The sequence below is a fragment of the Hyla sarda genome, chromosome 13 (assembly GCF_029499605.1).
Source record: "Hyla sarda isolate aHylSar1 chromosome 13, aHylSar1.hap1, whole genome shotgun sequence".
In the NCBI taxonomy this organism is placed as follows: Eukaryota; Metazoa; Chordata; class Amphibia; order Anura; family Hylidae; genus Hyla; species Hyla sarda.
Genome location: NC_079201.1, coordinates 20,251,184 through 20,323,272, shown reverse-complemented (window position 1 = coordinate 20,323,272; position 72,089 = coordinate 20,251,184). Strand labels below are relative to the sequence as shown.

Here is a 72,089-nt window from a genome sequence, read left to right as displayed (position 1 = left end):
TTCCTGTCTAAATTTGTCGCACAGAAAGTCGCAGTCTAAATATGTGCGACTTTTCTGCGACTTTTGCTGTGGAGGATTTTTAGAACATGATGCATGCAAGTCTATTTTAGACGGAAATGCATTGGAAAATGCATTGGTGCTGAATTTATCAAGTGCGACTTTTGTGCGACAAGTCGCATCTGCCCAAAATACGCTGAAATGTCAGACCATGTTGGAGCAGGTCTAAATGCAGTTTAAGCTGTAGACCCTGAAGTCTGAGCACCGAATTTATCAAGGGCTGTGAGATCTTTAATAAATTAGGAGCACAATAGACAGGAGACTGGTCTATAAGCATACCCAGAATAGACTAGATCAGTAAATGTCCCCCATAGTCTTTCTAGGATCAGATTCTTGAGGTGTACTGTTACCTATCTTCCACATCAAAGACAACGCCAGCATTGGTAAAAAATCCCCGGGAGTAGAGTAATTGAGCAATAGTGCCAACAAGAGACAATGAATTCTTTTCTTTAGCCTTAGTAGCTATAGATAAGTGGTTAGAGATCCAGATCTTCAGGACAGACCATAATCGGGAGATATCCCTAGGTTGGCCTCCTGTTTACCAAAGTAGGGCATTCACTCCTGTGTACAACATCCTAGCAGAACTTGGTACAATTGTGAAAGGCAGTGGGGGACTGCAGATGGGGAAGACACCAAAGCATCAATACCCAGACATTCAGTTGAACAAGACCCCTGAGAACCAATGGACTGAATAAACAAGATCAGCTGGTCACATTCAAGCCAACAAAGGGAGGAAGCAGTCATGGTAGCCTGCAACGAAGCGATGGAAAGCACAGCACCATTGGTGAAAAGCTTAGTTGCCCACAAACCCAGAGGGAATGGCAGATTTTGAAGCAAAGGTGTCATTGGACCAGGGTGCTGAGAAACCACATGCTTGTCTCCCCAGTGATCCCAAATGCGGAGGGTGTGCGGCACTAAAAGCACAATAAGAATTGTGAGAAAACCATCACACACAGGTACAGACACTATATTATGAACTACACTAACTTCCTGGAATACCCCTTTAACCTTGAAATTACTAAGGTCTCCAAATCGAGAAACCTTCTTAAGCACGTAAGGCAGAGTAGTTATCTATGAAGAAACTGTCACGCCCCCTTCCCATAGACTTTGGTAGAGAGGGCGGGCGTGACGTCACGAGAGGGTGGGCGAGACGTCACGAAGGGGCCGGGCGTGACGTCACGCCCGGTGGCCGCGAACACGGAAGCCCGCACACAGCGTTCAGAGTAATGAACTTCCGGACGCTGTGATTGGAGCTCCGAACTGCAGGGCAGCGCACATCCCCTTTAAATCTCAGTGGTAGAAAAAAAAACCCTACAGCTATGATTCAAATAGGCTTAAAAATATTGGATTTTTTTATACCCAGCTTTCCTACCAAATAGCTGTATTATAATTATGTATAGTACTTGGAGTGTCACCTAATAGGGGCATGAAGCTACTACCCCCACAGGGCCAGCACTGGGATGTAAACTTGGGTCTACCAGCATATATCCTCTCGTTCTCCCAGGCTCTTTACCATCTAAGCCAGCATTTGAAATGAGTGAAGGTTTCTTTATGTCATTGAGATGGAAGAGAATGAGCCACAAGGTTGTGATCAAAATGTATCAGAGAGCCGGATTAGAACCCAGGTCACCCACATATAATGTATCTAGACATTATACTGACTTACAGGCAAAACTGGAAGCCTTGAATGATACTTCTCAGTGTCATCAGTCAAGTTACTTAAGAGTAATCAGAACCCATTCTCTTCCATCTTGAGAAAGACCTTAAGTTACTTGTCCTTACTTGTCCTTACTTGTCCTTACTTGTCCTTGAGCAAGGGTTCACCAAGGGGTAAAGTGCCAGCTAGACTGTGCTCAGATACTTAAGACCCTGGTTCAAATCCTGGCATATGGTATAGATCTTTAATGTTGTTATTGTGGTTTGGACTCTAATTTCTATACATAATATACAGCTGCCTGGTTGGGCGGCTCTTTAAGAAAAGACTTTTACACTAGTACTGTATTAATGAACTTCAGTATATAATCAACATCAATATAATGAACACAGAGATTTAAGTGACCTTAGGAGGTTTCCTATAAGCAGAATCTAAGAACTAGGAGACTTGAACTTAGGTTTCCAGCATGAGAGGAAGAGCGCATTCATTCTTTAGGGTTGGAATGAATGGCTCCTGAGACTATAAGCTGAATGTCATTTTTACCAAAATGTTTGGAGTGTTACTGAGTAGTATGGTGGCTTAGAGGGATAGCTGCTGTGTCTCTGATGGTGGAGACCAAGGTTCAAGTCCTCTCAGATCAATGGTCTGTAGGTGAGGATTAAAGTGCCTAAGGGTACATGTAGTGTAGCTATAGTAAACAAGTGCATGCTTAGTAAGTATGTGATCTAGGGGATAAGAAGTTGGTGTAAACACTTAGGCAAATTATTAAGTTATGTATAGTCCCAAACATGAAGAAGGCCCATGATTCTCTATCCCATATACCCACGATTTGAACCAGCATGTCCTCTGGTTCTCCTGGCTTTTTACCCTCTGAGCCAACACGTGAAGGTTTCTCAGTGTCATTATTGAGATGGAAACAAGGTCTAGGTCAAAATAAATGGATTACTTGTACCAAATGGGAAAGCAGGACTAGAACCGCAGTCACCCACGTATACTGTATCCAGCCATTGCATTGACCTACAGGCTGAACTGGAACTCTTGGTTGATACTTTTCAGTGTTAGCAGTCAAATTACTTTTGAGTCATCACAGCCCCTCCTCTACCATATTGATAATGACATTAAGAAACTTCTCTTTGACTTCTCTGAGAGAGGATACTTACTTCTTTGAGACGCCAACTTCTTTGAGACGTCAACTTCTTTGAGACAACTTCTTTGAGACAAGACAACTTCTTTGAGACAAGACAACTTCTTTGAGACAAGACAACTTCTTTGCTGGCTTAGGGGTAAAGAGACTGGTACACCCAGCTTAGATGCTGGAGACCCTGGTTCAAATCCTTCTGTTATGATATGGATGTGGTCAATATTGTGGTTGACATGCTAAGTTCTATCCAGAACATAAAGCAGTGCTTTAAGAAAACATTTTTAGGTTAGAATAATTTGTATCAAGAAGCTTCAACATATAATGTACACAGAGATTCAAGTGTCCTTAGGAGGGTTTCCTACAGGCAGAACACAAGTGCTAGGAGACTTGAACTCAGGTCTCCAGCATGAGAGGCAGAGGACATACCCACTGAGCTATCGTACTGCCCTATAGCAGACTATATAGTGTGGTCTTCTTTAGGGTTGGAATGAATGGCTCTTGATGCTCTAAGCTAAATGTCATGTTTACCAAAATGTTTGGAGTGTTACTGAGTAGGATGGTGGTTTAGAGGGATAGCTACTGTGTCTCTCATGGTGGAGACCTAGGTTCAAGCCCTCTCTGATAAATGAACTGTAGTTGAGGATTAAATTGTCTAAGGGTACATGTAGTGTAGCTATAGTAAACTAGTGTGTATTTAGGAAGTAAGTGGTTGAGGGGATAAGAAGTTGGCAAAATTTTGCCTAAGTGTGAACACTTAGGCAAACTATTAATTTATGTATAGTATGGTCCTGAACACGAAGAAGGACCTTGGTTCTCTATACCATATAGCCAGGATTTGAACCAGGGACTCCAGCATCTCAACTGTGTCCTCTGGTTCTCCTGGCTCCTTATCCTCTGAGCCAACTCTTGCTCTGAGATACATGTGAAGGTTTCTCAGTGTCATTATCGAGATGGAAACAAGGTCTGGGTCAAAATAAACAGATTACATATAACAAACGGGAGAGCAGGACTAGAACCGCAGTCACCCACATATAATGTATCCAGCCATTGCATTGACCTACAGGCTGAACTGGAACTTTTGCTTGATACTTCTCAGTGTCATCAGTCAAATTACTGAAGAGTCATCACAGCCCCTCCTCTACCATATTGACAATGACATTAAGAAACTTTCATTTACTTGTCTGACCAAGTGCTGGCTTAGGGGGTAAAGAGACTGGTAGACTCAGCTTGGATGTTGAAGACCCTGGTTCAAATCCTGGAATATAGTAAGGATGCTTATGGTCCACATGCTAAGTTCTATCCATAACATAAAGCAGTGCTTTAAGAAAACATTTTTAGGTTAGAATCATTCGTATCAAGAAGCTTCAACATATGATGTACACAGAGATTCAAGTGACCTTAGGAGGGTTTCCTACAGGCAGAACACAAGCACTAGGAGACTCGAACTCAGGTCTCCAGCATGAGAGTCAGAGCACATACCCACTGAGCTATCATGCCACACTTCAGTAGCCTACATAGTGTGGTCTTCTTTAGGGTTGGAATGAATGGCTCCTGAGACTATAAGTTGAATGTCATGTTTACCAAAATGTTTGGAGTGTTACTGAGCAGTGTGGTGGCTTAGAGGTATAGCTGTTGTGTCTCTCATGGTGGAGACCTAGGTTCAAGCCCTCTCTGATAAATGAACTGTAGTTGAGGATTAAATTGTCTAAGGGTACATGTAGTGTAGCTATAGTAAACTAGTGTGTATTTAGGAAGTAAGTGGTTGAGGGGATAAGAAGTTGGCAAAATTTTGCCTAAGTGTGAACACTTAGGCAAACTATTAATTTATGTATAGTATAGTCCTGAACACAAGAAGGACTTTGATTCTCTATCCCATATAGCCAGGATTTGAACCAGGGACTCCAGCCTCTCTACTGTGTCCTCTGGTTCTCCTGGCTCCTTATCCTCTGAGCCAACTCTTGCTCTGAGATACATGTGAAGGTTTCTCAGTGTCATTATCGAGATGGAAACAAGGTCTAGGTCAAAATAAATAGATTACATATAACAAAGGGGAGAGCAGGATTAGAACACTGGTCACCCACATATAATGTATCCAGCCATTGCATTGACCTACAGGCTGAACTGGAGCTCTTGGCTGATACTTTTCAGTGTCATCAGTCAAATTACTTAAGAGTTATCACAGCCCATTCTCTTCCATATTGATAATAACTTTAAGACTTGTCTGACCAATTGCTGGCTTAGGGGGTAAAGAGCCAGGTAGACCCAGCTTAGATGCTGGAGACCCTGGTTCAAATCCTGAGATATGATAGGATGCTTATGGTCCCTATTGTGGTTGACATGCTAAGTTCTCTCCATAACATAAAGCAGTGCTTTAAGAAAACATTTTTAGATTAGAATAATTTGTATGAAGAATCTTGAACATATAATGTACACAGCGATACAAGTGTCCTTAGGAGGGTTCCCTACAGGCAGAACACAAGTGCTATAGGAGACTTGAACTCTGGTCTCCAGCATGAGAGTCAGAGCACATACCCACTGAGCTATCATGCTGCCTTTTAGCAAGCTTCATAGTGTGGTCTTCTTCAGGGCTGGAATGAATGGCTCTTGAAGCTCTAAGCTAAATATCATATTTACCAAAATGTTTACGGGGGAGGGGGGGTGGCTGGTGGTTGTTGGCTGGTGGTTGTTGTTGGCTGGTGGTTGTTGTTGTTGTTGGTGGCGGCTGCGGCTGGGGCTGGGGCTGGGGCTGGTATGGTGGCTGGTATGGTGGCTGGTATGGTGGCTTAGAGGAATAGCTGCTGTGTCTCTCATGGTGGAGACCTAGGTTCAAGTCCTCTCTGATTAATTGAATAAAAAGCTCTATGGTGGGGAGTCATGTTCCTAGGGGTACATATAGTGCAGTTATAGTAAGGAAATGCAACTTTAGTATGTGGTAAAGGGGGTAAGAGTTTATCAAAACTTTTGCCTTTTGTGAGCACTTAGGCAAATTATTAATTTATGTATAGTATGGCCCTGAACACAAGAAGGACCTTGATTCTCTATCCCATATACCCAGGATTTGAACCAGGGACTCCAGCATCTCAACTGTGTACTCTGGTTCTCCTGGCTCTTTATCCTCTGAGCCAACTCTTGCTCTGAGATATCAGTGAAAGTTTTGCAGTGTCATTATTGAGATGGAAACAAGGTCTAGATCAAAATAAATGGATTACTTGGAACAGCAGGATTAGAACTCTAGTCACCCATAAGAATGCACACAGACACATACCACTGACCTACAGCCGGAACTGGAAACCCTCAGAAGATCTTTCTTAGTGTCATCAGTTGATATAAGGAAATATAAATGTGCTAAGATTAGACATATTGGGGGAGATTTATCAAAGCTGTCTATGTCCCACATCAATATAGACCAAACCGCATTAGGTAGCATAGTCCCCCACCCACCCCTGACACACACACATAGACACACACATACACACTTACCTGGCCTGCGCAGCGCTTCTCCTCTCCGGCGGCGTGGCGAGTGATGTCACTGACGTCCTCCTGCACGGGTTTGCGGAGGGATGTTACTTGCGCGATGCGCGCTATTATGCGCCGTGGACACTTTAGAACAGTGAGCAGTGGCGGCTCAGCAGTAGGGCCGATCATGCCATGAACCTAGGAGGCACAAAAAAAAAAAAAAGGGCCAGCAAAGTGCCGCCTCTGAAAAGTGCCGTCTGGGACCAATGGTCCCATGGTAAGGCCGGCGCTGAGTCACCCAACATGTTACATCTGTTAGTGGCTATGCTCCACCCTTCACATGGGCATCCACAGGAGCGGGCAGAAAATGGTTGTAAAAAAAGGAAGGGGTGTATACTGCCTGTATATACTGTTTGCTGTTTTGCTAGCAGCTAAAGTTTTATAGAGGCGGTGCCAAGACATAGAAGCACATCTCCTTCCTCCTCCTCTCCCATACTGCCTTCCATGATTGACATACATGGTACGGCTTTCAGTGTGCGGCCCTGTACAGTCAAATTAGGGGAGGGTGGGGGAGGAAGCAGTCGTGCTGCTGCGGCTCAGCTCTGCCTCTATAACACATCAACTGGTAACTAATGGGACAATATTAAAATTTTACAAAGAGCGATCAGCAGCACTACAGGTCCTGTCAGTTATATCCCTCTCACACCTGTCTTCTGGGATCTGCAGCTCCATACCTGGTAGAGGGCTGACAGATTCCCTTTAAGGATCGTCCACTACTTATTGGCCAGTGCTGTCTGCCCCCTCCCTCCCCCTAGGCTAAAATGTACTATTGATACTTAATATGGCCTTTCCTTTCATCAAATTGTCAAGAAGAAGCTGGGCATGGATGACAATGAACGTATGCCTTTTATTACCATCCAGCTATATACCTTATCCTGTGACATCACTCCTGAACTCCTACATAAACCAGTGACTACATGTCCTCTATCCTTAATATTATGTTCTCTCTCTCTACCTAAACTAAATCTTAAAAAAAAACTAAACTTCTTTTGTTGCCCCATCTGCTAACCTACCAAAACCTGATATTTCCAATGCCTTCTGGTCCATCTGGTAATACCATAACTAGGCACCAAGCCCACTGTCTGGGGGTCATGTTGGACTCGGATCTGGCCTTCACACTCTTGCACTTTCGTAACCTCGAAAACTCTCCAGAATCCACGTTTATTTTTACTGTAGTAACAGCCACATCTCTTATAGTTGCTCTCACACATTGTTGCTCTTATAAGTCCTTGTTATAGGAGTCTTTGCTTTTCCCCTCTCCATTCTATCCTGAATACAGCCGCCAGGCTCATCTTTCTGTCCAACCATCACCCCGATGCCCCACCCTGTGCCAGTCACTGCCCTGGTTGTCTATTCACTAGAGAAGACAATTTATCAGTCTCCCCCACCATTGCTGCACCTCCTACATCTCCTCCCTCATCTCGGCCTACCCCGTCTCTGCATTTCGCAATGACCTGAGTCATGACGAAGGATGACTATCCCTTTAACTCAGTAATTAAGAAGGGTGTCCACATACTTTTGGCCCCAGGTTATCTTATTATTGCGTTATACAATACAGTCAATGTACTCTTCCATCTGCTGATGTTCATGGCATTGATGCTCCGCAGAAAGCACAGAGTCCTAATCCTCTTAATCATACGTAGAGATGCGGCTGCTGCCACCTCTGCATTTTCCCCCCATTATCCGGTGTAACATGTGTTGCTGCTGTCTCTGAGACTATCAAGCTGGCATCTAAAGCCATACGTGATGCCAGTTCTCCCCTGAATATTAGCTTTCATAATACTAATGACCTATCCTTGTATACTGAATGGGTACTGTCATTGTTGTCTTGGACACAACAGGATCATTTCTCCGTCAGGCCGGATCCCATTGCCAAAAAGTTCACTTACATCCAAATAGCTCTGCGTTGCCAAATAACAGCCCTGGAATCGGGGGTGGGAATTCCATGTTAGGTTTTGGACCTTGCAGCTGAATGTGGACACTGCTCTTTGGCAATATTCTCTGTTTGGCTTCACGAATCATTGAGGTCCTGCAGATTAAGACCACTCCAACACACTTAGCCTGAACAGATGTTCACTGATACACAGTGCGCCATTGTAAAGGCATGTTGGATGGGGGATGACGTACCCCCTACAGTGAGCTGGAAACAACAAGCCAGATTAAAGTGCACGTTGGTTGCTCACAGAATTCTGACCCTTTAAATGGATTGCCCAGGATTAGAAAAACATGTCTGGTTTCTTCCAAATGAAGCGCCACACCTGTCCACAGGTTGCCTGTAGTATTAAAGGGGTTTTCCAGTGAAAAACAACTTTTCTCTTAACAACTGGCTCCAGAAAATTTAACCAGATTTGTAAATAAATTCTATTAAAAAATCTTAATCCTTCCATTACTTATCAGCTGCTGATGTTGAGTTGTTCTTTTCTGTCTGACCACAGTTCCTGAGACAGACAGAGGTGTCAGCCTGTCTCAGGAACAGTCTAGAGTAGGCGTAAATCCCCATAGCAAACCTTTCCCGCTCTGGACAGTTCCTGAGACAGAGATGTCAGAGAGCAGAAAAGAACAACTTAACTTCAGCAGCTGATAAACACTGGAAGGATTAAGATTTTTTTAATTTTTGTAATTTAAAAAGCTGCTTAACTTTCTGGGGCCAGTTGATGGAGCCAGTTTCAATGGAGTTGGTGACTTGATGATGATGAGCAGAAAGACAGTGCTAGACACAAAGGGTTCAAACTGAGACAGTCTCTCTCTCTTTGCTTGATCCCATTCAGTATTGACAACTCACAGTCTTGTTGTGATAAGGCAGCAAATGACCCCAATTCCTTGGTGAACAGAGCAAAAGATCACACTGTAGCAATGGTGTAGAAATGGTGAGTTCCTGTCTTCCTTCTGCTCTGTTTCTTGGCAAGTTCGGCCAATCACAGTCGATTCACTCTGCTTCACTAAAGGAGGATTCCAGACAGTTCTACCACTTCTCTGCCATGTCAAAAGCTGTAGCCTCTTAGTAGCTACAATGACCAGGCCCAGCCCAAAGCCTGTCAGGTCCTAAAATGCAATGTAGTGTGGTACTGGCGGGGTGTGTGGTGCAGGGCAGATGTTGTTACCCTAGGGGCAGATGATATTAACCCCTTGTGTTCGTGATGCCAGGGCGTGGTTTAGCCTTAACCACCCGAAGGTATACCACTGGATCCTGGGCTAGGCACGGGGGGCAATAATGACACCAACGCCAAGTTACGGACAACGGTAGCTTTACCGAGGGTAGACAGTTGTTAAAGTCTATGCAGTACAGCCAGGGTCCAATGAGGTGACCAGTGACACAGAGACCTCGCAGGATTGCTGGGACTTGTAGTGGATGGGAGAATTTAGTGCAGGCCATGCTGAATAGACAACAGACTTGACTTGACTGACAGGGCTGTGACTTTAGCTTACTGTGCAGTTGACTTGAGGCTGCAGGAGTTGACTTGAGGCTGCAGGACTTGACTTGAGGCTGCAGGACTTGACTTGAGGCTGCAGGACTTGACTTGAGGCTGCAGGACTTGACTTGTGGCTGCAGGACTTGACTTGTGGCTGCAGGACTTGACTTGAGGCTGCAGGAGTTGACTTGAGGCTGCAGGAGTTGACTTGAGGCTGCAGGACTTGACTTGAGGCTGCAGGACTTGACTTGAGGCTGCAGGACTTGACTTGAGGCTGCAGGACTTGACTTGAGGCTGCAGGACTTGACTTGAGGCTGCAGGACTTGACTTGTGGCTGCAGGACTTGACTTGTGGCTGCAGGACTTGACTTTAGGCTGCAGGACTTGACTTGTGGCTGCAGGACTTGACTTGTGGCTGCAGGACTTGACTTGTGGCTGCAGGACTTGACGCTGCCGGACTTTGACTTGTGGCTTCAGGACTTGACTTGAGGCTGCAGGACTTGACTTGTGGCTGCAGGACTTGACTTGTGGCTGCAGGACTTGACTTGTGGCTGCAGGACTTGACTTGAGGCTGCAGGACTTGACTTATGGCTGCAGGACTTGAGGCTGCAGGACTTTGACTTGTGGCTGCAGGACTTGACTTGAGGCTGCAGGACTTGACTTGAGGCTGCAGGACATGACTTGAGGCTCCAGGACTTGACTTGAGGCTGCAGGACTTGACTTGTGGCTGCAGGACTTGACTTGTGGCTACAGGACTTGACTTGAGGCTACAGGACCTGACTTGAGGCTGCAGGACTTGACTTGTGGCTGCAGGACTTGACTTGTGGCTGCAGGACTTGACTTGAGGCTGCAGGACATGACTTGAGGCTCCAGGACTTGACTTGAGGCTGCAGGACTTGACTTGTGGCTGCAGGACTTGACTTGTGGCTACAGGACTTGACTTGAGGCTACAGGACCTGACTTGAGGCTGCAGGACTTGACTTGTGGCTGCAGGACTTGACTTGTGGCTGCAGGACTTGACTTGAGGCTGCAGGACTTGACTTGAGGCTGCAGGACTTGACTTGAGGCCTACAATGCTCTGGACACACACTCTGAGACGTCTTGACTGCACTGGACCTCAGGAACAAGAGCAGAGAAGCTAGCTCCACCCAGGACTTATATGGGAGAGACTAGCAGGGAGCCCATAGGTCACCTTTGGGGTCAGCTGGTCACTAGTACCTCCTGGGTAACAATCACATGGTAAATGTATTAAAGCTACAATACACAATAAAATATACAACTCATCTACATGGGGGATACAACTGCAGGGGGCCCTGGGGACACTGCCTGACAGGGCAGGAAGATACGGGGAAACACCATCCTGTACTGGGCCACCACAGTAGCACTTGTGATGCCTTTCCTTGCTGGTATGAAGTATCCCTTTTTTTGTGTACTGTAAGACCTGGGCAACTCTGTATATACAGGGGCTGTGGTTCCAACATACCCAGGGTAGGCTTGAGGCCTAGGCTAGAGAAGGGAGAGCTTGGCTGCTCCCCACCTATTTGAGCTTTTCTGGCTTAAAGCTCCTCCATCTCTCTTAAAGGGCTACTCCACCCCTAGACAACTTATCCCCTATCCAAAGGATAAGGGAGAAGATGTCTGATTGCGGGGGGTCCCACCGCTGGGGACCCCCGCAATATCCCTGCTGAACCCGGTGTTCATTTAGAGCAGTGGTTATTAACCTTGCTGGAGGTACTGAACCCCACCAGTTTCATATGCGCATTCACCGAACCCCTCTTAATTGGAAAAATAAAATATGATTTTTTCACATTCAAAACATAGGAGGTATATATTTAAGTATATATTTATACATAGGTGAACAAAATGAACAAAACCATTAAAGAACAAAACCATTAAGGCACATTAGTCGCAGGCAGTGTTCCCCCACATTAGGCAGGCAGTGTACCCCCATATTAGGTAGGCAGTGTTCCCCCACATTAGGCAGGCAGTGTTCCCCCACATTATGTAGGCAGTGTTCCCCCACAGACATACAGCCTCCAGCCATATACAGTGTATGGCTGGAGGCTGTATGCCTGTGTACTGCCCACTTCAGTGCTCCAACCACCGCTCCGGCTATAGCAGTAGGTCCCAGGACCTGTGGTCGGAGCACCGAAGATGATGTGACGCTGGTCACTTACCAAGCTGGCCAGCACGCGTCTTCCTCCTTCTCGATCCTCCGGTCCTCGGCGCCTTAATTTCTATGGGCGCACGCACTGGACGTCAGTGACCCCTGCGTTTTTAAACTTAACGCGGGGCCGCAGGTAGTTAATAGTGATGGGGGAATTGCCCCATAGCTACAGGACGGGCAAACACCGGCTCTGCTCGGAGCTGGCTCGGGGCCCCAAGCAATTGCTTGGTTTACCTGTCCTGTTGCGATGGGCCTGGAGTCGGGTGTGTGTCTTGACCTCTGCCGAACCCGCGAGACTGACTCACCGAACCCCTGGGGTTCGATCGAACCTAGGTTAAGAACCATTGATTTAGAGTGTCGGGTGCAGCGCCGGAGGCTTGTGACGTCCGTCACGCCCCCTCCCATAGACTTGCATTGAGGGGGTGTGGCCGTGACATCACGAGCCCCCCCCCCCCCCCCCGCATCACCAGTCATCCAGCACGGAGCGAAGTTCACTCAGTGCACCGGATGTCTAGGGTGCCGCAGCCAAGATCGCGGGGGTCCCAAGCGGATCCGCGATCAGACATCTTACACCCTATCCTTTGGATAGGGGATAAGATGTCTGGGGCCGAGTACCCCTTTAAGACTTTTCCCTCTACTCAGGCTTCAAAGGCGATTGGAACATAGCAAAGGACCTTCCACTGGCTTGGGCTTTCTTCACAGGAGGAACCAATAGCTTGTGTAAGTGCACAGACCTTGATCAAAATATAAAATGACCACCAGGTGGCAGCACCATTGTCAACACATGAGGACATGAATCCTACATTGTCAATGCAAACAACATATAAACTGCATAAGGAGCAAATACATTGGCCCTGATTTACTAAGAGTGGAGTTTTCTTTGTGGGTTTTACCACAGTATTTACTAATGTTTCCCTATGTTTTGCACTTTTTCCTATATATTTTTTTCTCTACAACTGTTCTGAGCTGTGGGTTTTCAAATCCATTTTTTTTTTAAATATTTGGGACACACACCCTTTTCCGGATGGCCACACCCCTTTTCCAGGCGGCCGCACACCCTTTTCAGGTTTTCATTTTTTTTGGTGCAAATTCTGGTGCACACACAATTTGTGGCACAATGCGTCAAATTCTGGCGCACAACCCAACAAAACAGTTCGGGTCTACAATAGTAAATCAGTTCGGGCCAATGAGGTACATAACGAAAAGCGCAAAAGATCAGTTGACTTAATCGACCACCATAAGGTAGAATAGATAATACATAGTGGGACAGTGACAAATGTCATTAAATGAAAGGCCCAAGGTTTCTGAGACTGGAGCAGCAGCCCGGCATAGAATGCGGGTGCTGCACAGAGATCGCGGGGACAGGACCCCCGCGATCAGACATCTTATCCCCTATCCTTTGGATAGGAGATAAGATGTCTATGGCCGGAATATCCCTTTAATCTTAACCAAAAGGCAGAGAAGTGGTAGTCGTTGGCTGATCTTCTAGTGACCTGGGATAATATCTAATCCTTATGGCCATCCCTAAAGCCTTGAACTGGGCCATCAAACCCACTCACTTCTCTGCCTTTTGGCTAAGATCAAGTGTAGTATCTGTTCTTATCAGTTTCATGCCGGTGTGGAGCTAGTGGGGATGGGTGCTGCATGGTAGGGGGCAGGTGTACTGGGGTGTTCGGGGGCTGGTTCTGAGGAATCAGCTTGATGGCTGCCCCAATGTGACCTGTTTCCCCCGGGTCTCGCCATGAAGCTGAGAGGGTGTAGAGCCGAGGTACTTTAGTGCCTCAGGGAGTGGTGACCCCGAGGTGCCGAAACTCTCTGGGAGTACTGGCTCACTGAGTGGAAGCACTTGCACCATGAACTCTTCACCTTGTGGCACTCACCTCTTGATTCCTGGCCTTTCTGGGTGTCCCTCCTAGCGGTCTAGGGGAGGTGTGTGTGGCCATTAGGTTCCGCACCTCCCTGCAAACACCCTGGGTACTCCTGCATGGGCAGGGTACCGACCGTAATCGGCTTTGCGGGTAGATACCTTGGCTAACGCCAAAGAGGAGGCCGGGAGCCTTTGTGGTCCCTTAGTAGCTTCGGTGAAAAGGGACATCGAACCTGGAACCTCACAGATACCTTTTGGTCCGGAGGCTATGGGTAAGGTTTTTTGGGGGGGCCTCTCTCCTATTGGAGAAGGGTTTGCGATAGACCACATGCTTTGTGCAATTTTTTTAGTGTAACACGTTTGCACTTTTTCTTGCACTTTGCGTGATTCGAGAGCACGTTCCTCAACCAACTCCCAAAAAAAAAAAAATCAAGCCCACTCTGATACTTGCTTTTGGTCCTTTAGGAACACTTAGACCTGATATCAAGAAGATAATATAGGTTTCTTATACAGGCAGAAAAAAAATCCATTACTACAATAGTGTTGAATCTGATACTTCCCATATTGCATCCTGGTCTTGAGAAAGAACATGAACAGTGGAAAATATTGCCAATGAGATTAAAGATTTTTTTTTGTTGGGTGGGGTTGGTTGTTCACCATGAGTCCTGCCTGGAGCCAGGTGGTGGATTAAGCCATAGTTCAGGAGACTTCAGAAACGTGATGGATCTTCTTCAGGGTTCCACATAGCTGAAAGATCTGAACCCATGGGTGAAGTCAGGGCTGGTGCAAGGATTTTTGTCACCCTAGTCAAAAGTTAATTTTGCTGCCCCATTGACTCCGCCCTTTGACCTCATATGCTGGGGTTTGGATACTGGTTGTCTAACTTTCTTGTGGCAGGCAGAGCAGCGCCCCCCATTAAGAGGTCACTCTAGGCGGCTGCCTATTTTGCCTATAGGCAGAGCCGGCCCTGGGTGAAGTTGACTGTTTTTGTTGGGGGTGGGGTGTTCCTTGAGTGGATATCCTATTTTATTAGATTCGGATTTCATACAGACCGTGTGAAACTGTTGCACGTATAAACATTTGTATACTCCAGTGTAAAATACACTTTACACTTTCATGTTGGATCAGACTGATGACCTGCCAAGAAATGACGATTCATTGACATGACTCCAGACTTGCAGATATTGGCAGAGCGTGCCGAGGAAATTGTTTACCAGAAGCTCTTAAAAAGTGACAAAGAACACAAAGTAACTGGCAGGAAAACTACATTTTACCTCTTACTTCATTGGATGCTGTAAAGCCCGTAGCCCCAATCTCATCTTCATGCTTCATAGGGAAACAGAACATCGTAACTTAAGCTTGTACGAAGAGAAAACTCCTGTTCAATTCAACCTCAGTGTAGATTTACATGTACAAGCCCTTACGGGTGACTTACCTATATGTGGAAATCCCAATAGGGTGTCAAACCTATATGTAGAGCCCTATCTGGTGTCCATCCCATATATAGAGTGCTATCTGTTGTTCAGGTCATATGTACCTGAAGTTTAGGTATCAAGCCTATATGCAGAGCATTATCTGGGTCCCAGCATGTATGGTGTCCAGCAATCAGAGCTCTGCTATCTGGTATCCAGCCTACAGCCTTATTGTATAGCCTATCGTATAAAGCACTATAATACTGCTCCTTTGTACGAGAATATATCTACTATAATACTGCCTCCTATATACAAGAATATAACTACTATAATACTGCTCCTATATACAAGAATATAACTACTATAATACTGCCTCCTATATACAAGAATATAACTACTATAATACTGCCTCCTATATACAAGAGTATAACTACTATAATACTGCTCCTATATACAAGAATATAACTACTATAATACTGCTCCTATATACAAGAATATAACTACTATAATACTACATCCTATATACAAGAATATAACTACTATAATACTGCTCCTATGTACAAGAATATAACTACTATAATACTGCTCCTTTGTACGAGAATATATCTACTATAATACTGCCTCCTATATACAAGAATATAACTACTATAATACTGCTCCTATATACAAGAATATAACTACTATAATACTACATCCTATATACAAGAATATAACTACTATAATACTGCTCCTATATACAAGAATATAACTACTATAATACTGCTTCTATATACAAGAATATAACTATTATAATACTGCTCCTATATACAAGAATATAACTACTATAATACTACATCCTATATACAAGAATATAACTACTATAATACTGCTCCTATATACAAGTATATAACTACTATAATACTGGCTCCTATATACAAGAATATAACTACTATAATACTGGCTCCTATATACAAGAATATAACTACTATAATACTGCTCCTATATACAAGAATATAACTACTATAATACTGCTCCTATATACAAGAATATAACTACTATAATACTGCTCCTATATACAAGAATATAACTACTATAATACTGCTCCTATATACAAGAATATAACTACTATAATACTGCTCCTATATACAAGAATATAACTACTATAATACTGCTCTATATGCAAGAATATAACTACTATATTACTGCCTCCTATATACAAGAATATAACTACTATAATACTGCTCCTATATACAAGAATATAGCTACTATAATACTGCTCCTATATACAAGAATATAACTACTATAATACTGCTCCTATATACAAGAATATAACTACTATAATACTGCTCCTATATACAAGAATATGACTACTATAATACTGCTCCTATATACAAGAATATAACTACTATAATACTGAACCCTAGTTAGCTATATACAGCAACTACTACGGTGTAGTCTTTTGAACACTGAGTCACTAAACAGTTAAATCAATATCTTTCTGAAGGCTTTGATAATCCGTCTTGCAGATACGTTCTGTCTCGGTGTACGATGTGGCGAGCAGATAGACTGGTAAATCTACACCTGTTGCGACCATGCGGAGATCTTTAATATCACATTGTCTGTAGAGGAATAATCCAATGAAGGCTGAGACAAAATGTCTGCTTATTAATACAGCTGTCGTGCTCTAAGTGCACAGACTTGGAAAGTGGCTCCTGCGGAGATGTTCACAAGACAGAGGCGGCGCACGCTACGATTTTTGGGAAGGTTTTACCGTAACATCTATAGGTTGAGTCTAGAAAATTGACTCAATCAGAATAGAAGAAGAAAAGTAATGTGCAGATTTGTAGGACGGTGGAAGTCGGCTCTGCTTGAGGGGGTTTTTATTCTCACTTATACCAATGTTTCCCAACCAGTGTGCCTCCAGCTGTTGCAAAACTACAACTCCCAGCATGCCCGGACAGCCGAAGGCTGTCCGGGCATGCTGGGAGATGTAGTTTTGCAACAGCTGGAGGCACACTGGTTGGGAAACGCTAACATACGATCAAAGTTTCCAAATATTTTACCATATTTTACCATATACCCTGCCCCATTTATATAGTGCATGTGATCCACTTTTTCACTCCCTAAAATGAATATAGACCCTGCACCTAAAAGATTAAAGCAATGTTTCCCAACCAGGCTCCCTCCAGCTGTTGTAAAAAAAATATATATATTACAACGTCCCAACATGCCCCGACAGCCATTGGGGCTGTCCAGACAAAAATACACTAAATACAAGACAAGACAAAAACACCCTAATTAACCCCATAAAGGGGTACTCTGGTGGAAAACTATTTTTTTTTCCATATCAACTGGCTCCAGAAAGTTATACAGATTTGTAAATTACTTCTATAAAAAAAAAAATCTTAATCCTTCCAGCACTTATCAGCTGCTGTATGCTCCAGAGGAAGTTGCATAGTTATTTTCTGTCTGACCACAGTGCTCTCTGCTGACACTCTTTTTATTAGAAAAATACAAAACTTATCAAATACAAAACACAAAGCAAGCTTAACCAGCTATAACATAAATAAGAAATACTTTAGAACCAAAAACAAAACCTCAAACAAAACCCTGTCTAACCGGCCAGCCCAGCTTTACTAAGATACTAAAATACTAAGATATTAAAATATGCCCAAAATATCTAAATCAAACACTCACACGCTTACCGAAAATGAACATAAGAAAAATAAATAAATAAATAAAATAGCACAACTTGGCTTGTCAAAATATAAACATAAAAGTTATCATTACCCGACTATAACTCAAAACCATCCATACTTGGGAACACGCAACAAGAAAACTAAACAGAAACCTCAAAAAAAAAAAAAAAAAAAAAATTATTATGTTTTTTTACTTATTTTTTTTTATATATTTTTTTTTACTTATTTTTTTACATTATTTATATTTTTTTTCATCTTTTTATATATATACATATATATATATACATATATACATATATATACATACACACACACACATTTTTTTTATAAACAAAAAAAAAAATAAAATAAAATAAAATAGCAATAATAAGAATAATAATAATAATCAAAATAATCATATCACACATACATTTACTTACAAAATGTCCAAATTAACTGGATCCTCTATCCGGGACTAATGAAAATACCAAAGAAAACATAAAACAGACCAAAAAACTGAAATAAACAAAATAAATCACATATCAACACAACAACTGGTCCGGCTACCATAACGCTATAACATGAAACAATATAGGTATAACAATATAGATATAACACAATATACGTACAAAATTACTAAATATACTATATAAATAAAATATAATATAAACAAAATATATGCACTACAGAAAACACCTACAAGATCAATAGAAAACCCTAGGAAAAACCCTACACTAAAACTGTACCCTCACCCATACCACCCCTCCTGTACATGGGTCAGAGTCCATACCGTTCTTACAGTTCACAAAGTCCAGTCCTTAACTGACCCATGTCAGGTCCCCCAAAGATGAACCCGCAAGCACACCCTCCCCACCTAGCACTCCTCCCAACCAACTTATACACAAACTTATACACACTGAACCACAAACCACTTTAGGCCCAAGTTTGGTCGCCTGTAAGCCCTTCATACCATATCAGCTTAAAAACAAAACAAAAAGCTAGCGTGCACATGCATCAGCCCACCACCAGGGAGAAGGATGGCAGACTTGATACATTCAAAATAATTTTACACTCTTTCCCTAACTCCCCCTACAATTCTCCCTAATCCTATCCCTCCATTCAAACTAACCCTGTTCTCATCCTATCTCTATCCCTATAACACTGTCCCTAACCAAAATAAAGGTACTCTACCTAAAAGGTCTAGTACCTAGGGCACATCAAAAGAAAACCCTCTCCATAGGAGAGAAGCCCTACTGGTACCAAGACTGCCATACTCCAAAGACCTGATCTTCCCGAGGTCACCAGTGATGTTCCTACAGACCTCCACCTCGGAGAGGATTTTCTGTTGGGTCGACACTAAACACCGTGCATTCCACGTGTAGTACCTAACCACTAAACTAACTAAGAATAAAGTGCCCCGATCTCGGCCACCCAGGTTCCTGAATGCCCCATAAGCCCACTCCTGATAGGTAAGGCCGGCAAGTTGACTCCAGCCGATGGAAGCGCCCACCCTGTTGTAAACCCCTATATTAAAGGGACAATGAAGCAGGAAATGGTCCATGCTTTCCAGCGTGTCCCCGCACTCTTCTCGGGGACATCCCCGGTCATCAGAGTTCCTACACTTCAAATTGTCCCTCACATATAGCTTCCCCTGAAAGCAGCGCCAGGCCAAGTCCCAAAACTTCTGGGGGATCCTTTTCATGTTTAAAAGGTACAACCCCACCCTCAGATCCCGACCTGGGCAGTCCCTGAGCGCCAGAGGCTTCTGGAAGTGGGTCAACAGAACCCGTTTGTCAAGGAACTGCCTTGACTGGGTCCTGATCTCCCACACTCCCAGACCCCACCGACGTATCACCTTCAGAGTCGGGGTAGCGTAAGCCGGAAGATGCCCATGGGGCGTACGGAGGTCCTTCACTTGCCCTCCTGTCTCCCATTCCTGGAAGAAAGGCCGAAACCATTCCCTGCAGGAGAGTACCCACGGAGAAGCCCTCTCTGACCAGAGGTTTGAGATGTTAGCTTTCAAGAAGGTGTTGGTTAAGAACACCACAGGGTTTACCATAGATAAACCCCCTAGTCTCCTCGTGCGGTACGTAACCTCCCTCTTGACTAGGTTCATCCTGTTTCCCCATAACAGTTGGAAAAACAGGCTGTAGATCCTAGTGTGGTAAGCCTCTGGCAAGATACATACGCTGCCCAGATAGATAAACAAGGGGAGCAGGTACGATTTGATCAGGTGTACCCTTTCCCTGAGGGTCATAGACCAACTCTTCCATTGGTCCACCTTCTGAGCGGCATCCTGGAGCTTACCATCCCAGTTTTTGGTGGGATAATCATCCTTGCCGAATATGATGCCCAAAACTTTTGCTGACTCTTGGGGCCCTGGAAGGGTGTCCGGGAGATCAAACGTGGGATCTCCCCCTCCCAGCCAGAGACTCTCACACTTATCCCGGTTGATCTTAGACCCGGATGCCTCCGAGTAGCGGTCCACTTCCGACATCACCACATCGACCTCCTCTCGCGAGGACACGAAAATGGTGACATCGTCAGCGTACGCCACCACTCTCTGGGCGACATCCAGCTCCGCCAGACTCATCCCGACTCCCGCCAACGGCCCACAATCTACCCTCCGGACGAAGGGATCGATTGCGAACACGTATAACAGCGGGCTCAAAGGACAACCCTGACGGACTCCGGACCCCACCTCAAAAGAGCGGCCAGACCAACCGTTCACCAGTGGGAAACTCTCTGCCCCTGCATACAAGATCTTAAGCCAATTAACAAAAGGACTCGGTAAGCCATATCTCAGGAGGACGGACCAGAGGTACTCGTGGTTCACCCGATCAAACGCTTTGGCCTGATCCAGGGACAGCAAGTACCCCTTCCAGAAACCCGCACTACTCCGCTCCACTGCCTCCCTGACACTAAGGACCGCACTTAAGGTGCTTCGGCCTGGAACAGAGCAGTGCTGGGCCCGCGAAAGGAGCCGGGGTGCAAACTTCACCAGCCGATTAAACAGTATCTTAGCCAGAAGCTTCCTGTCCGTATTGAGAAGAGCTATGGGCCTCCAATTCTCAATACGGCTGGGATCTTTACCCTTTGACAAAAGAATCAGGGCTGACCTCCTCAATGACTTCGGCAGAGTGCCCGAGGAGAGACACTCATTGAATACCTCAGTCAAGAGGGGAGCTAAAGACTCCTTAAAGGTCTTGTACCACTCGGATGTTAAGCCATCCGGACCTGGTGACTTCTTAGGGGCAAGCCCCTCGATCGCCAGTCTCACTTCCTCTTCCCTGATTTCTTCTGCCAAAACATCAAGAGAGGGGTCTACCCCTGGCTCAGGAATGGTTTCAGTCAGGAAAACCGACATCTTGTCTCGATCTAGATCCTTCCTCCCCAAGAGGTGCGAGTAGAAGGATCTGACGACCTCCAAGATCCCTGATCTGGACCGATTCAGAGATCCTGTACTATCAATCAGTCCTGAAATGACTTTACTACTCACTGACATCTTACAGTTTCTGTAAGGGTCGGGCGAGCGGTACCTCCCGTAATCCCTCTCAAAAACCAAAGATGCGTGCCTATCATACTGACACCCCATCAGCAAGGATTTCACTCTGGAGATATCCTCTCGGCTACCTCCAGTCGAGACGAGAAGCTCGAGTTTCCTCCTCAGTCCCTGATACAGGCGATACCTGTTCAGGGACCTGAGGCTCGAGAGCTGGTGGAAGAACCCCGCAACCCGCTTCTTGAATATCTCCCACCACTCTGACTTACTACTACATAGGCCCAGTAAAGGTACCTGACTCTGAAGAAAATTCTCAAAGGACTGTCTTACCTCCACTTCCTCCAGGAGGGACGAATTCAGCTTCCAGTAACCTTTACCCATCCGGGGGGTCTCTGAAACATTCAGGGAAAACAAAATCATACAGTGATCGGAGAACTCCACCTCAACCACGGACACTGCGGAAGAGACGGCTTCCTCCTTTAAATAAAAATAAAAATCTATTCTAGACCTGCGACTACCTTGATGATAGGTGAAACCCGCGTGGCCCGAGGGGTTCCGGATGTGGGCATCCTCTAGGCGAGCTTCTCTAGCTATGCTAATCAGTGCCACACTATCACAAGTCAGCGGACCATTGGAGCCTCTCCTATCTTGGGACCTCGTGACATTATTGAAGTCCCCTCCAAAGATCACCTGCCGACTCGTAAAAAGAAAGGGCTTAATCCTCATAAAGAGATCTTTACGGCCCCGCTTAGTTTGCGGGGCATAGATGTTAATGAGCCGGAGCTCCTGCCCCTTCATGAGGACATCTAGGATCAGGCACCTCCCCATTTCTAATTCAATAACCCGTCGGCATTCAACAGGAGCGGTAAAAAGGACCGCCACCCCACTATACGCCTCAGCCGCAAGAGACCAGTGGGAGGGACCGCGCCTCCACTCTCTCCTGGCTTTTACCAGGGAGGCTAGATCTGACAACCTGGTCTCCTGTAAAAAGAAAATGTCGGCTTCAACGCGGCCGAGAAAATCAAAGGCTGCAAATCTAGCCGTATCAGATTTTATGCTGGCACAATTAATAGATGCCAGCGTCAATGGGGTGAGTGCCGCCATACAGGGTGATTGAGTTAGACGGCCTTCTATCCCTTACACCTTCTTCCTCTCCTTTCCCCCACCCCCATCTGAGTCAGAGGAAGACCCCTTACCCCTTTTAAGGCTGTGGGATAAATCCATCCCAGGATCTTTACCTTTGGAATCCAGAGTTGCCTTTCCCCTTGAGGAACCCACCTCAGGGGTGGAAGGCTCGGCGCCCCCTTGAGGCTGCACCACTTCCCGCCCCTCTTCCTCCCCCTCAAGAGGAGGAGGCGAGATAGTATCCCCGAGGGCCTCATACCGATTCGAGAGGACGATCAGAGGGTCGGAGACTGGGATGTTCCTTTTCAGGTCTGGGGCTGTAACAGAAGAGAGGAACAGAACCTCCTTACTTTTTCCCCTTTTCCTCCTCCTCTTCTTTTTACGGTCACCATTTAGTTTCTGCCCTCCCTCCTCCTCCTCATCCACTGTTTCGTATTGGGAAGAACTGGAGGAGAGGGCAATCTCACCCTCCTCTCTGCGAATTCTCCCGACCTCCTCATCCAACTCAGTCTCACCCAAAACCTCAGATTGCTGACCAACTGAGCCCGTGCCTGGAGAGGGACCCAGAGCTACCCCTGGCACCTGGGAAATCTCCTGGACCCTCTCCAACCTGCGCTTCTCCTCTCGCCTCAGCTTAGAGGGGGTCTTGTGCTTCTCCCTCACTGGTTTTGGTGCCCCTTCTCCATGGCTGGTCCCCTCCCCCACTGAGGCAACCGACAGGCTCTCCCCAGCAGGAGTGGTCGCAGCATAGGAAAAGGAGCGCGGACACCGGCTGAAAGGGTGACCTAAGTCACCACACAAGTTACACCTAATCTGCCCACAGGTGGCTGCCAGGTGACCCACCCCACAGCAGAGGGCGCATATCTGCTGAGTGCAGTTTGCACTAAAATGGTTGGGGTCACCACACCTGTGACACAGCTTCGGCTGCCCTTGGTAGAAGACCTGAATCCTGTCGCGTCCAAGGAAGGTGGCCGAAGGGATGTGGGTGACTGTGTTCCCTGAACGCCTGAGACGGACGGAAAACGTCCAGGCCCCAGACCAGATCCCGTGTTCATCAAAATTCTTTCGGGGGACGTCCGTCACCTCCCCGTACCTGCCCAGCCAGGTCATGATATCGTAGCATGAAAGTGACTCATTACGGGTTAATACGGTCACCTTCTTCAGCATGCTTTGGCGGGATACCGCTTTTACAGCAAAATCACGCCATCCAGGCTCGTTCTTCATCAGCTCATAATTAGACCAGAAAAGATCAAGTCCCTCTGGCCTAACAAAGCTGACGTCAAACTCGGAGGAGCCGAAGGGGTGAATCAGGGCAAAGATGTCCCTAGCCCTGAAACCCATCTGGAGCAGAAGCTCCACCACCTTGCCCCTTTGTGGGCACGCATCATTGCCAGTCCACACCAAACGGGCCACATTCCTGCGGCCAGCCTCCTGCCCGGGTGTATGGAGGGACCATACGATCTCCCCATCTTTTTCTCGGAACGCTCCAAGACCATGTCTCTCCACCCAAAAAGACAGGTCCAACTCCTTTCCCTCTACCTGGAGCGTCCTCTCTCCTCTCCTAAGCGCCTCCAGGAGGCGCCGCTGCAAGTGACCATTTCCAGATTCCAAAGGTAAAGAACTCCCTGAACCTCCCGAACCCCCAGCCGCCACACTTGCATAACTCCTGGCGACTGGGGGGGCAGCCGGACCAGACCCCGACACACCAGAGCCACCAGCACTTACACCACAATCATTCCTCCCATCCATGACACTCCTCCTATTCATACCACCATTCCTCTCATCCACAGCACTACCACTCCTCCCATCTGCACCACTACCACTCCTCCCATTCACACCACTACTCCTCTCATCCACAGAACTTCCACTCCTCCCATTCACAGCACTACCACTCCTCCCATTCACACCACTACTCCTCTCATCCACAGAACTTCCACTCCTCCCATTCACAGCACTACCACTCCTCTCATTCACACCACTACTCCTCTCATCCACAGCACTTCCACTCCTCCCATTCACAGCACTACCACTCCTCTCATTCACACCACTACTCCTCTCATCCACAGCACTTCCACTCCTCCCATTCACAGCACTACCACTCCTCTAATTCACACCACTACTCCTCTCATCCACAGCACTTCCACTCCTCCCATTCACAGCACTACCTCTCCTCCCATTCACACCACTACTCCTCTCATCCACAGAACTTCCACTCCTCCCATTCACAGCACTACCTCTCCTCCCATTCACACCACTACTCCTCTCATCCACAGAACTTCCACTCCTCCCATTCACAGTACTACCACTCCTCTCATCCACACAGGTATTACTAAACCCTTTCAGTGCAGTAACTTTTTCACTCTTACTTTTGGCTGAGCTGGCCGAGATAGACTGTAATGTTGCTAGTGCCGATGTCACTAACTCTGCCTCTGGCATCACATCTCTGCCGCTGATGTCACTAGTTCCATCTCCTGACGTCACTTCCATGAGCAGGGCCGCCCCTCCTCCACCATGTGACGTGTAGGAAATCCCCTCCCTCACAGGGGAAGTTTCCATTATGTCAGCACTTGCACTGAACGACCGCATGGACTGTCCAGCTGATGCCCGGACACTCCCCCCCCCCCTCACAGGGGAGTGCCCTGCAGCACCAGCAATGCCCAGGGGACCGCCCCCCACTTCAAGCCTGTCCTGCCCTTCCCTACCGACAGGACAGAAGGGCTTCTCAGCATCTCCCTCCGCCATCTTGGATTTCACACTGTACCCCCCGTGCTGGCCCCGCTCCACCTCAGAAGTGGGGTCTTGCAGAGTGGGGGGCCCAGCAGCCTGTACCGACTTCTCAGCCGGCCCAGACTGCTGGAAAGGACTAAATACAAAACGGGTGACTTCTCCCACTTTCCTCTTCTTTTTGCTTCTCTGCCCTTTCTTCTTCCCTCCTTCAGGGCCCAGATCATCACCAAAAGAAAAGTTCTGGAAATGAGTGGGGGATTCCTGCAGGATGATGGCCCGGAGCACCCCGCCATCACTGTCCTCCTCGCTCTCATCAGCAGATGACACAGGTAAGGCCACCATTTGAGCAGCAGCAAGGTGGTCTTCACTGAGGGGGGGGCTAGGGGTGACACAGACAGCAGGGGCCCCACCATCCAGCACCACACTCTCCACCCTCCCCTCAGCCTCTCCGACAATCTCTGACTGTTCCACCTCCTCCTCCTCCTCACCGCCACTACTCTCCCCATCATCCACCACCTCCTTACCTGGGGATTTCATGGCGGTGAATCTGTCCTTGTTTAGCAATTTTTCACGGAAAAGTCCACTGCCTTCCAAAAGGACCTTTCTCCTTTCTTCCAACGCCTTAATCTCTGTTTTCCGGGCTTGTATTCTCACCCTCAGCTCGGGTCGTTTTTTCTTGGGACCCCTGTCAGGCAGGTTTTGGGCCAGGCGCAAATCCTCCCTGGCTGCCTTTAGTTCTTTCCCACAGCGGTCGTACTCTGTAAACCGAGCCGTCATCCTGGAGCAATATATTTCCGCGGACTCTTTCGGGTCTCGGTTGCCCCACATCTCAACATTCTGCAGGCTTTTCTTGGCCTTCCTGCCACTAGTGGCCTTTCCACTACTCGCCGTTGCCTGGGGAGCAGGGACCACATTACTGCGGTCCCTGCTAGATTTTCTCACACAGGCCGGAAGACTGGCTGTAGTTGGCTTCTCTCCACCCCCCGCCAGCCTGGAACGGGAAGTGGAGCCCCGAGATTCCCGGGGCTCCATGCAGGGAGGCTCTCCCCAGGAGTCTGCCACCCTCCTGGGAAAAGCTGTTAGAACACCTGCCTCTGTAGTCTGCTTGGAAGTCCTGGAGAGCTCAAACAGGGACACACCCGCACGCTTCTCACACTGAACTGGTGTGTTTCACAGGAAGTGCTCTCTGCTGACACCTCTGTCCATGTCAGGAGCTGTCCAGAGCAGGAGGAAATCCCCATAGCAAACCTCAGTCAGGTAGACGACACGGGCATTAGCTGTGCAAATACAGACCCAAGACCAGACCCCCTAAATACAGACCCAAGACCAGACCCCTAAATAAATACAGACCCAAGACCAGATCCCCTAAATACAGACCCAAGACCAGACCCCCTTAATAAATACATACCCAAGACCAGACCCCTAAATAAATACAGACCCAAGACCAGATCCCCTAAATAAATACAGATCCAAGACCAGACCCCCTAAATAAATACAGATCCAAGACCAGACCCCCTAAATAAATACAGACCCAAGACCAGACCCCTAAATAAATACAGACCCAAGACCAGATCCCCTAAATACAGACCCAAGACAAGACCCCCTTAATAAATACATACCCAAGACCAGACCCCTAAATAGATACAGACCCAAGACCAGACCCCCTTAATAAATACATACCCAAGACCAGACCCCCTTAATAAATACAGACCCAAGACCAGGTCCCCTAAATAAATACAGACCCAAGACCAGATCCCCTAAATAAATACAGACCCAAGACCAGACCCCTAAATAAATACAGACCCAAGACCAGATCCCCTAAATACAGACCCAAGACCAGACCCCCTTAATAAATACATACCCAAGACCAGACCCCTAAATAAATACAGACCCAAGACCAGATCCCCTAAATAAATATAGATCCAAGACCAGACCCCCTAAATAAATACAGATCCAAGACCAGACCCCCTAAATAAATACAGACCCAAGACCAGACCCCTAAATAAATACAGACCCAAGACCAGATCCCCTAAATACAGACCCAAGACCAGACCCCCTTAATAAATACATACCCAAGACCAGACCCCTAAATAGATACAGACCCAAGACCAGACCCCCTTAATAAATACATACCCAAGACCAGACCCCCTTAATAAATACAGACCCAAGACCAGGTCCCCTAAATAAATACAGACCCAAGACCAGATCCCCTAAATAAATACAGACCCAAGACCAGGTCCCCTAAATAAATACAGACCCAAGACCAGACCCCTAAATAAATACAGACCCAAGACCAGATCCCCTTAATACAGACCCAAGACCAGACCCCCTTAATAAATACATACCCAAGACCAGACCCCCTTAATAAATACAGACCCAAGACCAGGTCCCCTAAATAAATACAGACCCAAGACCAGATCCCCTAAATAAATACAGACTGAAGACCAGAACCCCTAAATAAATACAGACCCAAGACCAGGTCCCCTAAATAAATACAGACCCAAGACCAGATCCCCTAAATAAATACAGACCGAAGACCAGAACCCCTAAATAAATACAGACCCAAGACCAGGTCCCCTAAATAAATACAGACCCAAGACCAGATCCCCTAAATAAATACAGACCCAAGACCAGGTCCCCTAAATAAATACAGACCCAAGACCAGATCCCCTAAAAAAATACAGACCGAAGACCAGAACCCCTAAATAAATACAGACCCAAGACCAGACGCCCTAAATAAATACAGACCCAAGACCAGACTCACTAAATACAGAAAAGATCTCATCTCACATCCAACTTGACAATACCCTAGACCACCCGGAATACCTATATAAATCCCTTCCTGCCCTAGACCACCCGGAATACCTATATAAATCCCTTCCTGCCCTAGACCACCAGGGATGCTCATAAAATCATTTACTGCCCTAGACCCCCAGGAATGCTCATATAAAGCCCTTCCTGCCCTATACCACCAGGAATGGTTATATGAATTGCTTCCTGCCCTGGACCACCATGGATGTTATCATTAAAGGAGTACTTCAGTGGAAAACATTTTTTTTTCTTTTATCAACTGGTTCTATTTAAAAATCGTTATCCTTCCAGTACTTATTAGCAGCTGTATATTACAGAGAACGTTCTTTTGTTTTTTTATTTCTTTTTTCCCCTATCCTCAGTGCTCTCTGCTGACACCTCTGTCTGTATCAGGAACTGTCCAGAGCAGGATAGGGTTTGCTATGGGGATTTTCTCCTGTTCTGAACAGTTCCTGATATGGACAGAGGTGTCAGCAGAGAGCACCGTGGACAGAAAAAAAAAAGAAATTCAAAAACAAAAGAACTTTCTCTGTAATATACAGCTGCTAATAAGTACTGGAAGGACAAATCATTTTTTAATAGAAGTAATTTACAAATCTGTTTAACTTTCTGGCACCAGTTGATAAAAAAAAAATGTTTTCCACCGGAGTACAGCTTTAACCCCTTCCCTGCCTTAGACCACCAGAGATACTTACACTTTACACTAACCCCTTTACTACCCCAGAAACACTTACCACAACCCTTTACTTTTCTAGACCACAAGGAATGCTTACACTGACCCAACCACAGAGGTTTACATTGATCCCTTTCACTGCCCCGGACCACCATAGAGGCTTACATTAACCCTCTGACTGAACCAGCAGGAATTTTGCCATTGGCTGCTACACAAGACCACCATGGAAATTCTCATTGACCTCTCCTCATTACCTAGACTGCCAGGGAAGCTGGAATTAACCTTTTAACTATTCTAGACATCTAGGGATGCTGGTATTTGCCAGTAACATAGTCTAGGAATATTAGATGATATCCTGACTATGAGCCGAATGACTAATAGAAAAAGATCTCTCAGATTCCATATGATTGGGGGAGGAGGAGCCGCTGTCACCAAACACAGGATTCATAAATTCTACGGAAATTCTTAAAGAGTAGCTATCATTAACTAAACTTTCCCTAATCCCCCTCCCCATCTGTCCCTGACACTAACTACCTCTATCCCTGTATTTATTTATATCTAAAACCCCATTAACATACCTTTTATATAGCCTCTTCGGTAGCTCAGTGTTGAGCTCTCTGCGGATGGCAGGAAGTGGGCGTGGCCTGGCAGGCGCAACATCATCTGAAGCCTAGCCGGCCAGCTTCTGCCCGTCTTCCTGCACTAAGAAGAGGGAGATGTAGGGGGCGGGGAAATTTAAATAGCTAAACTGAGAAGGACGAGATGCGGGGGGCGGTGATATTTAATTTACGTGCGCCGCGCGCTGTGCTCGCTCTCTGCCTGTTTCATATACGGGCAGAGAGCGAGCTGTGAACGAGCATTTCTCACCACGCTGCCCGGCCAGCAGTGGTCCGAACCTGCTCAACGCGAGGGGGGAAAAAGGATTCCTGAGCCATATAGGGTGACACCTAGTGGCCAGGCTTTCTAATGTTAAAAAAAACTGTGAAAAACAAGGTGTTTTTTTTATTAACATATATTAGAAATATATTTATTTTGGCATAATCTTTTAATTAAAAAAATTAAGTTTAATGAGAGTACCCATTTAAGTGTAAAAACACACAGCAGATATTGGGATCAGACCCTGCGCCTCAAGTAGGAATTTCTGCTGCAAGATGAATCGACATTTCCTCTGATTAATTATAGTTGCATTTCAAAGCCTATTGTCCCTATTGTTGTGCACAATGAGGTTGTTCCATGTCAGAACCTCTACATACAACAATAGAAGCCCAAATACTAGTGGTGCTCATTCCGAAGTTGGCATGCAATCCAATGAGACAATAGATGGCAGAGACGGCACTCACCAAAAGGGTCTTGTTTATTCAAATTCTACAGTGCGTACAGACAAGGGCAGGTAGAAGCGGGAGGGCAGGGGCGTCTGGACGCCCCTGCCCTCTCGCTTCTACCTGCCCTTGTCTATACGCACTGCAGAATTTGAATAAAGAAGAAAGACCCTTTTGGTGAGTGCCGTCTCTGCCATCTTTTGTCTCATTGGATTTCATTCTAAATGTGTCTCTCTTAGTAAGTAATGACAGGGTATTCCGGCTGGCATTGCAGAACGGAGATCCCTGTTCTCTAAAAAGGGGCTTATGTTTAGAAGTGCAGAGGAAGCAGTTGCACCCAGTCCCAAGAGCCCCTCTGTCATGGGAAGACATTAGAGTTATAGGACACTAAAATGATAATAGTTAGACGGGTACTTTGGTGAAAAACTATTTTTTTCCTATCACCTGGCCCCAGAAAGTTAAACAGATTTGTAAATTACTTCAATTAAAAAATCTAAATCCTTCCAGTACTTATCAGCTGCTGTATGTTGTTTTTTCTGTCTGACCACAGTGCTGACACCTCTGTCCATGTCAGGAACTGTCGGTTTGCTATGAGGATTTGCTGCTACTCTAGACAGTTCCTGACATGGACAGAGGTGTCAGCAGAGAGCACTGTGGTCAGACAGAAAAGAACTACACAGCTTCTTCTGTAGTATACAGCAGCTGATAAGTACTGGAAGGATTAAGATTTTTTAATAGTAGTGATTTACAAATCTGTATAACTTTCTGGGGCCAGGTTATATGAAACAAATATAGTTTTTCACCGAAGTAACCCTTTAAAGGTGGAAATTTTGCATTAAAGGGGTTCTACCGTGGAAAACTTTTATTAAATTTTTTATTTAATCAACTGGTGCCAGAAAGTTAAACAGATTTGTAAATTACTTCTATTAAAAAATCTTAATCCTTCCAGTACTTTTTAGGGGCTGTATACTTCAGAGGAAATGCTTAAATTTTTGGATTTCTCTTCTGTCACGACCAAAGTCCACGACTCTCTGCTGACCTCTGCTGTCCATTTTAGGAACTGTCCAGAGCAGGAGAAAATCCCCATAGCAAATATATGCTGCTCTGGACAGTTCCTAAAATGGGCAGCAGATGTCAGCAGAGAGCACTGTGGTCGTGACAGAAGAGAAATCCAAAAGTTAAAGCATTTCCTCTGTAGTATACAGCCCCTAAAAGTACTGCAAGGATTAAGATTTTTTAATAGAAGTAATTTACAAATCTGTTTAACTTTCTGGCACTAGTTAATTTAAAAAAAACTTTCCACGGGAGTATACCTTTTAAGGCCTAGCCACTTCAATTGACCCCTCTGTGTCCAGATGTGGGACCTGTCCTGTGGATATGCTGCAGATATCTGTAGTTGGAATATCCCTTTAAATTAAAGAAGGTTTTCTTGGATCCTTCCAGCAGTTCTTGAAAAAAGATCCTACTCATTCACTACCACCTCCCTGTTTGCATTACATATAACACTGAGCGAGCTTTGCATCAAGATGGAGGTTTAGTGGCATCATAGGCAGGAGTTTTTTCATGCCAAGGGTTTCAAGTTTGACTTAAATAGGCACTGTCATTTGAACCTACTTTGCATACATCAATAGTACAAGCACATATAAGAAACTTTGTATTATATCTTATTAAACAAAAAAAAACTTATTTCACCTGTTCTCAAACTTCTTCCCTCTCCTGCTGAAATCTACTCTGAAAATCAGCTCAGCTTTGTCCTGTGTCTGCAAGACAAGCAATACAAGTCTATAGAGGGGGAAGAGGGAGCTCTGCCCACCAGCTCTGGGAGAACTGCAAATTATAGATTAAGCCTTTAGAGCAGAAATCTGCTAAAAAATAACATATACAAGTTAGATAATGGCCAAAAACAGTGCTGCACACACACACGACAATATCCTGAATATTCACCTGACAGATTTTAGAATTTCCCCCTGATAAAAGGTTCCCTGTGTGTCCTGGGCTGTCCCATCATAGTCGGCACATCTACCAGCAAACATGATTGGGTGGTAGGACTGGGTAGGGGCGGGATTGAGCAAACAGCAGTGTGATCTTGCTGGTGTAGTACTGACATCATCCAGACTGAAGGGAAAGAAAAGTCCTGGTTTCACAGCTCAAACCACCAAATAGCTTGTGATGTTGGTAAATTCAATAAACAGATTTATTCAATAAACACACAATCTACACAACGCGTTTTAAGGTTTAGGAGCCTCTTTGTCAGATGAGGAATGGTATCAATACCATGCTATTCAATACCATTCCTCATCCGACAAAAAAGGCTCCCCCAATATAGACATATCCTCTAGACTGGGGAGAGTACTTTCTAAAATCACTATGGCCCTGATTTACTATTGTAAACCCGACCTGTTTTGTCAGGTTGTACACCAAATTCTCGCCAGAAATTGTGCCAGAATAAAAAAAACAAAAAAACAACTCTATTTTACTAAGAAAAAAAATTAAAAAGGGGCGTGGTCACCGAAAAGGAAAAAAAAAAAAAACTAAAAACTACATTTCATTCTTAGTAAATCAGGGCCTATATCTACAAATAAATGAGTTATGATCAACATATCAATTACAGTAGGTGGGAAAAGGTGCTTGACAAGGACTTTGGGGCCCGGTCACAACTGCAACCACTGTGACCCCTGTAGTTAACCAACTGTATGCCATTATCCCAATAACAACCGGCACAATAACATTATATGCGCCATGATCATTTTAATTTGTAGCTGAGTCACAGATAGTGAGAAAGAGCAGGATACTGGGTACCTTTTGCACTTACTTGGGATATTTATTTATTAATTTTTATTTTTTTTTAATCTCCCAGGAGATTTAGAACAACCAAAGACCATGTAAATGCTATAAATCTATCGAGCATTATAACGTTTATTATCCTACAGGATATCTGCATTCTGAAATGTAATCTGAGGAACGGACATGCTGGAAAGCTAACAAGACGTGTTTTCAATATCGTGCTGACTTAGACTGATATAAGAAGTAATTTGCAGGGTAAGGAGGAATATCCATTTATCTTCTGTGACACATGTCACTATACCTAAGCCTCGGTGATGTCACTTACTTCTAATGAATTGATTGGCTGAGCAATCACATTAGCATCCTCCGCTGGCTGCAGAGATTCATAAAACTATCATGTTCAAAGAAGATACAAACTATAATACCAATCTTGGATTAAGAAATAACATCAGGCATGCTTCCATTTTCAAAATCAGTTTATCACACAGATGTGACAGACATAACTATCATTACCAAAAAAATCTGTAGACAAATATCAGATCAGAAGTCTTCCCTTGCTGCTCCCCCTTCCCCTCTCACAGCATGAATCTCAAACACAGGCTGAGCGAGACAGACTGCAGCTGCATCTCCCCTCCTCCCCCTCCCTCTCCTCTTTTTCCATTACTGGCTGCAGGAGAGGGAATTAATAAAAATGAAGCAATGGGAAGAAAATTCCAGCTCACTTCTCCAAACAGCATGAAGAAAAGGCAGGAGATCACAGCTTTATTGTAGAAATGCCACACAGTAAAATCGGTAGGCAGACGCGTTTTGAGCGCATGCGCTGTCACGCCCCCTCCCATAGACTTGGGGGGTGGGGCGTGATGTAATGAGGGGTGTGGCTATGACGTCACAAGCTCCCGATGCTGGCTCCAGCGTTCGGAACAGTTTGGAGCTCAACGCTGAGCAGTGGAGTACCCCTTTAAAAGTACAGGATGGACCATATGAGCTCAAGATAACTCAGAATACAACACAACTCATTGGTATAGGATTATTGTTTCATTTGAAGGGTATCATTGTTTTTCTTCCTCCATAGTACCTAACCCTAGGGAGCTAGCTGTCTTGTAATGGGCAGCTGTGTATCAGTAAATCACTATGGCAGGGTCCCCTCTCTGCCTGGGTAATAGCGGCCACTCTTATCTGTCCTTCAATCTGTTCCCTCTTCCTCCTCTTACATCCTGTATTCTCTGCCCCCTCCATATCCTAATGTACTCATCACTCGGGCTCCTTACACAATGAATCTGGATCCTCAACACCGAATACCTATAGAATGTCACCGAATCCTCATTACAGTCTGTTTCCTCAAGCAATGTGAACTACTGACCCTAAGAGAAGCTTTGATCTCCAGCTGCAAAACTTCTCCCCTTTGTTTTAGATTTATCTGTCAGACTTTGCAAAATCCTTTGATGGTTATTGTTACTATACATAGTACCAGGATCTATATATAGTACATACCAGAAGGATATATGAAAGCAGGGGTCAACTCAGACAGCAACGTGTCCCAGTGCAAGACCAAGACGTGAGGTCCCATCCTTCCATCAGCTAAGGCCTCGTGAGAAGGTGCTCGTCATAGTGTCACCTCATTGCAACTTTATTAAAACAGTGGATATGCTACGAAATCTCTAATGTTCGGTGGTTGGACTACGTAGTGCCTGGGCCAACATAATATGATGCCCCAGACACAGGGCCGGTTCTGCCTATAGGCAAAATAAGCAGCTGCCTAGAGCGCCCTCTTGATGGGGGCGCCACTGTGCCCGCTGAAAGAAAGTTAATAGCCAGTCAGCATCCAAAGCACCTGCCCCTCATCCGAAGCACCTGCCCAGCCAGCATCATTGTCCCCCCCACCCCCCCGGTACCATAATAATCTGCATTCTAGTATCTGGGTTCAGGGGCACCCAGGGGGTATAGCCATTTGTGGATGCCTAATTTTAAAGGGGTACTCCGCCCCTAGACATCTTATCCCCTATCCAAAGGATAGAGGATAATATATCTGCTCACGGGGGTCCTGCCACTGGGGACCCCCGCAATCTCCCTGCTGCACCCGGCGTTTGTTTAGAGCATCGGGTGCAGCACCTGAGGCTCATGACATCACGGCCACGCCCCCTCAATGCAAGTCCATAGACTTGCATTGAGGGGGCATGGCCATGATGTCACGAGCAGGACGTGACCGTGATGACATAAGCCTCTGCCCCGCATCGCCAGTCATCGAAGTTCCCTCCGTGCATCGGATGTCTAGGGCGCCGCAGTTGAGATCGCAGGGGTCCCCAGTGGCGAGACCCCTGCGGTCAAACATCTTATCCCCTATCCTTTGGATAGGTTGCTATGTTCCATTTATAATAATGACATCCTCTCATGTGGCAGAGTGGCCTTTGGATTCCCTCAGATGCCCGGACTGGTAGTTATGCAGCCCCTATACCCTTGTCTTTTTCGTAAACATGGCTATAAATCATGAATCCTGGCCCTGTTGTTGTGATTTTTGTGGTTCCCAAGTTCCTGGGAAACTGAACTTCTCAAGCCTCAGGCATCTCTCCTTTTACTTAGTCTTAAAAACCACAAAAAACATTCTTTCAACCCTATTTGTTGTAAGCGGTCTAAGCCACATGACGGATATAAATATAAGACAATGCCCTCCCCAAAAACCCACATGACCCCATTTAGGTTACACTGATCAATGTATACACATATTGAGAAAACTTTGTCTAAATGGGATATCACTATGTATGTATATATAGATCTAATGCTTGTCCCCAGTGTGGGCATTTGGCCCCAATGTGGATAGACTTGGCACTATGATGTAAATAATATTTACTATTACCATTTATTAAAAAAAAAAAAAAGGGTCCACAATGACGCCCAAGATATTGTCCACCCATTTAGCCGACTCGGCCTCTAAGCAGAGGGCATCTGGTCAGCATTGGGTCACCTTGTATATAAAGTAGGAGAACTAGGGAGCAATAGTCATATGGAGCCATTGGTAAGTATCTACAGATCTATCAGTCCCCTCCAGGTTGCATTGCAGGAACAAGACCGAAATTTTATATGGAAGTGATCAATGTCAGAGGACAGATGAAAGGATTGTTCTGTGTACAGTAATGACTCCAGAGGTTATAGAGCACAATAAAGGGACTATTGAAAATCTCATCATCACCGGTAATACAGCTACTGTTACGCCGAGCGCTCCGGGTCCCGCTCCTCCCCGGAGCGCTCGCAACATCCTCGCTACTGCAGCGCCCCGGTCAGATCTACTGACCGGGTGCGCTGCGATACCGCCCCCAGCCGGGATGCGATTCGCGATGCGGGTGGCGCCCGCTCGCGATGCGCACCCCGGCTCCCGTACCTGACTCGCTCTCCGTCGGTCCTGTCCCGGCACGCGCGGCCCCGCTCCCTAGGGCGCGCGCGCGCCGGGTCTCTGCGATTTAAAGGGCCACTGCGCCACTGATTGGCGCAGTTGGTCTAATTAGTGTGTTCACCTGTGCACTCCCTATGTATACCTCACTTCCCCTGCACTCCCTCGCCGGATCTTGTTGCCATTGTGCCAGTGAAAGCGTTTCCTTGTGTGTTCCTAGCCTGTGTTCCAGACCTCCTGCCGTTGCCCCTGACTACGATCCTTGCTGCCTGCCCCGACCTTCTGCTACGTCCGACCTTGCTCTTGTCTACTCCCTTGTACCGCGCCTATCTTCAGCAGTCAGAGAGGTTGAGCCGTTGCTAGTGGATACGACCTGGTTACTACCGCCGCTGCAAGACCATCCCGCTTTGCGGCGGGCTCTGGTGAATACCAGTAGTAACTTAGAACCGGTCCACTAGCACGGTCCACGCCTATCCCTCTCTGGCACAGAGGATCCACCTCCTGCCAGCCGAATCGTGACAGTAGATCCGGCCATGGATCCCGCTGAAGTTCCACTGCCAGTTGTCGCCGACCTCACCACGGTGGTCGCCCAGCAGTCGCAACAGATAGCGCAACAAGGCCACCAGCTGTCTCAACTGACCGTGATGCTACAGCAGCTACTACCACAGCTTCAGCAATCATCTCCTCCGCCAGCTCCTGCACCTCCTCCGCAGCGAGTGGCCGCTTCCGGCCTACGACTATCCTTGCCGGATAAATTTGATGGGGACTCTAAGTTTTGCCGTGGCTTTCTTTCGCAATGTTCCCTGCACTTGGAGATGATGTCGGACCAGTTTCCTACTGAAAGGTCTAAGGTGGCTTTCGTAGTCAGCCTTCTGTCTGGGAAAGCTCTGTCATGGGCCACACCGCTCTGGGACCGCAATGACCCCGTCACTGCCTCTGTACACTCCTTCTTCTCGGAAATTCGAAGTGTCTTTGAGGAACCTGCCCGAGCCTCTTCTGCTGAGACTGCCCTGCTGAACCTGGTCCAGGGTAATTCTTCCGTTGGCGAGTACGCCATCCAATTCCGTACTCTTGCTTCCGAATTATCCTGGAATAATGAGGCCCTCTGCGCGACCTTTAAAAAAGGCCTATCCAGCAACATTAAAGATGTTCTGGCCGCACGAGAAATTCCTGCTAACCTGCATGAACTCATTCATCTAGCCACTCGCATTGACATGCGTTTTTCCGAAAGGCGTCAGGAGCTCCGCCAGGATATGGACTTTGTTCGCACGAGGCGTTTTTTCTCCCCGGCTCCTCTCTCCTCTGGTCCTCTGCAATCCGTTCCTGTGCCTCCCGCCGTGGAGGCTATGCAAGTTGACCGGTCTCGCTTGACACCTCAAGAGAGGACACGACGCCGCATGGAGAATCTTTGCCTGTACTGTGCCGGTACCGAACACTTCCTGAAGGATTGTCCTATCCGTCCTCCCCGCTTGGAAAGACGTACGCTGACTCCGCACAAAGGTGAGACAGTTCTTGATGTCAACTCTGCTTCTCCACGCCTTACTGTGCCTGTGCGGATATCTGCCTCTACCTTCTCCTTCTCTACTATGGCCTTCTTGGATTCCGGATCTGCAGGAAATTTTATTTTGGCCTCTCTCATCAACAGGTTCAACATCCCGGTGACCAGTCTCGCCAGACCCCTCTACATCAATTGTGTTAACAATGAAAGATTGGACTGTACCGTGCGTTACCGCACGGAGCCCCTCTTAATGTGCATCGGACCTCATCACGAAAAAATTGAGTTTTTGGTCCTCTCCAATTGCACTTCCGAAATTCTCCTTGGACTACCGTGGCTTCAACGCCATTCCCCAACCCTTGATTGGTCCACAGGAGAGATCAAGAGCTGGGGTACTTCTTGTTTCAAGGACTGTCTTAAACCGGTTCCCAGTACTCCCTGCCGTGACCCTGTGGGTCCCCCTGTAACCGGTCTCCCTAAGGCTTATATGGACTATGCTGACGTATTTTGCAAAAAACAAGCTGAGACTTTACCTCCTCACAGGCCTTATGACTGTCCTATTGACCTCCTCCCGGGCACTACTCCACCCCGGGGCAGAATTTATCCTCTGTCCGCCCCAGAGACTCTTGCTATGTCTGAATACATCCAGGAAAATTTAAAAAAGGGGTTTATCCGCAAATCCTCCTCTCCTGCCGGAGCTGGATTTTTCTTTGTGTCCAAAAAAGATGGCTCCCTACGTCCTTGCATTGATTACCGCGGACTTAATAAAATCACGGTAAAGAACCGCTACCCCCTACCTCTTATCTCAGAACTCTTTGATCGCCTTCAAGGTGCCCACATCTTTACCAAACTGGACTTAAGAGGTGCTTATAATCTCATCCGCATCAGGGAGGGGGACGAATGGAAAACTGCATTTAACACCAGAGACGGACACTTTGAGTATCTAGTCATGCCCTTTGGCCTGTGCAACGCCCCTGCCGTCTTCCAAGACTTTGTTAATGACATTTTTCGTGATCTCTTATATTCCTGTGTTGTTGTGTATCTGGACGATATTCTGATTTTTTCTGCCAACTTAGAAGAACATCGCCAGCATGTCCGCATGGTTCTTCAGAGACTTCGAGACAATCAACTTTATGCCAAAATGGAGAAATGTCTGTTTGAATGTCAATCTCTTCCTTTCCTAGGATACTTGGTCTCTGGCCAGGGACTACAAATGGACCCAGATAAACTCTCTGCCGTCTTAGATTGGCCACGCCCCTCCGGACTCCGTGCTATCCAACGTTTTTTGGGGTTCGCCAATTATTACAGACAATTTATTCCACATTTTTCCACTATTGTGGCTCCTATCGTGGCTTTAACCAAGAAGAATGCCAATCCTAAGTCCTGGTCTCCCCAAGCGGAAGACGCATTTAAACGGCTCAAGTCTGCCTTTTCTTCTGCTCCCGTGCTCTCCAGACCTGACCCATCTAAACCCTTCCTATTGGAGGTTGATGCCTCCTCAGTGGGAGCTGGAGCGGTCCTTCTACAAAAAAATTCTTCCGGGCATGCTGTTACTTGTGGTTTTTTTTCTAGGACCTTCTCTCCGGCGGAGAGGAACTACTCCATCGGGGATCGAGAACTACTGGCCATTAAATTGGCACTTGAGGAATGGAGGCATCTGCTGGAGGGATCAAAATTTCCAGTTATCATTTACACCGATCACAAGAATCTCTCCTATCTCCAGTCTGCCCAACGGCTGAATCCTCGCCAGGCCAGGTGGTCGTTGTTCTTTGCCCGTTTTAACTTTGAAATTCATTTTCGCCCTGCCGACAAGAACATTAGGGCCGATGCTCTCTCTCGTTCCTCGGATGCCTCGGAAGTAGAGGTCTCTCCGCAACACATCATTCCTCCTGACTGTCTGATCTCCACTTCTCCAGTCTCCATCAGGCAAACTCCTCCAGGGAAGACCTTCGTTTCTCCACGCCAACGTCTCGGGATTCTCAAATGGGGTCACTCCTCCCACCTCGCAGGCCATGCGGGCATCAAAAAGTCCTTGCAACTCATCTCTCGTTTCTATTGGTGGCCGACTCTGGAGACGGATGTTGTTGATTTTGTGCGGGCCTGTACTGTCTGTGCCCGGGATAAGACTCCTCGCCAGAAGCCTGCTGGTCTCCTTCATCCTCTGCCTGTCCCCGAACAGCCTTGGTCTCTGATTGGTATGGACTTTATTACAGACTTACCCCCATCCCGTGGCAACACTGTTGTTTGGGTGGTCGTTGATCGATTTTCCAAGATGGCACATTTTATTCCTCTTCCTGGTCTTCCTTCAGCGCCTCAGTTGGCAAAACAATTTTTTGTACACATTTTTCGTCTTCACAGTTTGCCCACGCAGATCGTCTCGTATAGAGGCGTCCAATTCGTGTCAAAATTCTGGAGGGCTCTCTGTAAACAACTCAAGATTAAATTAAACTTCTCTTCTGCTTATCATCCTCAATCCAATGGGCAAGTAGAAAGAATTAACCAGGTCCTGGGTGACTATTTACGGCATTATGTTTCCTCCCGCCAGGATGACTGGGCAGATCTTCTACCATGGGCCGAATTCTCGTACAACTTCAGAGTCTCTGATTCTTCTGCTAAATCCCCATTTTTCGTGGTGTACGGCCGTCACCCTCTTCCCCCCCTCCCTACTCCCTTGCCCTCTGGTTTGCCCGCTGTGGATGAAGTGACTCGTGATCTTTCCACCATATGGAAAGAGACCCAAAATTCTCTTTTACAGGCTTCATCTCGCATGAAAAAGTTTGCCGATAAGAAAAGAAGAGCTTCCCCCATTTTTGCTCCCGGAGACAAGGTATGGCTCTCCGCTAAATATGTCCGCTTCCGTGTCCCCAGTTACAAACTGGGACCACGCTATCTTGGTCCTTTCAAAATCTTGTGCCAAATTAATCCTGTCTCTTACAAACTTCTTCTTCCTCCTTCTCTTCGTATTCCCAATGCCTTTCATGTCTCTCTCCTTAAACCACTCATCATCAACCGTTTCTCTCCCAAACTTGTTTCTCCCACTCCTGTTTCCGGTTCTTCTGACATCTTCTCCGTGAAGGAGATACTGGCCTCCAAGACGGTCAGAGGGAAAAAAAATTTTTTGGTTGATTGGGAGGGCTGTGGGCCTGAAGAGAGATCCTGGGAACCTGAGGACAACATCCTAGACAAAAGTCTGGTCCTCAGGTTCTCAGGCTCCAAGAAGAGGGGGAGACCCAAGGGCGGGGGTACTGTTACGCCGAGCGCCCCGGGTCCCCGCTCCTCCCCGGAGCGCTCGCAACATCCTCGCTACTGCAGCGCCCCGGTCAGATGTACTGACCGGGTGCGCTGCGATACCGCCCCCAGCCGGGATGCGATTCGCGATGCGGGTGGCGCCCGCTCGCGATGCGCACCCCGGCTCCCGTACCTGACTCGCTCTCCGTCGGTCCTGTCCCGGCGCGCTCGGCCCCGCTCCCTAGGGCGCGCGCGCGCCGGGTCTCTGCGATTTAAAGGGCCACTGCGCCACTGATTGGCGCAGTTGGTCTAATTAGTGTGTTCACCTGTGCACTCCCTATGTATACCTCACTTCCCCTGCACTCCCTCGCCGGATCTTGTTGCCATTGTGCCAGTGAAAGCGTTTCCTTGTGTGTTCCTAGCCTGTGTTCCAGACCTCCTGCCGTTGCCCCTGACTACGATCCTTGCTGCCTGCCCCGACCTTCTGCTACGTCCGACCTTGCTCTTGTCTACTCCCTTGTACCGCGCCTATCTTCAGCAGTCAGAGAGGTTGAGCCGTTGCTAGTGGATACGACCTGGTTACTACCGCCGCTGCAAGACCATCCCGCTTTGCGGCGGGCTCTGGTGAATACCAGTAGTAACTTAGAACCGGTCCACTAGCACGGTCCACGCCTATCCCTCTCTGGCACAGAGGATCCACCTCCTGCCAGCCGAATCGTGACAGCTACTCTGCAACCGTGAGGCTCACATCCTAGGACTGAGCCTAGGACACAAGCAGGAACCTTCTCTATTAACTTACTGTATGGGACGTTTCTTATATTCTTAATGTATCAGAAATGTGTATCTAATGCATGAACTTGCTGCTACTAACACTATAATACTGCCTCCTATATACAAGAATATAACTACTATAATACTGTTCTTATATACACAAGAATATAACTACTATAATACTGCTCCTATATACAAGAATATAACTACTATAATACTGCTCCTATATATAAGAATATAACTACTATAATACTGCCTCCTATATACAAGAATATAACTACTATAATACTGCTCCTATATACAAGAATATAACTACTATAATACTGCTTCCTATATACAAGAATATAACTACTATAATACTGCTTCCTATATACAAGAATATAACTACTATAATACTGCTCCTATATACAAGAATATAACTACTATAATACTGCTCCTATATACAAGAATATAACTACTATAATACTGCTCCTATATACAAGAATATAACTACTATAATACTGCTCCTATACACAAGAATATAACTACTATAATACTGCTCCTATATACAAGAATATAACTACTATAATACTGCTCCTATATACAAGAATATAACTACTATAATACTGCTCCTATATATAAGAATATAACTACTATAATACTGTTCTTATATATACAAGAATATAACTACTATAATACTGCTCCTATATACAAGAATATAACTACTATAATACTGCTCCTATATACGAGAATATAACTACTATAATACTGCTCCTATATACAAGAACATAACTACTATAATACTGCCTCCTATATACAAGAATATATCTACTATAATACTGCTCCTATATACAAGAATATAACTACTATAATACTGTTCCTATATATACAAGAATATAACTACTATAATACTGTTCCTATATATACAAGAATATAATTACTATAATACTGCTCCTATGTACAAGAATATAACTACTATAATACTGCTCTATATACAAGAATATAACTTCTATAATACTGCCTCCTATATACAAGAATATATCTACTATAATACTGCTCCTATATACAAGAATATAACTACTATAATACTGCTCCTATATACAAGAATATAACTACTATAATACTGCTCCTATATACAAGAATATAACTACTATAATACTGTTCCTATATACAAGAATATAACTACTATAATACTGCTCCTATATACAAGAATATAACTACTATAATACTGCTCCTATATATACAAGAATATAACTACTATAATACTGCTCCTATATATACAAGAATATAACTGCTATACTATTGCTCTTCCTTTAGAAGAGATTAATACATCTTGGGCTCCTACAATGTTCCAAGCCACCAAATTATTTTCTCCTCCATGATTTCTCTCCTTTTCTTGATTTCCTGGATAATAAATTATATGCCCCCTTGTATGGATGAATTTGTCTGTTTTCAGCAGAAAAGGTCACTGGTCAATGACATGCTGTGAAAAATGAAAGACAGATCTGGTTGTGGGCGTCAGACGCCTCCTCTAGATTCATGGTAATGTGATTAACTCACAGATCTTCTACCAGGTTCAGGCTCAGGAGCCTTTGGGTCCACTAAAAGAAATGATTCTAAAGACCAACTAAATGTGCATGACAATCTGCCTTATTGGACATATAGTACCATAAAACCCAAGAACACCTCCAAGATGTTCTCTCCAATAGAGAGATGGGAACAGCTTGTCTCAGGAAGTTATGCATTTTAGGTGCCTTGTTCCCTTCATCAGACTTAAAGGGGTACTCCGCCCCTTATCCCCAAAGGATAGGGGATAAGATGTCTAATCGTGGGGGTCCTGGCTGCGGCACCCTAGACATCCGGTGCACGGAGCGTACATCGCTCCGTGCCGGATGACTGGCAATGCTGGGTGGAGGCTCATGATGTCACGGTCACGCCCTGCTCAAGATGTCAAAGTCACATCCCCTCAATGCAAGTCTATGGGAGGGGGCGTGACGGCCGTCACGCCCCCTCCCATAGACTTGCATTGAGGGGGCGTGACCATGTCATCACGAGCGGGGTGTGACCGTGATGTCACAAGCCTCCAGCGCTGCACCTGAAGCTCTAAATGAACACCGGGTGCAGCAGGGAGATCAGACATCTTATCCCCTATCCTTTTGATAGGGGATAAGATGGCTAGGGGTGGAGTACCCCTTTAAAGAGGGTGCCCAGGAATTGAAACTTTTTTGAAGCTCTCAGGCTGGCTTAAAAATAAAAAATAAGCTATACACACACCTGTCTGATCAGTACTTCTCAGCTAACCACTGGATCAGCTGAGTGTTCATTGTCCGGTTGTGCCAAGATGGTACCCAACAACAGTAACAGTGGTTGGTGAGTGGTGGATGATATATATGGGTTGTTTTTATTTATTAATTTTTTTACCACAACCACACTTGCAGCAGACAAGGGGCATGCTGATCTGTGCTGTGCCCAGCTGCTGACTGCCCAACCTTTTATCTACATTTGGTCACAACCCACCATTATCAGTTTTGTAGTGTGTTTGCTCCTGACCCAATGATGGCTTTTCACTGAGGCAGTCCACTCACCCTTCTTGCTACATAGCAATAGCTGACGTACTCAGGGCTGCTGCAAGAATTTTTGGCACCCCAGGCAAAAGCTAATTTTGCCGCCCCTTGACTCCACCCATTGGCCCGCCCTTACTACTGGGGAGACACACTGTAAGAAGCCCCCTCCTCATGTCATTAGCTTACTACTTGGGGGGGGGGGGGAGTAAATGGAGGCCTCCGTGGAAGTCCCTACCAGATACCATATAAGGGCTCATTCACACAAGCGGATTACCTTTCAAACTCGCAGAGGGTTTCCCACTGCAAGTTTTATAGGGGATGGGCTCTCCAGATGTCAGGGGGAAATTTTCGGCAACGGAATCTCCGCTGCTGAAAATGCTGCGGACAGGCCGTGGAGAACCCGCCCCCTTTCAAACTCGCAGCATTAACGAGCCCTGGTTGATGGTCCCGGGTGGTGCCTTTGATGTTTTAGTAGTGAAACGTCAACAAGTGTTGTTGCTGGTGCAGAGTTCCTGAGATGTTTAGGGTACCTGTGGTGATGAGAATTCCACCGGTTGGCTCCTGGTGGTAAGAGAAGGTCCAAATCCGCCCAGAGATCCTCTAAGGTTTCGGATAAGAGATCCATGATTAAATGGTACCCTTTTAGGGCTATGAGAACAGACACTAATCTCTAAGGCCACAGAAGAGAGCATCCCACAGGCCAGGGTAAAGTAGGGTGTCTTTGTTAGTTCTTAGCAAGAGCCAAGCTTGGTCCTCCCTAGGTAGGCCTTCACAAGGGCGGAATTTCCTCACCCTTGCAGAATGAAAGCCCAATACACCTCTATGGGATTCCGCACTCCCATTGACACTTCGGAATTTTTGTGGGAGTGCGGAATCCCGAAGAAGTGTATTGGGCTTTTGTTTGAGGCCGGCGGAAATGACTCTTCTCCATTCCTTTTTTTTATGTCCATACTCCATGTAGGTGTATTGAGCAGTATGAAGAACTAAGAGTATTAAACATGATTTACATAGAAAAGGTAAAATGCATCAGATCACATAACTATTCACATTCAGTGGCCTGTTCTTTTACTCAGCCAAACGCAAATGTAGTCTACTGGTACACTGCACATGGTAGCCACAGAAAAATAGGCTAAAATATACCTTTTATTACGGTATCATTAAAGCTGTATTCTGGCCAAAGACCAAAGGATAGCGGATAAAATGTCTGATGGCGGGGGGCCCACCACTGGAACTATGTCGGGCTGCAGCTCTAATTTTGGGAATGGAGATGTCACATCACACTCCCTCGTGACGTCATGCCATGCCCCCTCCATTCATGTCTATGGGAGGGGGCATGACGGCCCCTTCCATAGACATGAATGGAGGGGGCGTGGCAAGATGTCACATCTCCAGTCCCAGCAGGGCCAGATTAAGGCTGCCTGGAAGACGGAGCACTTCATTATGTTGTCCCCCCCCCCCCCCGACAGTTCCCCCACATTAGGTGCAGTATAGTTCCCCCACATTAGGTGCAGTACAGTTCCCCCACATGAGGTGCAGTACAGTTCCCCCACATTAGGTGCAGTACGGTTCCCCCACATTAGGTGCAGTACGGTTCCCCCACATTAGGTGCAGCATAGTTCCCCACATTAGGTGCAGTACAGTTCTCCCACATTAGGTTGGCAACACAAAATAGGTGCAGTACAGTTCCCCCACATTAGGTGCAGTATAGTTCCCCCAAATTAGGTGCAGTACAGTTCCCCACATTAGGTGCAGTATAGTTCCCCACATTAGGTGCAGTATAGTTCCCCACATTAGGTGCAGTATAGTTTCCCCCACATTAGGTGCAGTACAGTTCCCCCACATTAGGTGCAGTATAGTTCCCCCACATTAGGTGCAGTACAGTTCCCAACATTAGGTGCAGTACAGTTCCCAACATTAGGTTGGCAGTATAGTTCCCCACATTAGGTTGGCAGTATAGTTCCCCACATTAGGTTGGCAGTATAGTTCCCCACATTAGGTTGGCAGTATAGTTCCCCACATTAGGTTGGCAGTATAGTTCCCCACATTAGGTTGGCAGTATAGTTCCCCACATTAGGTTGGCAGTATAGTTCCCCACATTAGGTTGGCAGTATAGTTCCCCACATTAGGTTGGCAGTATAGTTCCCCACATTAGGTGCAGTACAGTTCCCCCACAGACATACAGCCTCCAGCCATATACAGTGTATGGCTGGAGGCTGTATGTCTGTGTACTGCCCCACTTCAGTGTTCCGACCACCGCACCTACGGTCCAGGGTCATGATCTACTGCTATGGCCTATGGCCATAGTAGGTCTCTGGAGCGGAGGTCGGAACACTGAAGATGACGCGCCGCTGGTAACTTACCATGCGGGCGTGTCCAGTGGCGTACCAGGGGGGGGGGGGCGCCCCGGGTGCCACTTACAAGGGGTGTGCCAGGGGCGGACTGACCCGCCGCCACCGCTACTGAGGTCCGGGACACTCGTTCCAGATCCCCTGCAGACAGCGGTACCTTCTCCTGTATGCGCAATACACGCACATACAGGAGAAGGCGTCCCACAGAGGAGGCGTGACCTCCGCCCCTATGCAGCACGCAGTAAAGGCGCTGATGACGTCACTCATCCGGCACCTGTACTTTGGAGGGGAGAAGACGTGGGCCCCTGCTGCTGAGGAGATCGCTGCGTGGGATATCTGGTGAGCATCCTTTTTTTCCCCCTCAACTCTGCATATACCTATGGGGTGGGGGGGGAATACTCTGCATATACCTATGGGAAAGGAATGGGGGGTTACTCTGCATATAATTGGGGGGGGGGGGTAACTCTGCATATACCTATGGGGAAGAGGGGGGGGGGTGTAACTCTGCATATACCTATGGGGAAGAGGGGGGGGGGGGTTCCTCTGCATATACCTATGTGGACTAGGGGGTGTAACTCTGCATATACCTATGGGAAAGAGGGGGGGTAACTGCATATACCTATGGGAAAGAGGGGGTGGTGTAACTACATATGTCTATGGGAAAGAGGGGGGAGGGGGGGTTACTCTGCATATACCTATGGGGAAGAGGGGGGTGTAACTCTGCATACACCTATGGGGAAGAGGGGGGGGGTGTAACTCTGCATATACCGGTACCTATAGGAAAGAGGGGGGGGGGGTGTAACTGCATATACCTATGGGAAAGAGGGGGGTGTAACTGCATATACCTATGGGAAAGAGGGGATGGTGTACCTGCTTATACCTATGGGAAAGAGGGGGTGGTGTAACTACATATGTCTATGGGAAAGAGGGGGGAGGGGGGATTACTCTGCATATACCTATGGGGAAGAGGGGGGGTGTAACTCTGCATACACCTATGGGGAAGAGGGGTGGTGTAACTCTGCATATACTGGTACCTATAGGAAAGAGGGGGGGGGTGTAACTGCATATACCTATGGGAAAGAGGGGGGTGTAACTGCATATACCTATGGGAAAGAGGGGATGGTGTACCTGCTTATACCTATGGGAAAGAGGGGGGCGAGCGGTAACTCTGCCTATACCTATGGGGAAAGGGGAGGAAAGGGGGGGGGTAAGGTAGCTTGCCTATACCAATGGGGAAGATGGGGGGGGGGGGGTAACTCTGCCTATGCCAATGGGAAGAGGGGGGGGGGACTCTGCCTATACCTATGGGAAAGAAGGAGGGGGGTGTAATTTTGCCTATACGTACAAAGGGGGTGGGGGACTCTGCTGCCTATACCTATGCCTATACTCTGTTCTATACCTATTGGGAAGGGGGTTTAACTCTGCTGCCTATACCTATGGGGAAGGGTGGGGGGCTAACTGTGCTGCCTATACCTTTTGGGGGAGGGGGGGTTAACTCTGCTGCCTATTTCTACAGGAAGGGGAGGGGTTAACTCTGCTGCCTATACCTACAGGGAAGGGGGGACTACCTAACTTTGTACCTGGATGCCTAACTACTTACCTACATACCCAGCTACCTAACTATGTACATACCTGGCCTTCATACATGGCTGCCTAACTACCTAGCTAGCCCCCTACCTACCTAACATGTCACCTACCTACATATCTGGCTTCCTGATCTACCTACCTAGTTACCTATTTACCTGGCTACCTACCTACATGCCCTTTTACTGTGCAGGACACCAAGGAGGGCATTATTACAGTTTGTGGGTCTATAGATGGAAAGATTGTAGAGGAGGGGAGAGCACTGGAAAAATGCAGAGTCTGACATGTTTTTCCTGCAGATGTTAAGAGATCCACATGGCGGTCTTATCCGGACAGAGAAGAAAAGGAAAGAGGACGCCGCTGATCAGAAAAGACGTAAGTGTGAGTCCCAAAATGTAACTGTAATCACTTATATGGTATTCGCATCCTGTGTATAGCTGATGGTCCTGTATATAATCACTTATATTGTGTACAGTTCCTGTATAGTATACTGGTCTGTGTATAGTGGTATTATTCAGTACAGTATGGCGGTATTATCCAGTTATTGTGTGGTGGTATATATTTACTCCTTATATACCAGTATTATTGGTCATGGAAATTTACCTACGTTAAAGTGTTTCTTACATATATAAATTTTAGTTTATTGTGTGTGAGATTTGGGTGCAATAGGAGTGTGGCAGAAGATTGACGAGCTGCAGAGACTAGCAAGGGCCCTTGCTTTTTTTTGGTCCGAGGGCCCAGAGTGTTGTCAGTCCGCCCCTGGGGGAAGTAATTAAGGGGGGGGAAGAGGGGGTGTAATTAAAGGGGGAGGGGGGAAGGGTGGGGTGTAATTAAGGGGGGGGGGTGGGGGTGTAATTGAAGGGGGGGTGCGGGTGGGGGGGTGCCAAACAAAGGGTCCACCCGGGTGCCAAATGCTCTAGGTACGCCCCTGGGCGTGTCCTCCTTGATGCTCCGCTCTGCTTTTCTCCTATGGGAGCACGCACGGGACGTCAGTGACGTCCCTGCATGTGCTACCTCCCGGCAGCCCCTGTGTTTTTAAAGTTAATGCGGGGGCCACCGCAGAGAGGTAACCGGGACATCCTTGTGTCCTGAAAAGATTTTTCGGGACACAGGGATGTCCCGAGTGTGACGGGGGCCCCCTGCGGGCATGAGGCCCGGAGCAGGCGCTCCATTTCGCCAGTGATGATCCGGCCCTGAGCCCCGGAAACACAGAGGTTTCCAAGACTGTAGCTGCAGCCCCGAATAGAAGAATGCGGGTGCTGCAAAGAGATTGTGAAGGGTCCCCAGCGGTGGGCCTCCCGTGATCAGACATCTTATCCCCTACCTTTGGATAGGGCATAAGATGTCTTTGGCTGGAATACCCCTTTAAAACTAAGGTGACAACCTCCTAACAATGTCCTAAAGGAAAAACCAAAACAAATCGCCAAATAATAGAATGGTAATGCACCAAAGATAATTTACGATCGTGAAACAAATAACATGGTATGTACACAAGTTCAACATAAAACTACACTAAGGTATCAGTCCTGATAGATCAGCCCTACAGTCGTGACTCCAGGGGTGGCACAGGAAGGGACAACTGGGAGGGGTTTGGAGTGGAAACCTGATATCCACTCTGCTAGACCCTATTCTAGGCCCTAGGCAGAATTGTCGTCCTAAAATAGACAGTCCTGCATTGCACACGGCCTGACAATCGGGCATACAGAAGTAGCGGTCACATCTGGGTCCTGCTGCCTGAGGGGACCTATTGTTACAGATGTTGTATTGGGGCTCAGCTTAAAATTACACCATAGAGAATTAAAATATGGGTACCCCTGTTAGTATGATCATTGGTCATTCAAGTACTTAAACTTGTGCCCAATCTATGGATAAATAATAAAAGGTTTAACCCAGGAATCCAAAAAATATAAGTTTGAGGTCAGGTACTGTGTCACCCATGGGTAAAACTAGGGAGGTCCTGGTACATAGCTATGTCTCATAATTTTTGCTTGCCTTATTATGGCGCCAGTGTTCTTTTGTGCCAGTGTGGCCTTCTAAAGTGAAACTATGGTCCCATCTATATTGCCCCTTAGGCCTCTAATCGGCCCAAGGTCTCATCCAGGTCTGTGGTCTTGCCCATGTGTATGTGTGGTGACCCACGGGTGTATGGCAGGACCACGGGTGTAGCGGTGTAGGTGGTGGGGCCAGATGGTTTTAACCCCTGGGGCAAGATGTTAACCCCTAGTGGTTGTGACACCAGAGTGGTTTTTGGTACCGGAACCACACGAACGGTACCTCCCCTATTCCAATGGCTATTTAAGGTAAGGAGAGTCCACAACCTGTTATGGTTTGACAAAGGCTTCACTGAGTTCAGACAAATGGAATTATCTTCACAGCTAGGCCAGATTCCCAGAGAGGTGGCCAGGGACCCAGAAGGACCTTGCAAGGACCAATTAGACTTGTAATAGACCTTAGAGATTTATCTTGAGGCTTGACTATATGCAGGACTTGACTATTTGTAGTGACAGCAGACATAGACTTTTGACTTACTGGAATGACTGTAGCTTTGTGGCCTTCCAGATGCTGGTCACTAGCACTGAGATCTCTGTTTTTTGCTGTGCTCAGTAGCAGGTGGTAAGAGAGAAAAGAGTGAATTGTAATGGCCGCCCCTTTATATAGTGGGGGGCTGGACTAAGGACCATTGGTCAAGCTGTGGGTCATAGGTTAAGCTGGTGCTCTCTGGTTAACATCATGTGACAACATAACATGTGATACTTCACAGGTCCTTGAGACCTCTCGCAGGTCCTTGAGACTATCTATACATTAGGACACTGACTATACATAAAGTAAGATAAATAACATTATAGAAACAGCAGGGGAGACCCTGCAGGGGAGCCCCCAGGTCACTGAGGTACTCAACCTGACAGGGCCTAAGTGTAGTGCAGGACCATGTCCTGTACTGGGACATCACATATGCATTCACTTTATGCTTCTGTGTTTGCCCAGTACAGGAGTTGCACCCCTGTACCTTTGCGGCCCTGTCCGGCAGACTCCATTCCGTAACCCCCCCCCCCCGTACTTGTGTCTTATGTATTCCCCTAAGAGTCTATGTTATATGTGTGATGTACATATAATGTTATATAGCTTTAAGTGTGGTTGTCATGTGATTGTAGCCAGGGAAGGTACCAGTGACCATGTGACCTACAGGGTGACCTATGGGATCCCTCATGAGTCTCCCCCATATACTGTAAGCCCTGGGTGGAGCTTCCTCACGCTCTTTAGTGCTGAGTTGCAGTGAGGTCAAGTCTGGAGAGAGTGTCTCGTATCCTAATGAGACCTAAAGTCTACCCCCCAGGTCCAAGTCAAAGCCTGGTAAGCTACAAACGGGGTGAAGTCTGTCATAGTCAGTCTCAGTTAAGTCAGTACAAGTCAAGTCTGTCTCAAGTCAGCATGGCCCTGCATCAAATTGTCCAAGTCCACTATAAGTCCCAGCAAGCCCTGTGGTCTCTGAAGTCACTGGTCACCTCCTTGGGCCTAGCCAAGCCAATTGGAGTCATTATTTTCCTACTTTGCCTAGCCCAGGATCCAGTGGTATACATTCGGGTGGTGTAGACGTGAAGCCCCCCCCCCCCCCCCCCCCCCCCCCCCCCCGTGCTAATGAATTCCTTTTCTTTTAATTCCCCGGACAAATTAACAGTCAGGAAACAGCAGAGTGTTGTTCTAGATGACTGCAAGAGAAAGCAGGGATACAGGGCCTGTCAGACCCAACCTGGCAAACAAGGAGTTACTTATTAGACGGGATTTCCTCAAGGCCTTTCATTGCCAAATCAGATTATAATTTCGAAAAAAAATGCATAAAAATGTTAAAGACTTGAGAAAAAAATCTTTAAAAAAACATGCTAACCCTTGGAGACGTGTGTAACATGATATAGATGTAATATACAATATAAATAAGATAGATTTTATAAAGGTTATCGGGCATTAAAGAAGAATAAGAAACCAAATGTAAAAAAAAAATCTGTGTAATAAATTAAAATGATAACGGCAAAAATAAATAATGCCAAAAAAATATATATATAACTTAAAACACCGAGTAATAAAGTGTAATTTCCCAAAATATTTTATAAAAAGCTAATAAAAAGTACCGTGATACATGTATAATAAAAAATAAGTAAGAAATTTAAAAAAGGAAAAAAAAAAAATCTAACAGCAATATCTAAAAGCTCTGAGATGGCAATAATAAGCAGATAAAATTACATCTGACAATTTAATATAAAATGACTAAGAATTACAAAAAAACTAAAACCTTATATAATCTTATTGAAAATATATATTCTTTTACCTGAATGTTAAGTAAAAAAAAATATTTCATTATTATTTTATTCAAAGAATCTTTATTTTAAAGGGATTATATATATTTTTTAAATGTTTTATATTTCTTTTTTATTTCATTTTTCTTTTATGTGCTATTTTTTTCTTCTTTTTTTTTCTTTGCTCTGATCTACCTCTCCCTTTAAGCGTTATAGAATTTGAAGAAATAACTCCTATATCATTATTATTTAAAAGTAGTCCCAAAAATGAAATTTTTTTTAAATTTTTTTATGTTATATATTTTTAAATCGGAATTTTTTTTTGCGTTCGATAGACTATAGTCTTCTGTTAGGGGGGGATATAAAAAAATAGGAGGAATAAGGCAAGCACTGTCCGATAGCAGATGACTTTTATGTATTAAAAAAAGATCAAGTATTTATGTATAGATATAAGGGAGACCAGGTGACTACCATACTGACATTCTCCAGGGGTCAGAGGTGAAAATGCGCCAGCGCAATGTCAGAGGTCAGTTTAGGCCTAAGGTATGGAAAATCCCATATGAAGAGCCGAAAGACAAAATGTTCATTACGGTTCTGTTCAATAAGAGTTTGTTTATTCTCCTTATTTGGCAAATAGTCACAGTTATTTAAAATGAATAAAAAAAAAAATTAAAAATAGTCATATACAATAGCAGCAACATTTGGGGACATTTAGGAGAACTGCGCATTGCTCTAGAACAGTGTTCCTTTCACCAGGGTGCCTTCAGCTGTTGCAAAACTACAACTCCCAGCATGCTGGGAGTTGTAGTTTTTGCAACAGCTGGAGGCACCCTGGTTGGGCAACACTGATAAAACACTGATATTTTTTTATTTTAGGTAATCTTTCAACTAGAAATTTTAAGTAAGTATTTTAAATATTATAGAGAAAATATTTGGATGGGAAAAATTATATTAATGTCATTACAATAGCAATGATAATAATATATACTGCTCAAAAAAATAAAGATAACACATCTTAGATCTGAATGAATGAACTAATCGTATGAAATACTTTCGTCTTTATATAGTTGAATGTTCTGACAACAAAATCACACAAAAATTATCAATGGAAATCAAATTTCTCAACCCATGGAGGTCTGGATGTGGAGTCACACTCAAAATCACAGTGGAAAACCACACTACAGGCTGATCCAACTTTATGTAATGTCCTTAAAGGAAAACTGTCAGCTTTCTCGCCCCCCCCCCCCCCCCCCGCACTAACCTGCGGTACTGGCTGGTAGTGCGGGGGACGCTGATCAGTTTGATCCTTACCGTGTCCGGATCCGCCGCGCCGTTCGGCCTTAATCTTCTATTATCGGTATATTCAAATGAGGTGCTAACTGGCACTCTGACGTCAGTGCCGCCTGCCGCAGCGCCGCCCAGCTCATCAATATTCCTCCCCTATCTCTTCATTACAGAGCGGGGAGAAGAGGGAGAGGCGGAGGGAGGGGAGGAATATTGATGAGCTGGGCGGCGCTGCGGCACTGACGTCAGAGTGCCAGTTAGCACCTCATTTGAATATACCGATAATAGAAGATTAAGGCCGAACGGCGCGGCAGATCCGGACATGGTAAGGATAAAACTGATCAGCGTCCCCCGCACTACCAGCCAGTACCGCAGGTTAGTGCGGGGGGAGAAAGCTGACTGTTTTCCTTTAAAACAAGTCACAATGAGGCTCAGTAGTGTGTGTGGCCTCCACGTGCCCGTATGACCTCCCTACAATGCTGGGCATGCTCCTGATGAGGTGGCGGATGGTCTCCTGAGGGATGTCCTCCCAGACCTGGACTAAAGCATCCGCCAACTCCTGGACAGTCTGTGATGGATGGAGAGAGACGTCCAGATGTGCTCAATCGGATTCAGGGGAACGGCGGCCAGTCCATAGCATCAATGCCTTCCTCTTGCAGGAACTGCTGACACACTCCAGCTACATGAGGTCTAGCATTATTTTGCATTAGGAGGAACCAGGGCCAACCGCACCAGCATATGGTCTCACAAGGGGTCTGAGGATCTCATCTTGGTACCTAATGGCAGTCAGGCCACCTCTGGCAAGCACATGGAGGGCTGTACGGCCCCCCAAAGAAATGCCACCCCACTTCATTACTGACCCACCGCCACACCCACCGCCACTGCTGGAGGATGTTGCAGGCAGCAGAACGTTCTCCACGGCGTCTCCAGACTCTGTCACGTCTGTCACATGTGCTCAGTGTGAACCTGCTTTCATCTGTGAAGAGCACAGGGCACCAGTGGCGAATTTGCCAATCTTGGTGTTCTCTGGCAAATGCCAAATGTCCTGCACGGTGTTGGGCTGTAATCACAACCCCCACCTGTGGATGTCGGGCCCTCAGACCACCCTCATAGAGTCTGTTTCTGATGGTTTGAGTGGACACATGTACGTTTGTGGTCTGCTGGAGGTCATTTTGCAGGGCTCTGGCAGTGCTAGTCCTTGCTCTGATTGGCTGATATCTTGCGATATCATTGTGTTTGTAACTGAGCACAGCTGAATCCCGCCGCTGCCGGAGGCATCAATGACACCCGCCACAACCCGGAAGCTTTGATGACACTCTACACAACTGCATTGTAAGTTTAAATAATCGCGTGTACGGGCCATTGTATCTTGGGGAAGAGTTCCTGTATATCTATTAATCTATCTTATCTATCTTTCTATCATCTATCTACTATCTCTTTATCTAAACTGGAAAGAAGACTTGAGGAGGAACTGGTGTTGCTGTTTCATGAAGTTTATTCCTTCAGGTCAGTGATCCAACTGGGGCCGACGGGCCGTTTCTCGCTCACATGCCATGGCCATGATTAAGCGCATGTGAGCGAGAAACGGCCCGTCGGCCACAGTTGTATCACTGACCTGAAGGAATAAACTTCATGAAACAGCAACACCAGTGCCTCCTCAAGTCTTCTTTCCACTTTGGATTGCGTTTCTTGGTATTCGGAGGATCGAGCACGGTGACATGTTTCATCTTTCATGTGTCCAGGTGTTAACTCTATTCACATTACGCCTCCCCGCCAACAAAAGGTACGCGGCAGTGCTGTACTCACTTTATCTACCATATGGACTATCTATTTATCTATCTATTGATTTATCTTTTAGATATCTATCTATCTATCTATCTATCTATCTACAGTATATATCATCTATCTCATATCTTTATATCTCATATCTCTCTATCTATCTATCTATCTATCTCACATTTATCTATCTCACATCTATCTATCTCATATCTATCATCTATTTATCTATCTATTGATTTATCTTTTAGATATCTATCTATCTACAGTATATATCATCTATCTCATATCTTTATATCTCATATCTATCTATCTATCTGTCTCACATTTATCTATCTCACATCTATCTATCTATCTCACATCTATCTATCTCATATCTATCTATCTCATATCTATCATTTATTTATCTATCTATCTCATATTTATCGCATATCTATCTATCTATCTCATATCTATCTATCTCATATCTATCTATCTCATATCTATCTATCTCATGTCTATCTATCTATCTCACATCTATCTAATATGTATCTATCTCATATCTATCAATCTATCTCTCATATCTATCAATCTATCTCATATCTATCTATCTCATATCTATCTATCTCATATCTATCTATCTCTCATATCTATCTATCTCATATCTATCTATCTCTCATATCTATCTATCTATTTATCTATCTATCTCATATCTATCAATCTATCTCTCATATCTATCAATCTATCTCTCATATCTATCTATCTATCTCATATCTATCTATCTCATATCTATCTATCTCATATCTATCTATCTCATATCTATCTATCTCATATCTATCTATCTCATATCTATCTATCTATCTCATATCTATCTAATATCGATCTATCTATCTCTCATATCTATCTATCTCTCATATCTATCTATATATGATGATAGTGATGTTTAATTGATATTAAAATAAAATGTAAAAAATCTCCCGCACCGAACATTTCTTTATAAAAAAAATTTAAAATCAATTAATCGCTGATCCCCAAGATTTGCAGCTGGAGACTTTTGCCTTCCATGTCTTTGTTATAGGAAGACCCCGTAGGAGGGATCTGCTTAAATATTGTTCTTGGATCACATGATTACATGGAATTACATGAAATCCTCTGGCCGAGTCACGGTCTATATGGGAAATTGCCTGGTGGAATAGACATAAGTAATCATACAGGGCACATGAGAGCGCGTGATCGCCATGTGGACGGCCTGAAAGCCTCACATGATCAGGACCCTATGCTATAGCACTGGGTGGATCACAGGCGTGATGGGTACGTGAGCTGTATACACTATTACAAAGATTCCGACATTTCATTTGACTGACACTTTGACATTACCTCTAATACAAGTATAGCGGTTATAGCGAATAAAAAAAATTATAAAATAATAATAATAATTTTTTTTTTTACGTTTATTTTTTTATTTTTATATTTATATTATATATTGTTTTTGCACTTACCAAAAATATCTTTTAACCATTTCATTTTTTTTCATAATTCCATCGTCCCTTACCGTCCCACCTCTTAGATTGCCAGCTCCTACGGCCAAGACGTTGCCAAGTTACCCCAGTGCCTGCAGAGTGACATGGAAGCAGCGTCAGGAAACATATTGTAGATTAATGTACAGCGAGCTATAGTAAAACTTGTGCTTTTCTCATGCTCGTTGTCAATGCTAAATCCACAAATACAATTACATATATCATTTATATGACGGTATTATGCAGGGATTACCGCCCCATCCCCCCCCCCCCACACACACAGAACAGCAATAGTCAAGACAAACTGCGGTAATCCATGCATTTCCAGGCTTATTGATAATTTTGCAGTCCCATGTCACATTCCCCTGGCTGGCGGGTACTTCATGGACCCGCATTAAATCGTAGGAGAGAGGGGATTAAAATTGGGTGATAACAGAAAGCAATAACTAGAGGAAATAGGAAAATGACTCGTATAACATTGGGGGGAATGGGACTGTGGGTAAAATTTGGGAAGCGGAGAGTACTAAGCGTCACTTGAATGGTACAATGTTGCCGTCAGACATTTTGGGGGGGCAGGGGCTCAAGTATTAAAAAAAAAAATTTAAAAAAGCACTTATTATTAAAAAATGATGTTTGTAAAAACCTTACACGACACACAAAGCAGTTCCTGAGGTATGGGATCTCTGGGAGTCATGTCAGCTGAATGGGACCCACATCACCCCACCGAGGGCATTATAGGGTAGGTACATTAAAAGGGCAGCCGTAAACATTCTACATATAGGACCGTAACTGTGTTGAGCGTGATCGGGGACGCAGAGGGTTAATGGCATCCTGGGTAGAGACTAGACACAAGGAGCGAGCAGCTCAGTATGTGAGTAAGATACAGAGGAGGTGTACAGCATGGGGGAAGGGGGGGGGTTACATGCAGCCAATAAGTACAAGCCTCTAATCATCTCTCCCACGTGTTTTTGACGGCCCCGAGACGTGGCGCGGCCATTGGCCCCTCCGCCGGCCTATGGGATCCCTTTAAATTCCATTTACAGCCTGTGATTGGCTGCGGATTCCCCTTTTGTTCTGCCTTGCAGTACATTGTTAACTGTTGTCTATGGGGACCGAGGCTGGGTTCACATTACGTTTTTACCAATACGGGTGGGGGTGGGAAGCTAAAAACCGGGCGCTCCCGTATCCCGGCCCGTATGTAATGTATTTCAATGAGCCGGCCGGAGTGAAACGCTGATTCCGGTCATTTTTATGTCCCGTATGCGTTTTTGTTTTTTTTTCCCACCGGACCTAAAACCGTGGTATATGATCTGGGTTCAGGTCACATTTTCTAGTGGAATACAAGCAGCTATTTAGATTGAAAGCTCTTGTGGCCAGAGATAGCCGGTCCGTTTTTTTTTTTATTGGCAGGCGATCTACAGAATGGCGCGCTGCCATAAGATTCTATAGGATAATGGAGGATAATAGGCTGTGGACCCTTTTTTTTAATCTCTCGGGGACCCGTGCGCTGGGTGACCACATTAGACATTCGTCCAGCGACTGCTGGTGTTTCCCAGAATCTGGTTATTTTTGTTTGTTTTACGCTTTATATATAGAAATGTGAACGGTGAGGTATTGGTTTACAGCTGCTTTCTTCTACTGCCCCCTGGTGGATGATTAATTGTGTCACAACCAAAGCGTCCAGCAGATTGGGTGGAAGGTGCAGCAAGGATTTGGCTAAGTCAGTGTTTCCCAACCAGGGTGCCTCCAGCTGTTGCAAAACTACAACTCCCAGCATGCCCGGACAGCCTTCGGCTGTCCGGGCATGCTGGGAGTTGTAGTTTTGCAACAGCTGGGGGCACCCTGGTTGGGAGACACTGGGCTAAGTTTAAGGTTAGGATGAAGAGTAGCCAATGGCCCTTATTGGGTGATTGAGCAGATGTAAGATATGGTTCCCCAACCAGAGTGCCTCCAGCTGTTGCAAAACTACAACTCCCAGCATGCCCGGACAGCTAATATAAAAAATTCCTTAAAATTTTTTTAGCGAGCAGATTTCCTAAAATCACAATTTTCAGGGTGTTATAGATTGTCTAGTCCTACTTAACAAAATAAAAAATATAAATGATTTTCCCCATCCCAATATCTTTCCTATACTATTAAAAAAAAAAAAATAAATAAACAGATTTGTAAATTACTTGTATTTCAAAATCTTAATCCTTCCAGGACTTATCAGCTGCTGTATGCTCCACAGGAAGTTCTTTTCATTTAAAATATCTTTCATATACTATAAAAAAAAAAAAAAATCCTAAAATTTCTAGGTGACAGATTACCTAATATCACAAATTATCAGGGTGTTATTGATTGTCTGGAACAGTGTTGCCTCCGGCTGTCCTGACATGCTGGGATTTGTAGTTTTACAACAACTGGAGGCACTCTGGTTGGGAAACACTTAAAGGGGTACTCCGGTGAAAAACAATATATATATATATATATATATATTTTTTTTATTAACTGGTGCCAGAATATTAAACAGATTTGTAAATGACTTCTATTTCAAAATCTTAATCCTTCAAGGATTTATCAGCTGCTGTATGCTCCACAGGAAGTTCTTTTCATTTAAAATGTGTTTTCTGTCTGACCACAGTGCTCTCTGCTGACACCTCTGAACTGTCAAGAGCAGGAGCAAATCCCCATAGCAAACCTCTCCTGCTCCGGACAGTTCCTGACATGGACAGAGGTGTCAGCAGAGAGCACTGTGGTCAGACAGAAAGGAAATGTAAAAAGAAAAGAGCTTCCTCTGTAGTATACAGCAGCTGATAAGTACTGGAAGGATTAAGATTTTTATATAGATGTAATTTACAAAATAGGTTTAACGTTCTGGCACCAGTTCATTAAAAAAATATATATATATATAGTTATTCACCGGAGTACCCCTTTAACTAGTCACACAATGATACATGGATTGATTGATCAATAGACAGATATGAGATAGATAGATATGAGATAGATATGAGATAGATAGATATGAGATAGATAGATAGATATGAGATAGATAGATATGAGATAGATAGATAGATATGAGATAGATAGATAGATATGAGACAGATAGATAGATATGAGATAGATATGAGATAGATAGATAGATAGATATGAGATAGACATGAGATAGATAGATATGAGATAGATAGATATGAGATAGATATGAGATAGATAGATAGATAGATATGAGATAGATATGAGATAGATAGATATGAGATAGATAGATATGAGATAGATAGATAGATAGATAGATAGATATGAGATAGATATGAGATAGATAGATAGATATGAGATAGATATGAGATAGATAGATATGAGATAGATATGAGATAGATAGATAGATATGAGATAGATAGATATGAGATAGATAGATATGAGATAGATAGATAGATATGAGATAGATAGATAGATATGAGATAGATAGATATGAGATAGATAGATATGAGATAGATAGATATGAGATAGATAGATATGAGATAGATATGAGATAGATAGATAGATATGAGATAGATAGATATGAGATAGATAGATATGAGATAGATAGATAGATATGAGATAGATAGATAGATATGAGATAGATAGATATGAGATAGATAGATATGAGATAGATAGATATGAGATAGATATGAGATAGATAGATATGAGATAGATAGATAGATATGAGAGAGATTATTAAATATATCAATAGAAACTGATAATAAAAAAGATACTTTAAAAATGAAAACCTTTTAAACATGCTTTGAATCATATTGTGATCCCTGCAACTTTTTTATTTCTTTACTTTTTTTTCTAGGGAGCCGTGTGAGGTCTCATTTTTTGCACTGTTATTTACCATTTTTCCCAGTACCATTGCGATGTAGATGGGACTTCTTGTTATTGGAGATGATGTGACTACATAAATATTCTGGCATTGGGTATTTTTTTCTGTATACACCATTGTCTGTGAAGAATCAATAACATAATATCTTATTATTCCTAGTGATACATTTCCCAGGTAAGTAACGTACACACACTCCTGGCCATCCACATGATGTAAAAAATGGTCCATCAGCCTAGATCACCTTACATATTCATGGCAATATGTGGTGGCTGAGTAGCGTACTTCCAGCTGTTACCCGTCAGAGTAGTCGGGGGGGGGGGCTGTAACTTGTTAATTTCAGGTGCTGGAGGCCGAAGTTACCGTATTTTAATCATTGCATATGTATTTGTTTGGTATTTCATGCATACAATTTCTGCAGCATGCAGAGGAGTCAGAATCTAGTCACATGTAAGACACCTAGCCAATGAATGCAGGAGCCAGTACCAACTTCACCTCCCTAGCCTGGGAAAAGAAGTGGATTTTGAACTTGGATTTTGTGCTATTTAGTTAGAATCTTGGCTTTTGGTTATAAGCACATGTCATTTCTTTAGCTCTTTCAGACTCTCTTTCCCTGGGAAGACTAAAAGTCTGTGGGGGAGATTTATCAAAACCAGTGCAGAGGAAGAGTGGTGCAGTTGCCCATAGCAACCAATCAGATTGCTTCTTTCATTTTCCACAGGCCTCTTTAGAGGCCTGTGGAAAAATGAAAGAAGCAATCTGATTGGTTAGGCCTGTGGAAAATGAAAGTAGCGATCTGATTGGTTGCTATGGGCAACTGCACCACTCTTCCTCTGCACAGGTTTTGATAAATCTCCCCCTGTGAGCTTAGCTACAGCTAATGTCCGACATACCCTCTACAAATAGGCTACATTGTCACTAGTCCTGTCTTCCAGCAAGTTATTCCTGAGCCTAGCCCAAGTGCCGCTGCGAGGATATTTCTGCGCTTTAGCATTTTCTTCATGAGGATCGAAAGGGAAGTTGCACAAAAGCAAGTTATTTAGGCCTCTGGTTGGACCAGTGCCCACCTGTTGAGTCAAAGGAACTTTACCATGATCCACTTCCCAAAGTGTCGTCTCACAGTAAGGCTGCATTCACACCACGTTTTTGCAATACAGTTAGCGTATACGTTTTCAATTTGAAAACCGCGTGGAATTGTATTGAAAACTGTACGCCAAAAGATGCATCAGGTTGTGTACTTTTTGTGTCTTGTACGGTTTTGTCTGTATTTTTCCCCGTACCCAAAACCGTAGCCTACCACGTTTTTTTTGTCTGCGTGAAAAACTGTATTGAAAACGTACATGGTTCCTTTAACATGGGAGTCAATGGGAACCGTAGAGAACCGTATGTGCGTACGGTTACCTTCGGTTTGCACAATACAGTTTTTGAAAGTGCACACCGAATGGAATGAAAAGTTAAAAACGTATACTTTTTTTTTTTTTTTTTTTAAACGGATGCAACCGGACATCATTTTTCAAACCGTATACGGGTTAAAATTTCTACACACATTTTGATTAGTGTTGAGCGGCATAGGCCATATTCGAATTCGCGAATATATGGACGAATATTCATTATATTCGCGAATATTCGCATATTCGTAATATTCTCGATTTATTTTCGTACATGCGAAAATACGCGTATGCGAAAATTAACATATGCGAAAATTTGAATATACATTAATTAACATTAGCGAAAATTCGCATATGCGAAAATTAGCATATGCTAATTTTCGCATATGCGAAAATTCGCACACCGGTCTCACACAGTAGTATTAGAGCCTTCTTTACACCACACAAGCTGGAAGCAAAAAGGGATGATCACTGTGATGTGTACTGTGAAAAAAAAAAAAAAAAAAAAAAACGAATATTCGTAATTACGAATATATAGTGCTATATTCGCGATTAAAATTCGCATTGCGAATATTCGCGAGCACCACTAATTTTGATACAGTTTATTCCGGTTTTGAGGAATCCATTTTTCATCAATCGCGATGTCACAGCAATTCCCCTAGTAACATCATGCTACTCCCCTCCATTGATGTCTATGGTCATCAATGGAGGGGGCGTGACGTGACGGCATGAGAGGGCGTGACCGTGACATCACGACCGTGGCCGCTGCTCCGAGTCTTCTGAACCAGATGTTCAGAAGGCTGGGGCACGGGAGAACCCCTTTAAACTTGTGCGTCAGAGTGTTGTCACACCTGTCTATATCCGCATAAGACATATTCAAGCACAAGTTCAAGAGCACTCCAAAATCATGTCTGGGTAAGAGGTATTACTTAAAGGGACAGTGACTAGATTCTGCTTCTCCTGGTCATAAAAATGTTCTTCCAAGGCTAACCTAAGCTACATTCAAGTGCCTGTATGGTACTGGATTGAATCAGGAGTTAAGTAAGTTCAAAGATTCTCACAGCTTTTTAAGGTGTGTGGGGACAATTGGCGTGTGGGGACACAGAAGGGACTTCAGGGTCGACTACCCTAATAATAAACTTATACTCATCACAAATACAAAAAAATCAACCAGCAGAGGAACTCCGGCACTGTGTGATCAGACTAATTCACACTGGGTCCGGTAGTGAAACTCATTGGGCTTCAATGACTGCTACTCCCTGGATTCCACCCGGGCTACCGATAGACCGGTTTGGCCTTAGTGAAAAATACCCAGGTGGGTAATTGTTTTTGAAGTCCTTAAAGGGGTACTCGGGGAAACTAAACCCATAGCCCATCCTTTCCCTTTTTTATCAACCTATTTAATTGTCTAAATATCATTCATTAGCTATACAGAGAGGTTTCCCCTCTTTACTTGTCACTTACATGAAGTGATAGAATGACATCATCCAGCCATCAAATCTGTCCCTCTCTGAAAGCAGCCCCCACCCTCATGAGAGACAGACCATATGGTTTATGAACTGCGCTGATGAGTCACGCTCTCTTTAGTGCTGAGAACTGGGAGGTGTGTGTGGCCTCAGCCAATCAGACACTGAACCTTTCTCTGCTTCTCAGAGCCGGAGGGTGGGGGCAGCTCTCAGAGAATGAGCTGGCTGGCAGAGCTGCAATGATTTCTGGGAGATGTAGGCATGGAAGAAAAGGATGGCAAAGAATATCAGGCAGCCAGAGAAGACAACAAAGGCCACAGGAGCCATGCATATCTGACAGGATGGTTAACAGGGAACATATCCAGAAAGGGTGTTGGTTTTGGAGCCATGTATATTTCCACGGAGTACCCCTTTAACAGGCTACAACATGTTGTGCCCAGAGCTGTAACTGAGGACAGGAGGATAGCACCATCGTCAGCCATTTGGAAGCTACTGAGTCACCCAGTGATAGGAACAATCGGGAATGGGCCCTTTCTGTTCCAGGACTCTATGGGCTTTCTCTATGGTACGTATGCCCTTGTAGCCCCGTAGTTTGTCTGGTCAGAGGCTGCTTCCATGGCAACCTTTGATGAGTCCCAGTGTTCTTGGGTTACTATATAGAGTATATCAGCTGGTGGGTCACCCTATAAAAGGGAGTGAACGTGGGTGGAGTCAGCTGTTGTTGAGACAAGTGCTATAATAAGAGCTATGTTCTAGTCGAGACATATATCAGCTATCAACTAATAGGAATTGGTGGCAGTTACGCGTTTCCAGGGTGATATTTGGTCGCCATAGAAACACTATACCACCGTTGATATGGCCCCGAGTTTGGTCACGGGAAAGATATGCATTTTGGTGTATTGTTTTTAATTCGGAAGGTGGGGGACAATGGTATACAGCGGTAGTTTCATAATAAGCCGTGTTTATTTAAAAAATTTTAAGAATCAAACCTATTTCTTGACCGTCTACCTTATAGACAACTATTCGTTATTGAAAAGACAAAAGATACAGATACAGTGGGTGTGGGGTGCCTCCTCGTACAACTCCATTGTGGCAGCCTCCCATTGTATTTAATAGGATTCTGCTGCACCATGCACACTGTGGACGTTCTGCGGCAAAAAAAATTCAGTGGCCGTGCATGTCCTAGTGCCGAAGGATTTTGGAGGCGTCCACAGCTCAGGAACGTGCAGCCTAGAATATCTCCGAGTGGAAATTCTGTAGTGTGAATGTAGCCTACGGCCCCGGCCGGGTGAGGGTGTCTATCAGGGCCCACAACCAAATCTAGAATAACTCCTAGTGTCACATAGAACATTCGCTTATCCCTCATGAGTAGGGCTGCCACTTTTCTTTAAAAAAAATAAAAAATACAGGCCATGCTAATTTGCATAATTAATTATACATGCATGACATCACAGGAAGTGATGTAAGAGATACAATACATATGCAGGCAACATTTTGTCTTCTTCTGACCCCTATAACTCTTTTCTTTTTCTGTATACTGTGCAGGGGTCATTTGTGCACGTGACTTGTGGTTGCCTGCATATTGTGGGCGGCCAAAAAAGTGATTGACAGAGCGAGGAGCCAATGATTCTCTGCGCTGTGAATCAGCAGAGCGCAGCATTTAAATATAGGCACGTCTGTATATAGTTATAGGTAAATGTATCCCGGCGATTGAAAAATACCGGCCATTGCATAGCCAGCATTTTTTAAAGGGGTACTCTGGTGAAAAACAATATTTTTTTTTTTTAAATCAGGTGGTGCCAAAAAGTTATACAGATTTGTAAATGACTTTTATTTAAAAATCTTAATCCTTCCAGTACTTATCAGCTGCTGTATACTACAGAGGAAGTTCTTTTTTTTTTGAATTTCCTTTCTGTCTGACCACACGTGCTCTCTGCGAAGCAGTTCCTGATATGGACAGAGGTGTCAGCAGAGAGCACTGTGGTCAGACGGAAAAGAAATTCAAAAAGAAAATCATTTCTTTTCTTTTTGAATTTCTTTTCTGTCCGACCACAGTGCTCTCTGCTGACACCTCTTGTTCATTTTAGGAACTGTCCAGAGCAGGAGAGGTTTGCTATGGGGATTATCTCCAGCTCTGGACAGTTCCTGACATGGACAGAGGTGTCAGTAGAGGGCACTGTGGTCAGACAGAAAGGAAATTCAAAAATTAAAGAACTTCAGCAGCTGATAAGTACTGGAAGGATTAAGATTATTAAATAGAAGTAATTTACAAATCTGTTTAACTTTCTGGCACCAGTTGATTAAAAAAAAAAAACCTTTAAATAAAAATACCATCATTGTGGCAAAAATAAAATACCGGCCGGGTGGCAACCCTACCAGTGGACAGCTGTACCTCTCCTGCCCTCACAAGGTATAAGACTCATTTTACAAGAACACAGTACAAGCCAGGCCAGACCCCCCCCCCCCCCCCTAGAGATGAGCGAACTTACAGTAAATTTGATTCATCACAAACTTCTCGGCTCGGCAGTTGATGACTTTCCCTGCATAAATTTAGTTCAGCTTTCCGGTGCTCCCGTGGGCTGGAAAAGGTGGGTACAGTCCTAGGAGACTCTTTCCTAGGACTGTATCCACCTTTTCCAGCCCACCGGAGCACCTGAACTAATTTACGCAGGATAAGTCATCAACTGCCGAGCCGAGAAGTTCGTGACGAATCGAATTTTCTGTAAGTTCGCTCATCTCTACCCCCCTCCATGGATCACACCCATTGTCAGGAAGTGTCCCTGACTGTAACCTCCATATTGTGAGATAAATAAAGGAGGCCCCGGTCCTTGAGTGATATATCCTCCCGAAAGAAGAGGCGACCTTGGAGCGCTCATTCCACAAGTTCCCGCACCTCGTGTTCCCTATATTTATCTGACAATGATTTGCTGCAGGGTGCGACTTTCCTGTGAACATTGTCTGTGGGGGTCAGAACGTACAGACCCTCCAGGCATGAATAAATATGAGCACATACAGATATAGGATCTGTCAACAGCTACTCTTCAATGGGTGACATTAAAGACCACCGGCCGACCCATAGATCTGCAGCTGTGGATTAGGGGGGGCTGGAGTTAATCAGGACCACAAGGGCCGACAATATTTTTATTAAAATTGAAAAAAAAAAAATGTAAGAGGTAACCAATTTTTTTTCCAGTGTTTTCCAAACAGTGTCCCTCCAGTTGTTGCAAAACTACAACTCCCAGCATGCCCGGACAGCCGTTGGCTGTCCGGGCATGCTGGGAGTTGTAGTTTTGCAACAGCTGAAGGCACCCTTGGTTGGGAAACACTGACCTATACTATATAGTCCAACATGCTGGGAGTTGTAGTTTTGCAACAGCTGAAGGCACCCTGGCTGGGAAACACTGACCTATACTACTATATAGTCCAACATGCTGGGAGTTGTAGTTTTGCAACAGCTGAAGGCACCCTGGTTGGGAAACACTGACCTATACTATATAGTCCAACATACTGGGAGTTGTAGTTTTGCTACAGCTGGAGGCACCCTTGGTTGGGAAACACTGACCTATACTATATAGTCCAACATGCTGGGAGTTGTAGTTTTGCTACAGCTGGAGGCACCCTTGGTTGGGAAACACTGACCTATACTATATACTACTATATAGTCCAACATGATGGGAGTTGTAGTTTTGCAACAGCTGGAGGCACACTGTTTAGAAAACACTGTATCTCCCCCTATCATCTACAGACAGATTCTCTTTAAAGTGTACCTGTCATATCACAGAAAAAAAATAATAAATATTGCTTCTATCTGTTAGTCACTAGGTCATGTAGATGCTTTACATGTCTTTTTTATGTGTCTATCTTCTGTATTCAGCTCACAAATCCCTCTGTTCTGCTGCTCACTCATTCTGACATCCACTGCTCAGGAAGGGGGCATGTCACTCACCATGCATTCACTTCCTCCCTGAGTCTGCTGTGCTGTGTCTCTTCATCCAATCACTGCAGGCTGCTCTGTAACCCCCTCCTCTCTGTTTTCATGCTGCAGTCTGATAGGACAGGAGTGAGCACAGAGGAGTGCTAGTCCCAACCTCACTTCATGTTCTTTGGGGGGAGATTTATCAAAACCTGTCCAGGGGAAAAGTTGCTGAGTTGCCCATAGCAACCAATCAGATCGCTTCTTTCATTATTAAAAGGGACTGTGCAAAATGAAAGCAGCGATCTGATTGGTTGCTATGGGCAACTTTTCCTCTGGACAGGTTTCGATAAATCTCCCCCCAATGTTTCTGGAATCTTATATCTTCTTCAGTAAACGTCTTTGGGGGGAGATTTATCAAAACCTGTCCGGAGGAAAAGTTGCCCAGTTGCCCATAGCAACCAATCAGATCGCTTCTTTCATTTCGCAGAGGCCTTTCAAAAATGAAAGAAGCAATCTGATTGGTTTTCATTTCACTTTCCTGGAGTCCTATATGGCTTATTGGCCCAGTTATCCAGTGATACAGCCGCAGTTGTCTTTAGCATGGCCCTTTAGGTCTTTCCGCCATGCAGGCCGCTGTATTCACACTTGTCATAATTAAAACACTATGAAGTTATAATAAGAACAACTGACAGTAGCCGCCTGCTTGGTGATGGTTTCCATATGTATCAAGTGATGTGAAAATCCATCGGATGCCGTGATAGCGAGGTCTGTCAGTAATACAGTAGGGTGTGGTGGGGCCAGCGGTGTAACTATAGGGGGTGCGGAGGGGCCCAATTAGGTCTCTCTTCCCTATATGAGGTGTCCAGCACTTAAATTGAAGCATTATAGTTGGGGGGTGCTGTAACAGATTTTGCTTTGAGGTCCTGCATCTTCACATTAAAGGGGTACTGCGGTGGAAAACTATTTATTTTAAATCAACTGGTGCCAGAAAGTTATACAGATTAGCAAATTACTTCTATTTAAAAATCTTAATCCTTCCAGTACTTATCAGCTGCTGTATACTAAAGAGGAAGTTCTTTTCTTTAGAAATTTCCTTTCTGTCTGACCACAGTGCTCTCTACTGACACCTCAGTCCGTGAGCGGGATATGTTTGCTATGGTGATTTGTTCCTGCTCTGGAAAGTTAAAGGATTACTCCGCTCCCCAGCATCTGGAACATTGAGTTCAGAATGCTGGGTGCAGGCTTCCATGTTCACGCCCGCCCCCTTGTGACGTCACGCCCCACCCCTCAATGAAAGTCTATGGGAAGAGGGCGTGATGGCCGTCACGCCCCCTCCCATAGACTTGCATTAAGGGGGTGGGGCGTGATGTCATGGGGCGGGTGTGTGACGACACAAGGGGGCGGGCGTGAACACGGAAGCCCGCACCCAGTGTTCGGAACTCAATGTTTCAGACGCTGGGGAGTGGAGTTACCCTTTAATGACATGGACAGAGGTGTCAGCAGAGAGCACTGTGGTCAGACAGAAAGAAAATTCAAAAAGAAAAGAGCTTCCTCTGTTGTATACAGCAGCTGATAACTACTGGAAGGATTAAGATTTTTTTTTAATATAAGAAATTTACAAATCTGTATAACTTTCTGGCACCAGATGATTTAAAATAAATAGTTTTCCACCGGAGTACCCCTTTAAGCCTCTAGGTGGCGCCATTTGAGCACTGTGGTCAGACAGAAAGGAAATTCAAAAAGAAAAGAACTTCCTCTGTTGTATACAGCAGCTGATAACTACTGGAAGGATTAAGATTTTTTTTTTTAATATAAGTAATTTACAAATCTGTATAACTTTCTGGCACCAGATGATTTAAAATAAATTGTTTCCCACCGGAGTACCCCTTTAAGCCTCTAGGTGGCGCCATTTGGTGGTGCACAAAGTGACTACGGATTTACAGGCGTCACAAACCATTGATAGCATTGCCTATTGTATGGACATCCTGGCACTAGGACCCAGGTGCCTCTGTGATCTGTATAGCATTGTTCCCTAATACGCAGCTCCCCAGCTGTGCCATAACTACAACTCCCATCATGCCCTAATAAGCTTCGGCCAAAAGGCAGGTGTGGTGCTTTTTCCGTAAGGAAGCCGCCATATTTTTCTTAACCTTTACAATCCCCCGAACCTCAAATAATTTATAGCAGACTAGGAAGCTGAGATACTGTATGAGGTGCTGTCTTGGTGAGGATCTCACCGTAAGGCTATGTTCACACTGCAAAATTTCCACGCATAAATTCTGCAGGAAATTCCACTGTAATTGAATACCTATTTCAATGGGATTCCGCAGCCCTATTAAGACAGCGGAATTCCCATCGTGGACATTTCCACAAAAATTCCTTCTATTTTGCCGTAAAGTCAGTGGGGCTTGAATCTGTGAACACAGAAATTCCGCAATTGCGTTCAGCGAGCTTTTCTGTGGAATTGCGTAATTTAGTGTATGTTCACACTGCGGAATCTCCGTCCAAAGATATTCCGTGTCAGAGATTCAATCCTGTCATCATAGTCAATAGTGACGGCACAAATCCGCGCGGTCCTAGCGCCGTCACTATTGACTTTAAGTTTTGGCGTTAATTTCCACTGCAGATTTTTCCGGCGCAAAAATTTTGCGGTGTTAAAGGATCAGCGGAAGACCCATTCACACCAATGCTAGATTGGCGCGGCGGGATCTCTGCCCCAAAATTCCTGATCGGAATTGCGTGCGATTTCCTACTGTAAACATACCCTAAGCTGTCTCTGCAGGGCCAGAATGAGTGACTACTGAGCGGCGGTCTCCAAACCGTGGACCTTGGGCTGTTGCAAAACTACAACTCCCAGCATGCCCGGACAGCCGTTGGCTGTCCGGGCATGCTGGGAGTTGTAGTTTTGCAACCTAGAGACAGCTGTGAAGATACAGTGCACCATATCTCAGCTTCCTAGACTATTTTAGGGTTAATTACAGTCACAGTTTCGGATGGAGAGACTACCTAGTCCAACATTTGGTCTTAATCCAACCGCGCCGAGTAATTACGCATTTTCGTAAATGCTCCCCCCCCCCCTCCTTTACAACGGTTATTGCCTTTGACATAAAAAGCCATATTATAAAATCCAATGTTATTCTAGCCTTTTGACTGTCGTACATCTGTAGCGCACGTTGCCTGCATGCAATCCGAGACCACCTGCCTTTGTGCGCAGATTACAAGCAGACTCCTTTTCAAAACAATCTTAAGCCCGCCGGCCCACATCAAGGTAATGGCCCTTTCCCCCGGCTCCACATATGTAACTTACCCCACTGACCTAAATAGAGGGGAAATGAACTGCTGATAGTAAGAGGTTAAGGGACCTTGCACAGGGTGGTGAGGCAGCAGCTCCCTCTGCTGTCTGTTTGGAGTATTACAGCAGTGTTTACACAGGATGCCATTGAACCAGACACTGCGACTCAGAAACACACGTTGGCAGAGATAACCTATTATCCAGGAATGACTGGCTATTTTCCAGGTGCCCATCATACATACAGAACACCCTTAAAGAAAATTTGGTGATAACCCACCACCACCACCGCCACCACCTAGGCCTTCTAGTCTGGCCCTGGTGGTGACCTTTCAGTGCCCACCATACATACAGAACACCATTAAAGAAAATGTATGGATGAAGAAGACCTCATGGTAACCCACCACCACCGCCACCACCTAGGCCTTCTAGTCTGGCCCTGGTGGTGATCTTTCAGTGCCCACCATACATACAGACCACCATTAAAGAAAATGTATGGATGAAGAAGACCCCATGGTAACCCACCACCACCGCCACCACCTAGGCCTTCTAGTCTGGCCCTGGTGGTGATCTTTCAGTGCCCACCATACATACAGAACACCATTAAAGAAAATGTATGGATGAAGAAGACCTCATGGTAACCCACCACCACCGCCACCACCTAGGCCTTCTAGTCTGGCCCTGGTGGTGATCTTTCAGTGCCCACCATACATACAGACCACCATTAAAGAAAATGTATGGATGAAGAAGACCCCATGGTAACCCACCACCACCGCCACCACCTAGGCCTTCTAGTCTGGCCCTGGTGGTGATCTTTGAGTGTCCACCGTACATACAAACCACCATCAGGGTAGGGTGACATGTAATGGATCCACAGTGGACTTTACACTGCGGATCTGCCGATGACTCAACCCTATATTGTGCCTCCAGCTGTTCCCCCTGTGTACCTGCTCGCAGCAGCAATGTGCCACTCCGAGCAGACACACAGGGACTTGCGAGTCACTGCAATTGGCAGATCCGCAGCGTAAAATAGGCTGGGGATCCATTCCGTGTGACCCTTAAAGGAGTACTACAGCCCAAAGTAACTTATCCTCTATCCAAAGGATAGGGGATAAGTTATAGATCGTGGGGGGTCTGAGTGCTGGGGCCCCCCGGGATCTCCTGGACGGGGCCGCGGC

At 45.3% G+C, this 72,089-nt stretch overlaps 1 long non-coding RNA gene and 1 pseudogene across 1 annotated transcript; one reads left to right on the top strand and one right to left on the bottom strand.

Annotated features, from left to right (window-relative positions):
- The first annotated feature begins 13,498 nt into the window (after positions 1-13,498).
- Positions 13,499-13,669, top strand: LOC130297808 (U2 spliceosomal RNA; annotated as a pseudogene).
- An 18,093-nt stretch (positions 13,670-31,762) lies between these two features.
- Positions 31,763-67,794, bottom strand: LOC130297349 (uncharacterized). The gene is made up of 3 exons (XR_008849493.1): positions 67,653-67,794; positions 57,000-57,112; positions 31,763-32,152 (listed from the first exon to the last, which is right to left on the bottom strand). It is a non-coding gene; the product is annotated as an uncharacterized LOC130297349 (long non-coding RNA).
- Positions 67,795-72,089: the final 4,295 nt, after the last annotated feature.